We start from the raw sequence: 72,089 nt of genomic DNA, 5'->3' as shown, positions 1-72,089 counted from the left end.
CGAGCGGACAGGCCAAAAATCTGGGCAACTAGTTTTGGTTTCTAAACTCAACCAACCTGTAACCAACCCGCCCAACACATCCTATAACTCAAATAAAAAGTAGGAAAGGATGTAAACAAGATAATAAACAACTACCAACATCCACGGACACATGTCCGGATCACTGTACAACAAGGGTAAACCCGAGATCGCTATAACCTCCCCCCCTTAAAGAATTTCGCCCCCGAAATTAAGCACAAGTTTTCAAAAACAAGTTTTTCTCCAATTTAGACAATGTTACACTTGAACAGTCAACAATTCGACCCATTACCGGTCATCCCATCCCTTAAACAAGAGACAAATCACAATATGTAAACAACATATGTACTTTCAACATGCATCAACATTATGCACTATCCTTCCAATTTCAACAATATATTCAACAGATATAATGTTACATTCAACTTCCATATGAGGCAAGTTCCAAAACATACTTTCAATAAACCAAACATTTTCAATGTTTCACAACTTAAGACATATATAAAAGCTCTTAAGTTCAACAAAACGGAAAATTTAAATACAAGATCACACATCAACAAACAAGTCCGGATATTTCTCACGGACTTCCAACTCACGTTCCCAAGTGGCTTCCTCCACTCCGTGATGTTTCCACAAGACTTTCACCAAAGGAATGGTCTTACCACGCAGGACCTGATCCCGCCTATCCAAGACCCGAACCGGTCTCTCCTCATACGAGGCATCCTCATCTACCTCTAAATCGGTCCAATCCAGCACATGTGATGGATCTGGCTCATACTTCCGAAGCATACTCACATGAAACACGTCATGCACCCCGGACAACTGCGGCGGTAAGGCTAACCGATAAGCAACCTCACGTATCCTCTCAAGGATCTCAAAAGGACCAATAAACCGAGGGGATAACTTCCCACTCTTCCCAAACCTCATCAGACCTCGCCTAGGTGATATCTTCAGAAAGACATGATCACCTACCTCAAATGCCAAAGGCCTCCTCCTACGGTCGGCATTACTCTTTTGTCGACTCTGGGCTGTAACAAGCCTCCTACGGATAATCTCAACTTTCTCCGTCGTCTCCCTAACCAACTCCGGACCCAACAAAGGTGCATCACCCACCTCGGCCCAACACACTGGAGATCTACACGGTCGGCCATACAAGGCCTCAAACGGTGCCATACCGATGCTAGACTGAAAACTGTTGTTGTAGGCAAACTCTACCAATGGCAAGTGCCTCTCCCACGTCCCACTGAAATCCAGGACACAACCCCGAAGCATATCCTCGAGGATCTGAATAGTACGCTCGGACTGCCCGTCAGTCTGAGGATGATAAGCCGTACTAAAGGTCAACTTAGTGCCCAAGGCACTCTGCAAACTCTGCCACAACCTAGCAGTAAAACGAGGATCTCTATCTGAGACGATCGTCACTGGGACCCCGTGCAATCTCACTATGTCCCGAATATACAAGTCGGCAAGATGATCTACCGAATCTCTCACGCGCATAGGAATAAAGTGCGCCGACTTAGTCAACCGGTCTACAACCACCCAAATCGCATCACTACCCCGCTGAGTCCTCGGAAGACCCACAACGAAGTCCACAGTGACGTGCTCCCACTTCCACTCGGCAATAGGCAAGGGTTGCAACAAACCCGCTGGCCTCTGATGCTCGGCCTTCACTTGCTGGCAAGTAAGGCACTTCGATACGAAAACAGCCACATCCCTCTTCATACCCCGCCACCAAAATTGGCGACCCAAATCCTGATACATCTTAGTACCTCCCGGATGCACCGTAAGGCGCGAATGATGAAACTCTCGGAGTACTTCCTCTCGGCAAGACTCCGGTACAAACAAACGGTCTCGGTATCTCACACTCAGGTCGGGATACACCGTCAAACCCTTCTCAACTTTCCCACTGGAGATCTTCTCTCGGAGGGATTCTACCTCAAGGTCACCTCTCTGTGCCTCTAACACTCTAATCACAAGTGTAGGCTGCGCAACAACAGAAAACAAGGCCGCAGCCTCAACAGATTCGCTCAATAGCAAATCAAACTCGCCAAGTGCTCCCAACATCACCCATTCCTGGATGGCTATACAAGCTACATCACTAATGGTTTTCCTACTAAGGGCATCGGCCACAACATTGGCCTTTCCCGGATGATAACGCAACTCAAAATCATAATCCTCGATGAACTCCATCCATCTCCTCTGCCTCAGATTCAAGTCTCTCTGTGTAAACAGATACTTCAAACTCTTGTGATCCGAGAATACCTCGAACCTCTCACCATAAAGGTAGTGCCTCCAGATTTTCAAGGCAAAGATCACAGCTGCTAACTCTAGGTCGTGTGTGGGGTAATTCTTCTCGTGTATTTTCAACTGACGTGAGCCATAAGCTACCACTTTCCCCTCCTGCATCAACACACAACCCAAACCCTCTCGTGAGGCATCACAATAAACCGCATAACCCAACCCTCTCTCCGGAATAATCAATACCGGAGCGGTGGTCAATCTAACTTTCAACTCTTGGAACGACTTTTCACAAGTCTCACTCCACACAAACTTGACTCCCTTCCGAGTCAGTCTAGTCAACGGTGACGCTAACCTGGAGAAATCTTTCACAAACCGACGGTAATACCCAGCTAATCCCAGAAAACTGCGGATCTCAAACACACTCTTAGGCTGTGCCCAATCTTGCACTGCCTCAACCTTGGATGTATCAACAGACACCCCTTTCCCGGATACCACGTGGCCTAAGAATTTGACTTCCCTCAGCCAGAACTCACACTTCCCAAACTTGGCATACAGCCTATGGGCTCTAAGCAATTCAAGCACCACTCTTAAGTGTTCCTCGTGCTCTTCCTCAGAAGGCGAATAGATAAGAATGTCGTCCACGAAGACAACCACAAATCGGTCTAAGAACTCCCGGAAAATCCGGTTCATCAAGTCCATAAAGACTGCCGGTGCATTGGTAAGCCCAAATGGCATCACCAGAAACTCATAATGGCCATACCGCGTACGGAATGCCGTTTTCGGAATATCCTCATCCCTGACCCTCAACTGATGGTAACCCGATCTCAAGTCTATCTTAGAGAAACAACGGGAACCCTTCAATTGGTCAAACAAATCATCTATACGGGGCATAGGGTACTTATTTTTAACCGTAGCCCGATTCAACTTCCTGTAGTCAATACACAATCTTAAGGCACCATCTTTCTTTTTAACAAAGAGGGCCGGCGCTCCCCACGGTGAAACACTAGGGCGAACAAAGCCCTTATCGAGCAATTCCTGGAGCTGAACTTTCAACTCAACCAACTCTGCTGGAGCAAAACGGTAAGGTGCCATAGAAATCGGCGCCGTACCAGGCACTAAATCAATAGAGAACTCTATCTCTCGGTGAGGTGGCAAACTAACAAGATCTTCGGGAAAGACATCCGAATACTCACAAACCACCCTCGGTAACACAACCTGGGTCTCACCACTCTCACCACTCTCAAAGCTAGCAAGTAGACTACTAAGCTCACTTCGCCCTCGCGAATCATACCCCGGTGGCAAAACACTACCAACCCGGTCTCCCAAGAAATGGAACCACTCCCCGCTCAAGGTACATAACGTGACCCTCTGGCGGTAGCAATCAATAACAGCCCGGTATGACGATAGCCAGTCCATACCCAAAATAACATCAAAACCCTTCATGGGCATGACAACAAACGGAAAAGGAAGCCTATAGTCGGCGACCTCTATATCACATCCTCTAACACCCTGTTTCAGAATCAACTCACCACCCAAAGGCGATACCACACAAATAGGAGATGCTAACTGTGCTAATTCCAATTCCAAAACAGATGCAAATGCAGCAGATACAAAGGAATGAGATGCACCCGTGTCTATCAACACATTAGCAACTGAGTTGCAAAACAGAAAAGTACCTCTCACTACTGATGGAGCCGGTACTAAATCCTGCGCGGTAACAGCATACACGCGCCCCGTAGGCCCCTGGTCTACCTGCTCACCTCTCGGAGCAAAAGACTGCTGCACAGACTGGGATGACGAAACTCCCGGATTGGCCCTCGAGGCCTGCACAGACTGAGCTGGCTGAAAACCCTGCGTCTGCCTAGAACCAGACGCTCCCGAAGTGGCACTCAACTGTGGGCAAAACCTCTTCATGTGTCCAGGTTGTCCACACTGATAACAAGTCAAGAGCTGCCCCCTGCCCAAACTCTGACTCTGCGGTCTAGCTGAAGAAGAAGCAGCTTTCTGACCCCCACCCTTCTGCGGGCAAACTGAAACCTTGTGACCCAACTGGCCACACTTGTAACAAGTGAATTCCCCCTGACTGCCTCTCCCCGAGCCTACACTCGGCACTGGAAAGGTCGATCTAGAGACTGCACCCTGAGACTGCTGAGGGTTATAACCCCTCTGCCTCCTGCCATCACTCTGACTATCCTGGCTCCTCTTGGAGCCTCTCTGACCCTCATCCTCCTCCTGCATCATAAGCTCCATATGAGCTGCAGCGTCCACTAGGTGTCTATACTCTCGAATATATGACCCACCAATTCTCAACTTGAGGCCCCGCCTCAACTTCCGCTCAAACTCATAGCAACGGCGTTCCTCAGACGCCACCAGTTCAGGTGCAAACCTAGACAGACTGGTAAAAGTAGCCTCAAACTCGGCCACTGACAAGCCCTGCTGATTAAGCCGGCTAAACTGATCCCTCAGCTTCTCCCTAGCTGCTGCTGATAAAAACCTCTCCTGAAAAGCATTCACAAACGCCTCCCAAGTACCACCAACACGAGCTTTCTCGTACTTCCACCATTGACCCGCATCTCCCTTCAGTTGAAAGGATGCCAAGGTCACTTTCAGTGCTCCGTCCTCGATGCCAAGCATCTCAAACGTCTTCGTTGTCTGTTCGAGCCATTCATCTGCCTTAAGCGGCTCTTTAGGATCCCCGATAAACTCGTCCGGATTACACCGAAAGAACTCCCTCTTCAAGAAGGAAGGCCCTGCCTCAGCTGCCTGATTCCCAGCTCTAAGAATACCCAAAGCTCCTGCTATCTCTCTGGCCAAGGCACACATAGCCTGCTGACCCACTGGCTCGGCCACATTGGCCTGCCCAACTCCCTCCTGCACTGCCGGAATCTCACCCTGTAACGGTACTTCCTGCCTCGCAGGTCTACCACGCCTAGCACCTCTTCCTCGTCCTGACATCCTAATAAAGGCAACACAGAACATTAGCACATTCATAAATGTGCCGAAACTAAACACTTACGTCCTAATGCATGGACAAGTGTAATTCACTCCACATAAGCACATAAACACATAAGCACTTACGAACTTCATTTCCGGATAATGATAGTCCGAGGCGTTACTAGAGTTCCGGTTAGAAACAGCATTGATCAAGTGCCTTTCCAACAAGACTCCCAGAAACTCAAGGATCCAATCAACATCCCAGAAATTAAATCCCATACCCACATAGTCACATAAGCATGTTATCACTTAAGCACATAGCCTATGATACTACATCTAAGTCTCTATCAAGCGGGACAAACCCATTGTGATACTAATCACTTCCCACGTACCCAAAGTATTCGAACCCGGTACGCTCTGATACCAAGTTGTAACGCCCTCAAAATAATAACATTAAACCCATCAAATAGGACATGCATTTACATTTAAACTAACCGCATTCCTTTATTCATTCGAATTCCATTACATAAGTATTACATGTTAACATCAAAACAAAATGCCCTACGGGCTTACAGCTTTCCAAGTTAACACTTGGTTTCAACAAAAGAGTACTAACTCGTTTGCACATTAAGCCCTTGGCTTGAAGTTACATGTAATACATCAAAAGTAAAACAACTACACTATGTCCGCCTCTAGCCTCCCAAGCTATGTCCTTGGAGGTGGCATGCTTCCTGCACCTGAAAATGATATTCCCATATAGGGTGAGCCACAGCCCAGTAGAAATACACTAAACCAACCATGGACAATGACTAAAACATTAGCAATTGATAGTTGGTCGACACTGATACAATCACATAAATTACATATTTATGTCAACGACTTACAAGTCCCAATTACTTTTCATTTTCCCTTTTTCAACAGATAAGCATGCTAGCTCTATCATCATTTCCACAGATATGTATAAAAACTATATCTCACATTCAGATAAGCATAAAAGCTATATCCACATTCTCAACAGATATGTATATCAACAATATCCACAGATAAGCATACAAGCTGTATCCACATTCTACAACAGATATGTATATCAACAATATCCACAGATAAGCATACAAGCTGTATCCACACTTCACAAAGATAAGCATATGAGCTCTATCTTCACTTCTCTAGACAAGCATATGAGCTCTGTCTACGGAGTTCAGCCCCTATCTCCTCCCAATACCTATCCGGTTTAGAGGTACATCCCCTATCTTCCCCTAAACCGCGGAGTACATCCCCTATCTCCTCCTCTACACATAACGTATATAAACACATTGGTTCTATATACAATCACACAATACACACAATTAATGTATTCTATCAGCCGTCAAGTTCCATGACACATTCCATTGATTAGTTTCCGTTTACCTAATCATCATGCATTGTCTACAACAATCTCGACTATCCTCCACCGATAGCCCAAAGCAGTTATTTCTAAAACAGAAAATAAATGCACAAATGGATATTCAATCAACATTTTATTTCCTCATTTCTCACCAATTAATTATCCCAATTAATTAAACAATGTAATTAGGCCATTTTCCATAATTACTATTTCAACCCTTAGGTCCCATTTTCATCAATGATTCAACAATCATTCCATTTTCTATGCCAAACATGCATCTAGGTTTATTATGAATAAAACCCCAACTTTTGTAAAATTACACATAAGCCCCAAACTTTCACAAAGTTACCAAACCAAGCCCAACATCTCAAAATACCAAAATTTAAAGACAAAACCCATAGAGAGGAGTAGGTTATCCCTACCTCAAATTCGGAGTCCCAAAGGAGAAGACGACAAAACCCAACGTGCTCCAAAACCCGTGATTTTCAGATTAAAATGTAGCCCTCGACGATCAACAACTTTTTTGTAAAGGCCAAAGGTGAGTAAATCACTCCTACTAGATCAAAACCTAGAGAGAAGGTAGAGTCTAGAGTGAGAGGCTCAACAATGGTGTTTTTGGAAAAGTAAGAGAGAGAAGAGAAAGTGAAAAAGTGATTTAAAGAGTCACAAATTCGGGACTTTAACCCAGGTCTCCGCTCGAGCGTAAAACACCCCGCTCGAGCGGCCACTCACTGACTTCCGCTCGAGCGGCCAACCGCCCGCTCGAGCGCAGAATGCACTCGCCCAGCACTTTCGCAGAACCAGGCCTCCGCTCGAGCTCCCAACCCTACGCTCGAGCTCACAACACTGCACAACAAGATACTGGATGGATGTATTCCCCGCTCGAGCACCAACACCTCCGCTCGAGCGGACAGGCCAAAAATCTGGGCAACTAGTTTTGGTTTCTAAACTCAACCAACCTGTAACCAACCCGCCCAACACATCCTATAACTCAAATAAAAAGTAGGAAAGGATGTAAACAAGATAATAAACAACTACCAACATCCACGGACACATGTCCGGATCACTGTACAACAAGGGTAAACCCGAGATCGCTATATGTACCGAGGAAGCTCTGTAATCAAAGAAATTCCTCGAAGGCTAAGAAACCTCAATTGTTTCATATTCTTGAGTGCATTGAGAATTTTGATGTCTGGGACTTCAATGTGATGCGTGACCGAGCTCTGCCACCTTCCCAAGTAAACAATTTTCGAATTGGTGCCCCTTTTGAAAATAATTTCATGTCTTCCATCAATAATAGCCGCATCAACGTTGACTATGCATCTTTTCCAACAGGCGAACCAAAGACCCGGAAAATAATCAAAATCATGCCCCTCTAATTCAAAGGTTACAGCAGAACGAATGTAAGGGGGCATGCTGTAGCTATCCACAACCAATCCACAATTTTTGTAGATAGGCTCGATGAAGCCCTTTGCAGTAAGCTCATCCAAGATCTCGTTGGCAAGATGCTCTGCTTGTTCTGCGTGTAGAGATATCTCTCCAATCCACCAGTAAATCATAAGACTTTTTTTCATGGTAGCCATTTCTGGGAACATCAAGAAAAAATTCAAACATTCTTTTAGTATCCAGGGGAGTCTACGGAAAGATACCCGGATATCTGAAGGTGCAGGGGCATGATCAAACTTTGGCTCCTTGTACGAGCTGTGCAAATAACCGGCCTTGTTTACATCGACTTGGTAGTTGCTGCTGCTACCGTTAATGGATCCATCAGACCATGGTTTCCGATGTGGTTTTGAATCATCATCATAATGGATTTTAAGCTTGGAGGGAATCTGGGATTTCAACTTCTTGACAGACATTTTCAGTTGGTCAAGTTCGTTAGTATCACTCCCTCCTTCTCTTGTTTTGATCTCCTCAAATTTCTCACAAGCCTGGTTGATTTGCACATTCATACGATCTACAAACTTCTGAATCTGTGTCATGGTCTCTTTCATGAAATTAAGATCTCGACCAATCATGTTAGTGAGATCATGATCTGCAACTTGGTAGTCGTCGTTGTTGTTTGGGGCGGTGGTAGCTTTGTGGTGGTGGTTGTTAAGTGGATTTGGTTGGGAGATACTACTGTCCATGGCTTTGAAAGGAACTATTACCAAAACAGGGTCGTGTTGGAGTCTTGAGAGAGAGAGAGAGAGAGAGAGAGAGAGAGAGAGAGGACAGGTTTTTTCTTTGATGGTCTGGTCTGGGTTTCAAAGAGAAAAATGGATCATGAGAGAGAGTGAACACGTTTTTTCTTTGATGGTCTGGGCTGGGTTTCAAAGAGAGAGATGGATCATGAGAGAGAAGAAACGCTGTGACACCATAAGAGAGAGAGAGAGAGAGAGAGAGAGAGACGTAGTGTGTGTCTCGGCTGATTTCCCTATCACATTTGCAAAATTTTATTCCCACTTTCTATTTTTATTCTTATAAAAACGACTTTAGCAATATCGTTTTTCAGAAAACGACTTTTGAAAAGCTGTATCTTGTGTTTAAAATAATAAAAAAATTTGAAGATAGAAAATCGGCTTTGAAAAAGTCAAGTTTTAATTAATTTTGAATTAATTACAAATGGTTTTGATTTACACTAAATTTCTTTTTTAATTTATATTTTTAACATAACTATTTTTTGACCAAAAATATTTTTAATACAAAAACGATTTTAGAAAAATCATTTTATATTTGTTTTTCATGTGGGAAGGTTGTTGGACTTGGGAACCAAAAGATGAGAGAGAGAGAGAGAGCAACAATTCTAATACATTCAAAGATGAGTTTCAAAAATATTTTAAATAAAAAACGACTTTAGAAAAATCATTTTATATTTGTTTTCCCATGTGAAGGTTGTTGAGATCAACAATTCTAATGCATTCAATAGAAGAGTTTTTCTAAAAAATTATAACACAGACAAAACATGATCCATATAATACTCCAATAAATCTCATCAAGATTCCACGTTCAATTACTTATTATGCCTCTGTTTGGCATGAGTTAAATGGAGATTTTTTTGCTAAAATATTCACAAAAAGATAAAATAAATTTTTTAGTTCAATAAGACAAATGGACTGTTTGGGAAGTGGGATTTTTGCTTAATTTAGGCTAAAATTCACAAAAAAGACAAACTAGACTAAAATAGTTAATAAGATAAAATGTCACATCAAACCCATAATCATTTAATTTTGTCTCACAAACATCACATCCAAGCACAAAGAAATCCAACTATCTTCCCAAATACAAAAATTTTAACCTACTAAAATAGTTAAAAACTAAAATAACCTACTAAAATAGTCAAAAACTAAAATAGCCTACTAAAATAGCAACTTCCCAAACACTTGCAAAATGATATATCTAAATCATAATTATTTTATTTTTTCTTTCACAAAAGTCTCATAAACGAGACTTTTTAACCACAGGCTAAAATAGTCAAAAAGTCAACCCACATTCCAAATGAACCCTATATAAAACATATATTGTGGAGGTTTGGGAAATTGTTATTTTAATAGGCTATTTTAGTTTTTGCCTACTTTAGTAAATTAAAATTTTTGTGCTTAGAAAGATAATTAGAATTTTTTATAATTGGATGTATTTTCAACTTAAAGGTTATTTTAATTTATGTTTTCAACATAAATATTTTTTGACCAAAAATACTTTTAATACAAAAACGATTTTAGAAAAGCGTTTTATAACCAAACACACCACTCAAAATTACTCAAAACTCAATTCAAAAATTAATTTCAAAACTTATAATCAAACACACAACTCAAAACTCAATTCAAAACTCAAAACCAAACTCATTTCAAAATTCTATTTTTAAAAAATATTTTTTTTTTGTTTTTTAAAATTATTTTTAGAATCATGATTTGAGTGTAGAGTCGTGTTTTGAGTCATTAGTTTTGAAAAGAGAAAATTTATTTGGTTATGAGTTTTGAAAAGAGTTTGAGTTGTATTTTGAGTTTTGAGTTGTTTTTTAAATTTTTTTTGGTCAACTAGCCAGACGTCGTCCGGGGGGGACATTTTGGGGGGATGACCGGGTAAACATGTTTTCAAATGTGGATCTGGAATCAATGTTTGAAAATTGTTATCAAACACAACACTCAAACCTATATGTAGAAAAGGAGGAGACAATGGAAGATCAGGAATGTGTGTGTATATATAGAGGCTGTTTGGGAGGTGGGATTTTAGCTTAATTTAGGCTAAAATTTACAAAAAGATAAAATAGGTTAAAATAGTTAAAATAGTTAATAACTTACTAAAATAACAACTTTCAAAGCCCTCACAATATAAGTTTTTATAATAAGTAATTGAACGTGAAATCTTGATGAGATTTGTTGGAATATTATATGAATTATGTTTTGTCTGTGTTGTGATTTTCTAAAGAAACCCATCTTTGAATGCATTGGAATTGCTACTCTCTCTCTCTCTTCTTTTGGTTCCCAAGTCCAACAACCTTCCCACATGGGAAAACAAACGGGAAAAAAAAAATTGTGAAAACAGTTTTTCTAAATCCATTTTATAAAACGACTTTTCTAAAACCGTTTTTGTATTAAAAATATTTTTGGTCAAACCGTTTTTAATTAATTCAGAATTAATTAAAACCAGCTTTTCCAAAGCCGATTTTCTGTGTTCAAATTTTATTATTATTTTAATTGCGAAGCACGGCTTTTTAAAAGTCATTTTCTGAAAAATGGCATTACTAAAGCTGTTTTACCCTACAATGGGAATAAACATAAAAGCCACCCTAGAGTGGGAATAAAGTTTTGAAAATGTCATAGTCAGAGAAATCAGCTGTGTGTCTAGAAAAGAGAGAGAGAGACGCCAAGTGAGATTGAGAAAAGGTGCAGAAGAGATAAAGAGGGAGTGGCCTACTATAGATGTTTACCGAGGCAATAATTGATGAGACGCAGGGAAGAAATATGGCCCATTGGCCGGGACCAAGGTTGTTGAACCGCATTATCTTGAGAGAACTTGTGTTTATTTAATGGTGTTTACAAGAGTGAAAGGGATCTAGGCTTCTGCACGTGCTTTTCAAGTTGAGGCGGAAGTATTCTCTAACTCCATTGGTAAAGATTATTTAGAATTTTTTCATGAGGGATGGAACAACAAAAAAAGAAAAGCCTTTTGAGCCTTTGTTTGGGAAGTGGGTTGGCTTTTTGGCTTTTTTGGCTATTTTAGCCTGTGCTAAAAAGTTTGGTTTGGGAAGGGCTTTTTGACTTTTTTGACTTTTTTTATGAGAGAAGAGTGTAATGATTATGGGTTGGATGTGATGTTTTGTTTGTTGTGACTAAAATAACCTATTTTGTCTTTTGTGGCTACTTTTGGTTAAGATTCAGTTGCTCTTAGTGGAAATCAATCTGTTGATCTCTCTCCATTGCCCAACTCCTTCCTATTTCAGGTTGAAATAAAAAAGATAAACACAACACGTTCGCTAGTTGGGAAGAACTGATTGAGGTAAGCTTAGAATAAATCGACAGACCCTTTTAATATACATATATATAATTAAAGAAATTATTAAGTTTACCTGTCGTGGAAAAGGAAATCTCTTCTAGCACTTTCCTATGCTCTGGCATTTCATCATAACACCAAATGAGAGAAATAAAATAGTTCACCTACAATATATTCAAATGGTAGAAATATATGCTTCGATGATATCAAAATAAGGTATTCATGCATTTTTGGTGGTTCTTTTGTTTTTTTTCATTAGCGAGATAAGTTTAGTTTGTTGTTGTTGTGAGAAGAACCATACAAAGAGAGAGAAATAATCGCAAACTAAAAGTTGTCAAAGTAGAGTTGGTTTCATAATAATTGTTTATATTTAGATATTTTGGTTTTTTATTATTTGTTACACTTTTTTTGGAGTACATTAGTTGGTGTCCTTTGGTTTTACTGAATTTCCATGCCATTGGTATGTTGTTGGTGAGAGTAAGGAGATAAGAATATTTTTTGGAGTACATTAGTTGGTGCCCTTTGTTATGTTGTGTAGGATCAATCTTCTGTGTAAATAAAATAAATAGAAATAAATCCAAACAAATAAATAAATAACGTACCGAATTTATTTATTAAACTGAATAAATAATTTAAGACCAAGTCGAGTGTGTGACACTCTGTCCTTAAGACAGATTCGCCCCGCTACGGTGCTTACGGTTGAGTGGCGTCTATCTCCCAGGATACAATGATCTTCACAAAATTGTTGTAGCACACCAAACAAATTTGTACGTCGAACCAAACCTGTGTTCTAATACTCTCTTTAATTTATTCTAAAACTAAAATGAAGAATAATGCAAAAATAGAAAATTTTGGACAACAATGGAACAAAATTTCATACTATTTTTCTGACTGGTTTTTTTTTTTCGATGTCTCTAAAAAAAAAAAACAACCTCTACAGATTGCTGGAATATCAATTCTATTTATAGGCAACAAAAGTGTCCGTTTGAATAGTCAATAGGTGTCTTATTCAAATTAACCATTTGAATGTAAACTTTGACCGTTGCTTTCAAACAATTTGAAAGGTTATGAAGTGCAACAGTTACAAAAACTGTTTGAAACATTAATAAATAAACTATTAGAATAGTTAGAAAAGTTAATTCATAAAAAATCTATCACTTGAAAGAAATAACTTTATTAAACTCTTTAAATAGTTTAATCAAATTTTTAGGAAACCAATTAGGAAATAAAAATTTGAAATAAGAATTAAATTAAACTCCCAAATTTACAAACCTTAGGAAACCACTCAGGAATCCAAAATTTGAATTTAGAATTAAATTAAATTCCCACAATAATTTTTATTGAAAAATTCAAATGAATTTTATCAAAGAAATTAATGTTAAACCCGAAAACGACGTCATCTTCCCATTCACTCATAAATGGTTTTGACGTTCCGTTTTCACCACTTCACCTTTTCGGACCCACCCCAAAACACGTTTGGGGTCCACCCAAATAGGGTTAAAAATATGCCTATATAAAACCATTTTTTCCAGCAAGTTGTTGGTATGTCGTTAGTGCATTACATTAATTGGTATCCTTTGCTTGATAAGATTTGTTGTTTTTGTATTTTATGAATTAGTTGGAAAACACAGATTACTTGACTTTCTAGAATGATTTGTTTTAGGAATAGTATATTTGTTTTTGTATTATGGAGGAGGGTGGCTGTCTTTGGGGTTGATATTAATGTTAGGTACATTTTTTAAAAAAAGTTTTTGGACCAAGTATCTTATTGTAAATTGTAATTTATCACTTCAAAATTGAAATACTACTAATAATGTTAGGACTCAGAGTTATTGCTATGCCTGCATGTGTCCACTCACCTTGCATTTATATTTCTTTATTTTCTATCATGTTCGGATGCCAGCTTCATACTAGTTTTTTTATCTCCATGATAGCGGGAAAAAAAGAATGAAAACTAGCATCTTAGCTACTCTTACAACATACATGGTTATTTTATTAGTCAATCTTTGTAAACATGGATATTGTATTTTTGTTTTCAATTGGAAAATTTTCAGGTTTTGGAGGTTTGAAAGGGCTGTGCAGGTCCATTGACGAGCCTTTTCTTTTAATTTTTTGCCTTGACATCTTCAAATTTTTGTTTGGGGAGCTTGAATCTGATTCATTGAGCTAGAATCAGATGTTTTTGTTGGGGTTAGATTTGTTAGAAAATTTTACTGAAAATATTTACTACATTATATACGTTAAAATTTTACATGGAGGGTGTAACGCCCTCAAAATAATAACAATAAACCCATCAGATAAGACATGCATTTACATTTAGACTAACCGCATTCCTTTCATTCATTAGAATTCCAAGACATAAGTATTACATGTTAACCTCATAACAAAATGCCCTACGGGCTTACAGCTTTCCAAGTTAACACTTGGTTAAAACAAAGAGTTCTAACTCGTTTACACATTAAGCCCTTGGCTTGAAATTACATGTAATACATCAAAAGTAAAACGACAAAACTATGCCCGCCACAAGCCTCCCAGCTATGTCCTTGGAGGTGGCATGCTTCCTGTACCTGAAAATGATATTCCCATATAGGGTGAGCCACAGCCCAGTAGAAATACACTAAACCAACCATGGACAATGACTAAAACATTAGCAATTGATAGTTGGTCAACACTGATACAATCACATAAATTACATATTTATGTCAACGACTTACAAGTCCCAATTGCTTTTCATTTTCCCTTTTTCAACAGATAAGCATGCTAGCTCTATCATCATTTCCACAGATATGTATAAAAACTATATCTCACATTCAGATAAGCATAAAAGCTATATCCACAATCTCAACAGATATGTATATCAACAATATCCACAGATAAGCATACAAGCTGTATCTACACTCTACAACAGATATGTATATCAACAATATCCACAGATAAGCATACAAGCTGTATCCACACTTCACAAAGATAAGCATATGAGCTCTATCTTCACTTCTCTAGACAAGCATATGAGCTCTGTCTACGGAGTTCATCCCCTATCTCCTCCCAATACCTATCCGGTTTAGAGGTACATCCCCTATCTTCCCCTAAACCGCGGAGTACATCCCCTATCTCCTCCTCTACACATAACGTATATAAATACATTGGTTCTATATACAATCACACAATACACACAATTAATGTATTCTATCAACCGTCAAGTTCCATGACACATTCCATTGATTAGTTTCCGTTTACCTAATCATCATGCATTGTCTACAACAATCTCGACTATCCTCCACCGATAGCCCAAAGCAGTTATTTCTAAAACAGAAAATAAATGCACAAATGGATATTCAATCAACATTTCATTTCCTCATTTCTCACCAATTAATTATCCCAATTAATTAAACAATGTAATTAGGCCATTTTCCATAATTACCATTTCAACCCTTAGGTCCCATTTTCATCAATGATTCAACAATCATTCCATTTTTTTCATGCCAAACATGCATCTAGGTTTATTATGAATAAAACCCCAACCTTTGTAAAATTACACAAAAGCCCCAAACTTTCACAAATTTACCAAACCAAGCCCAACATCTCAAAATACCAAAATTTAAAGACAAAACCCATAGAGAGGAGTAGGTTATCCCTACCTCAAATTCGGAGTCCCAAAGGAGGAGACGACAAAACCCAACGTGCTCCAAAACCCGAGATTTTCAGATTAAAATGAAGCCCTCGACGATCAACAACTTTTTTGTAAAGGCCAAAGGTGAGTAAATCACTCCTACTAGATCAAAACCTAGAGAGAAGGTAGTATCTAGAGAGAAAGACTCAACAATGGTGTTTTTGGAAAAGTAAGAGAGAGAAGAGAAAGTGAAAAAGTGATTTGAAAAGTCACAATTTCGGGACTTTAACCCAGGTCTCCTCTCGAGCGTAAAACACCCCGCTCGAGCGGCCACTCACAGACTCCCGCTCGAGCGGCCAACCTCCCGCTCGAGCGCAGAATGCACTCGCTCAGCACTTTTGCAAAACCAGGCCTCCGCTCGAGCTCCCAATCCCTACGCTCGAGCTCACAACACTGCACAACAAGATACTGGATGAATGTATTCCCCGCTCGAGCGCCAACACCTCCGCTCGAGCGGACAGGCCAAAAATCTAGGCAACTAGTTTTGGTTTCTAAACTCAACCAACCTGAAACAAACCTGCCCAACACATCCCATAACTCAAATACTAAGTAAAAAGGATGCAAACAAGATGATAGACAACTACCAACATCCACGGACACATGTCCGGATCACGGTATAACAAGGGTAAACCCGGGATCGCTATAACCTCCCCCCCTTAAAGAATTTCGCCCCCGAAATTAAACACAAGTTTTTCAAAAACAAGTTTTCCTCCATTTTGAACAATGTTACATTTTAACATTCAACAATTCGACCCATTACCGGTCATCCCATCCCTTTAACAAGAGACATATCACAATATGTAAACAACATATGTATTTTCAACATGCATCAACACTATGCACTATCCTTCCAATTTCAACAATATATTTAACACATATAATGTCACTTTCAACTTCCATATGAGGCAAGTTCCAAAACATACTTCCAATAACCAAAACATTTTCAGTGTTTCACAACTTAAGACATATATCCAAGCTCTTAAGTTCAACAAAATGTAAAATTTAAACATAAGATTACATATCAACAAACAAGTCCGGATATTTCTCTCGGACTTCTAACTCACGTTCCCAAGTGGCTTCCTCCACTCCGTGATGTTTCCACAAGACTTTCACCAAAGGAATGGTCTTGCCACGCAGGACCTGATCCCGCCTATCCAAGACCCGAACCGGTCTCTCCTCATACGAGGCATCCTCATCTACCTCTAAATCGGTCCAATCCAGCACATGTGATGGATCTGGCTCATACTTCCGAAGCATACTCACATGAAACACGTCATGCACTCCGGACAACTGCGGCGGTAAGGCTAACCGATAAGCAACCTCACCTATCCTCTCAAGGATCTCAAAAGGACCTATAAACCGAGGGGATAACTTCCCACTCTTCCCAAACCTCATCAGGCCTCGTCTAGGTGATATCTTCAGAAAGACATGATCACCTACCTCAAACGCCAAAGGCCTCCTCCTACGGTCGGCATAACTCTTTTGTCGACTCTGGGCTGTAACAAGCCTCCTACGGATAAGCTCAACTTTCTCCGTCGTCTCCCTAACCAACTCCGGACCCAACAAAGGTGCATCACCCACCTCGGCCCAACAAACTGGAGACCTACACGGTCGGCCATACAAGGCCTCAAACGGTGCCATACCGATGCTAGACTGAAAACTGTTGTTGTAGGCAAACTCTACCAATGGCAAGTGCCTCTCCCACGTCCCGCTGAAGTCCAGGACACAACCCCGAAGCATATCCTCGAGGATCCGAATAGTACGCTCGGACTGCCCGTCAGTCTGAGGATGATAAGCCGTACTAAAGGTCAACTTAGTGCCCAAGGCACTCTGCAAACTCTGCCACAACCTAGCAGTAAAACGAGGATCTCTATCTGAGACGATCGTCACTGGGACCCCGTGCAATCTCACTACGTCCCGAATATACAAATCGGCAAGATGATCTACCGAATCTCTCACGCGCATAGGAATAAAGTGCGCCGACTTAGTCAACCGGTCTACAACCACCCAAATAGCATCACTACCCCGCTGAGTCCTCGGAAGACCTACAACGAAGTCCATAGTGACATGCTCCCACTTCCACTCGGCAATAGGCAAGGGTTGCAACAAACCCGCTGGCCTCTGATGCTCGGCCTTCACTTGCTGGCAAGTAAGGCACTTCGATACGAAAACAGCCACATCTCTCTTCATACCCCGCCACCAAAACTGGCGACCTAAATCCTGATACATCTTAGTACCTCCCGGATGCACCGCAAGGCGCGAATGATGAAACTCTCGGAGTACTTCCTCTCTGCAAGACTCCGGTACAAACAAACGGTTTCGGTATCTCACACTCAGGTCGGGATACACCGTCAAACCCTTCTCAACTTTCCCACTGGAAATCTTCTCTCGGAGGGATTCTACCTCAAGGTCACCTCTCTGTGCCTCTAACACTCTAATCACAAGTGTAGGCTGCGCAACAACAGAAGACAAGGCCGCAGCCTCAACAGATTCGCCCAGTAGCAAATCAAACTCGCCAAGTGCTCCCAACATCACCCATTCCCGGATGGCTATACAAGCTACATCACTAATGGTTTTCCTACTAAGGGCATCGGTCACAACATTGGCCTTTCCCGGATGATAATGTAACTCAAAATCATAGTCTTCGATGAACTCCATCCATCTTCTCTGCCTCAGATTCAAGTCTCTCTGTGTAAACAGATACTTCAAACTTTTGTGATCCGAGAATACCTCGAACCTCTCACCATAAAGGTAGTGCCTCCAAATTTTCAAGGCAAAAATCACTGCTGCTAACTCTAGGTCGTGTGTGGGGTAATTCTTCTCGTGTATTTTCAACTGACGTGAGCCATAAGCTACCACTTTCCCCTCTTGCATCAACACACAACCCAAACCCTCTCGTGAGGCATCACAATAAACCGCATAACCCAACCCTCTCTCCGGAATAATCAATACCGGAGCGGTGGTCAATCTAACTTTCAACTCTTGGAACGACTTTTCACAAATCTCACTCCACACAAACTTGACTCCCTTCCGAGTCAGTCTAGTCAACGGTGACGCTAACCTGGAGAAATCTTTCACAAACCGACGGTAATACCCAGCTAATCCCAGAAAACTGCGGATCTCAAACACACTCTTAGGCTGTGCCCAATCTTGCACTGCCTCAACCTTGGATGTATCAACAGACACCCCTTCCCCGGATACCACGTGGCCTAAGAATTTGACTTCCCTCAGCCAGAACTCACACTTCCCAAACTTGGCATACAGCCTATGGGCTCTAAGTAACTCAAGCACCACTCTCAAGTGTGCCTCGTGCTCCTCCTCAGAAGACGAATAGATAAGGATGTCGTCCACGAAGACAACCACAAATCGGTCTAAGAACTCCCGGAAAATCCGGTTCATCAAGTCCATAAAGACTGCCGGTGCATTGGTAAGCCCGAATGGCATCACCAGAAACTCGTAATGGCCATACCGCGTACGGAATGCCGTCTTAGGAATATCTTCCTCCCTGACCCTCAACTGATGGTAACCCGATCTCAAGTCTATCTTAGAGAAACAACGGGAACCCTTCAACTGGTCAAACAAATCATCTATACGGGGCATAGGATACTTATTCTTAACCGTAGCCCGATTCAACTTCCGGTAGTCTATACACAATCTCAAGGCACCATCTTTCTTTTTAACAAAGAGGGCCGGTGCTCCCCACGGTGAAACACTAGGGCGAACAAAGCCCTTATTTAGCAATTCCTGGAGCTGAACTTTCAACTCAACCAACTCTGCTGGAGCAAAACGGTAAGGTGCCATAGAAATCGGCGCCGTACCAGGCACTAAATCAATAGAGAACTCTATCTCTCGGTGAGGTGGCAAACTAACAAGATCTTCGGGAAAAACATCCGAATACTCACAAACCACCCTCGGCAATACATGCTGGGTCTCACCACTCTCACCACTCTCAAAGCTAGCAAGTAGACTACTAAGCTCACTTCGCCCTCGCGAATCATACCCCGGTGGCAAAACACCACCAACCCGGTCTCCCAAGAAATGGAACCACTCCCCGCTCAAGGTACACAATGTAACCCTCTGGCGGTAGCAATCAATAACAGCCCGGTATGACGATAACCAGTCCATACCCAAAATAACATCAAAACCCTTCATGGGCATGACAACAAACGGAAAAGGAAGCCTATAGTCGGCGACCTCTATATCACATCCTCTAACACCCTGTTTCAGAATCAACTCACCACCCAAAGGCGATACCACACAAATAGGAGATGCTAGCTGTGCTAACTCCAATTCCAAAACAGATGCAAATGCAGCAGATACAAAAGAATGAGATGCACCCGTGTCTATCAACACATTAGCAACTGAGTTACAAAACAGAAAAGTACCTCTCACTACTGATGGAGCCGGTACTAAATCCTGCGCGGTAACAGCATACACGCGCCCCGTAGGCCCCTGGTCTACCTGCTCACCTCTCGGAGCAAAAGACTGCTGCACAGACTGGGATGACGAAGCTCCCGGATTGGCCCTCGAGGCCTGCACAGACTGAGCTGGCTGAAAACCCTGCGTCTGCCTAGAACCAGACGCTCCCGAAGTGGCACTCAACTGTGGGCAAAACCTCTTCATGTGCCCAGGTTGTCCACACTGATAACAAGTCAAGAGCTGCCCCCTGCCCAAACTCTGACTCTGCGGCCTAGCTGAAGAAGAAGCAGCTTTCTGACCCCCGCCCTTCTGCGGGCAAACAGAAACCTTGTGACCCAGCTGGCCACACTTGTAACAGGTGAATTCCCCCTGACCACCTCTCCCGGAGCCTGCACTCGGCACTGGGAAGGTCGATCTAACAACACCACCCTGCGACTGCTGAGGGTTAGAACCCCTCTGCCTCCTGCCATCACTCTGACTATCCTGGCTCCTCTTGGAGCCTCTCTGACCCTCATCCTCCTCCTGCATCATAAGCTCCATATGAGCTGCAGCGTCCACTAGGTGTCTATACTCTCGAATATAAGACCCACCAACTCTCAACTTGAGGCCCCGCCTCAACTTCCGCTCAAACTCATAGCAACGGCGTTCCTCAGACGCCACCAGTTCAGGTGCAAACCTAGACAGACTGGTAAAAGTAGCCTCAAACTCGGCCACTGACAAGCCCTGCTGATTAAGCTGGCTAAACTGATCTCTCAGCTTCTCCCTTGCTACTGCAGATAAAAACCTCTCCTGAAAAGCATTCACAAACGCCTCCCAAGTACCACCAACACGAGCTTTCTCGTACTTCCACCATTGACCCGCATCTCCCTTCAGTTGAAAGGATGCCAAGGTCACTTTCAGTGCTCCGTCCTCGATGCCAAGCATCTCAAACGTCTTCGTTGTCTGTTCGAGCCATTCATCTGCCTTAAGCGGCTCTTTAGGATCCCCAATAAACTCATCCGGATTACACCGGAAGAACTCCCTCTTCAAGAAGGAAGGTCCTGCCTCAGCTGCCTGATTCCCAGCTCTAAGAATACCCAAAGCTCCTGCTGTCTCTCTGGCCAAGGCACCCATAGCCTGCTGACCCACTGGCTCGGCCACATTGGCCTGCCCAACTCCCTCCTGCACTGCCGGAATCTCACCCGGTAACGGTACTTCCTGCCTCGCAGGTCTACCACGCCTAGCACCTCTTCCTCGTCCTGACATCCTAATAAAGGTATCACAGAACGTTAGCACATTCATAAATGTGCCGAAACTAAACACTCACGTCCTAATACATGAACAACTGTAATTCACTCCACATAAAGCACATAAACACATAAGCACTTACGAATTTCATTTCCGGATAATGATAGTCCCGAGACGTTACTAGAGTTCCGGTTAGAAACAGCATTGATCAAGTGCTTTTCCAACAAGACTCCCAGAAACTCAAGGATCCAATCAACATCCTAGAAATTAAATCCCATACCCACATAGTCACATAAGCATGTTATCAAATAAACACATAGCATATGGTACTACATCTACGTCTCTATCAAGCGAGACAAACCCATTGTGATCCTAATCACTTCCCACGTACCCAAAGTATTCGAACCCGGTACGCTCTGATACCAAGTTGTAACGCCCTCAAAATAATAACAATAAACCCATCAGATAAGACATGCATTTACATTTAGACTAACCGCATTCCTTTCATTCATTAGAATTCCAAGACATAAGTATTACATGTTAACCTCATAACAAAATGCCCTACGGGCTTACAGCTTTCCAAGTTAACACTTGGTTAAAACAAAGAGTTCTAACTCGTTTACACATTAAGCCCTTGGCTTGAAATTACATGTAATACATCAAAAGTAAAACGACAAAACTATGCCCGCCACAAGCCTCCCAGCTATGTCCTTGGAGGTGGCATGCTTCCTGTACCTGAAAATGATATTCCCATATAGGGTGAGCCACAGCCCAGTAGAAATACACTAAACCAACCATGGACAATGACTAAAACATTAGCAATTGATAGTTGGTCAACACTGATACAATCACATAAATTACATATTTATGTCAACGACTTACAAGTCCCAATTACTTTTCATTTTCCCTTTTTCAACAGATAAGCATGCTAGCTCTATCATCATTTCCACAGATATGTATAAAAACTATATCTCACATTCAGATAAGCATAAAAGCTATATCCACAATCTCAACAGATATGTATATCAACAATATCCACAGATAAGCATACAAGCTGTATCTACACTCTACAACAGATATGTATATCAACAATATCCACAGATAAGCATACAAGCTGTATCCACACTTCACAAAGATAAGCATATGAGCTCTATCTTCACTTCTCTAGACAAGCATATGAGCTCTGTCTACGGAGTTCATCCCCTATCTCCTCCCAATACCTATCCGGTTTAGAGGTACATCCCCTATCTTCCCCTAAACCGCGGAGTACATCCCCTATCTCCTCCTCTACACATAACGTATATAAACACATTGGTTCTATATACAATCACACAATACACACAATTAATGTATTCTATCAACCGTCAAGTTCCATGACACATTCCATTGATTAGTTTCCGTTTACCTAATCATCATGCATTGTCTACAACAATCTCGACTATCCTCCACCGATAGCCCAAAGCAGTTATTTCTAAAACAGAAAATAAATGCACAAATGGATATTCAATCAACATTTCATTTCCTCATTTCTCACCAATTAATTATCCCAATTAATTAAACAATGTAATTAGGCCATTTTCCATAATTACCATTTCAACCCTTAGGTCCCATTTTCATCAATGATTCAACAATCATTCCATTTTTTTCATGCCAAACATGCATCTAGGTTTATTATGAATAAAACCCCAACCTTTGTAAAATTACACAAAAGCCCCAAACTTTCACAAATTTACCAAACCAAGCCCAACATCTCAAAATACCAAAATTTAAAGACAAAACCCATAGAGAGGAGTAGGTTATCCCTACCTCAAATTCGGAGTCCCAAAGGAGGAGACGACAAAACCCAACGTGCTCCAAAACCCGAGATTTTCATATTAAAATGAAGCCCTCGACGATCAACAACTTTTTTGTAAAGGCCAAAGGTGAGTAAATCACTCCTACTAGATCAAAACCTAGAGAGAAGGTAGTATCTAGAGAGAAAGACTCAACAATGGTGTTTTTGGAAAAGTAAGAGAGAGAAGAGAAAGTGAAAAAGTGATTTGAAAAGTCACAATTTCAGGACTTTAACCCAGGTCTCCGCTCGAGCGTAAAACACCCCGCTCGAGCGGCCACTCACAGACTCCCGCTCGAGCGGCCAACCTCCCGCTCGAGCGCAGAATGCACTCGCTCAGCACTTTTGCAGAACCAGGCCTCCGCTCGAGCTCCCAATCCCTACGCTCGAGCTCACAACACTGCACAACAAGATACTGGATGAATGTATTCCCCGCTCGAGCGCCAACACCTCCGCTCGAGCGGACAGGCCAAAAATCTAGGCAACTAGTTTTGGTTTCTAAACTCAACCAACCTGAAACAAACCTGCCCAACACATCCCATAACTCAAATACTAAGTAAAAAGGATGCAAACAAGATGATAGACAACTACCAACATCCACGGACACATGTCCGGATCACGGTATAACAAGGGTAAACCCGGGATCGCTATAGAGGGACTTTATACTGTTGTGATAATCAGCTTCGGTTTTTTTTTGAATTACATTTCACATTGACATATTTCTTTTGGTTGGAATATAGGTTTTTAAAGGATTTTGACAAAGCCTAAAGGATTATTGGAACTGGCATGAGTGATTTGAAGTTCATATATTGCAAGACAACCATCTCTCTTAGCCTTTTTTTTTTTTTTTTTTTTTCAATTTTATTATTATGGCTATGCTTTAGTGGAAACTTTTGGCCTTGCTCGGAGAAAGGAAAAAGTTGCAATTTTATTAATTAAATGACCCTCATTTGTTTTTTTGTGGGCACCCAAGTGATTTTGTAGTGGAAAATATATTTATTGGGTTTCTATGAAATGCGAATATGTTAGAAATTTTAGAGATGTAAATAAGGTAGGAATTGTACTAATAAATTCTACGGATGAAAAGCTATGGAGTGATGGAAGTCTTCTACTAATGTAACAATTTAAAAACAACTCATAAAAGAATTAAAAAAATTCTTTTTATTTAGAAAGATGATTTCATTTATAAAGTATAGACAAAATTAGAATGGACACAAGAAACAACCTCAATTAGAACCTCTTCCATTCAAAGTGACCATAGATGGACAGTTTCATTTCCTAGCATTTTGTTATGAATACAAGCAGATTTAAAACTCCCATCCAATTTTTAATATCAGATCAGCAATGATATTCCTAATAGATGAGAAATTTTCTTCATTAAAACAAATTTGTTTGGTTAAAAGTAAATACCTCAGCTTGTATGCTTTCCAATAGATGATAAATTTTCTTCATTCAAACAAATTTGTTTGGTTAAAAGTAAATATTCCTTAGCCTGTATGCAACAAATTCAAGCCATTGGCAAAAGACACAACTTTGTACGCCCCAACTACTTTAATGTTGTCCACAACAGATTCATTTGCAATTCTCTCACTGTTTGATGCAATTTCTCATGAAATCTCTCACAATGATACCAATACCCATTGCTCCCATCTTTTAAATTTTTATATATATATATTCCTTTTTAGTAGTTTACTAAATTCCATCACGTTCACATAATAAAAATGTTAATGTGTAAAGTAACTGAAATATTGAATAGAAGTTAGTGCAAGAAAAATGAAGGGCAGTGGAAAATTAAAACTCAGCATTGTTTATTACAAAGTTGAATACATGTAATAAATTATATATTTAGTAAAAAATTTAAATTAAAAAAAAACACTCATTTGAAATGAAGAATTCTTCAAAGCTGATAAAACATCTTTCATTGTAGCTTATAGGAAAGTAAGTCAATGGTTTATATTGAAAACAAATCAAAAAAATTAGAATTTAAATTGATAAAATTAAAAATTAAAGCTTGTTTTTTATACAAAATTCAAACTCTGATTTTTTATTTTTTATTTTTATTTTTTTAATTTCCCCTTAGAAAAAATTACCAGTAAAGACATGCTCTGCCTTACCCAAATGCAACTTTATCGAAAACTTGTAAAGAAGCCTTGATGAATGACCTTCAAGACATATACATTTGATTCAATAAATAAATACGTACAGCTAGTTTTTCATGAGAGAGGAAAATTACTATATATTATCTCTGAAGACATTAATTTGCCAGCCTAGAAGTATAAAGGGAAAACAATAGAAAGAGGTTTCCTATCCTCTCTCAGTAGCTTCTTCCACCGCATTTCTCATCGATGCCATTGTCTTTCTTCATCCAAACACCATTTTGATCACACGGGAAGGAATCGAGGCCGGGACATTCTACTTTCTCCAAGTAAATCAAATTGGGAAATAACATCATAATGTCTTTCCAAGGCATCTGTAAGTTACTCAAGTACTTCAATTGTAACATTTCAACTGCGGTAGTTATTATTTTGTCCAGATTACACAATAGTCCTTCTCTGATGTAAAGTTTCTTCAAGTTTTTCAAATTGCCAGACCACAACCAACCGGGTGTATCTATCTCAGGAAGACACTCAAGCTCTAGTTTTTGCAACGATGAAGGAAGTTCCAATGAGAGAGGAAGTTTTGGATCATCCTGCTCAATGAATGATCTTGTCAACGTTGTCTTCTTGGAAAATAGTTGTGCTTTCTTAGGTGAATTATCAGTTTTACCTCGTAAAATGCATCTTGACCAAGATATTTTTAACTTCTATAGATATTTTAATCTTTGTAAATGATGAAGCTACCGATCTGTTGGAAATTCTTTCATACTTGTGGATATGCTCAATTTTCGTAGCTTTGGCAATTTTGTCAAATCATTGATAGTACATGACTTTTTGTCCTTGGAATCTCCAATAATAAATCCCTTAAGGACTTGGAGATTAGATAGTGCACCAAGCCCCTTGGGCATGTGATCTAAAAGGTAACACTCAATATATTCAAGTGTGTCAAATTTTCAAGCAAGCCAATCCAATCTAGAATCACCTCAAGGTTGTGACACGCTTTGAGACTCAGAATTTTAAGATCAGTCAGTTGTGAGTTGTGAAATGAATTGAGGAAGCTCTGTAACCAAAGAAATTCCTCGAAGGCTAAGAAACCTCAATTGTTTCATATTCTTGAGTGCATTGAGAATTTGATGTCTGAGACTTCAATGTGATGAGTGAGCGAGTTCTTCTATCTTCCCAAGTAAACAACTTTGACATCAGTACCACTTTTGAAAATAAATTCATGTCTTCCATCAATAATAGCCGCATCAACGTTGACGATGCATCTATTCCAATAGTTGATGTATCCATCAATAATAGCCGCATTAGGAGTATACAAAGTTGGTCTAATGGTTATAGCAGAACGAATGTAAGGGGGCAACCTGTAGCTATCCACAACCAATCCACAATATTTGTAGATAGGCTCGATGAAGCCCTTTGCAGTAAGCTCATCCAAGATCTCGTTGACAAAATCCTCTGCATCCTCTGCCGTCTTCCCCAACACAATTTCTTCTTCTGTATGTCGCCCAATCCACCAGTAAATTATAATCCTTTTCTTTATAGTAGCCATTCCTGGGAAAACCCGCAAAAAATACAAACAAATATGTAGTTTCCAAGGGAGGGTATTGAAAGATACCCGGAAATCTTCAGGTGCAGTGGTGTGATCAAACTCTGGCTGAATATACAAACTGTGCAAATTGCCGGCCTTGTTTTCATCGACTTGGTAGTTGTCGCTGCTACTGTTAATGGATCCATCAAACCATGGTTTCCGATGTGGTTTTGAATCATCATTATAATGAATTTTAAGCTTGGAGGGAATCTGGGATTTCAACTTCTTGACAGACATTTTCAGTTGGTCAAGTTCGTTAGTATCACTCCCTCCTTCTCTTGTTTTGAGCTCCTCAAATTTCTCACAAGCCTGGTTGATTTGCACATTCATATGATCTACAAACTTCTGAATCTGTGTCATGGTCTCTTTCATGAAATTAAGATCTCGACCAATCATGTTAGTGAGATCAGGATCTACAACTTGGTAGTCGTCGTTGTTGTTTTTCGCGGTGGTAGCTTTGTGGTGGTGGTTGTTAAGTGGATTTGGTTGGGAGATACTACTGTCCATGGCTTTGAAAGGAACTACTACCAAAAGAGGGTTGTGTTGGAGTCTTGGCTAGAGAGAGAGAGATGACAGGTTTTTTCTTTGATGGTCTGGTTTGGGTTTCAAAGAGAAAAATGGATCATGAGAGAAAGTGAACACGTCTTTTCTTTGATGGTCAGGGTTTCAAAGAGAGAGATGGATCATGAGAGAGAAGAAACGCTGTGACACCATGAGAGAGAGACAGAGACCAAGTGAGACTGAGAAAAGGTGCATAAGAGATAAAGAAAAGGGTGGCCTACTACAGATGCTTACCGAGGCAAAAATTGATGAGACGTAGGGAAGAAATATGGTCAGCTGGCCGGCACCAGGATTGTTGAACCGCCTTGTCTTGAGAGAAGATTTTAATAAAATTAGGGAATTTAAAAAAAAATATTATAAAATATTTTATGAAAATTTTTTATTTTTTTTTATTAGTATGAGGTGTTTTGTTGTATGTGTAATCTAACGATAAAGAATCTTTCATGATCATTTTCATGATATTTTTTTTATGATCCCTAACATTACTTGATGGATTTTATTACAGTTCCATTTTGGTTTATAGAGTTTATTATGAATTTTATTTTAATAATTTGAATTATTTATTTTATGAATTTTTTTGTGTATATTATTTATAAAAAAAATTAAATTGATTTAATAATTATAATATTTTTTATTTTATCTTACTTTTCTAAAAAAATAAATAGTATTTTAATAAAAATATTTGTTTAATTTTTCGAAAACAAAAGTAATAAAATAAAAATGTTATGATTATTAGTTCAACTTAATTTTTTTGTATAAATAATATGCATTAAAGATCCTACAAAATAAATAATTAAAATCATTGAAATGGAACTTGTAATGGATTCCACGATGAAGCTCAACCCCCCTTTAAACAATGTGAAGAAAGTTTTAGTTTGCCCCCAAACTATCACTCAAAATCAATTCAACATCCATTCTTTTGATTATATGAATACTAGCATATCACCCGTGCTATGCACGGATTGTATTTATAATTATCTATATATGTAAATTGTGATTTTTAAATACTTTCTTTTTTTTTAAATGTCTTCTTTTTTTCCTTTTTTATATTACATTAAAATTTAATATTTTGATAATAATCATATGTGTTGGACTTTTCAAAAAATTAAATGTCTTTTTTTTATTATATTATATTAAAGTTTAATATTTTGATAATAATCATATGTGTTGGATTTTTCAAGAAATTTTTTTTATGCTTGTTCTTAATGCATTAAAGTGTTATTATGAGAGATAATAATCATATGTGTTGGGACTTTTTAAGGAATTCATATGTGTAGGATTTCAAAGAATTTTTTTATGCTTGCTCTTAATGCATTAAAGTGTTATTATGAGGGTAAGACTTGAGAGTTGGGAAAAGTTAATAAATAGATTTTTTTTAAAAAAAATCAAACAATCAGGAAATTTAGATTGGGAGATTGGAGCTCTCACAATGATTGGAGTTAAAAATCCCATTTTGCTTAATATGTAGTATAGATACTATATATTAAGCAAAAAGGGATTTTACACTATCTAACTACAAAAAATAAAAAGATTATTATAGATAATTGTAGATATTTATATTTGTTTTAATTTTTTTTAATATATAAATTATGTTTTTTAAGATTTTTTATAAAAATAATTTAACAATCTTATCACTAACCATAATATACAGGAGAAATTAAGAAGGCTACTGCAGTAACTATATACGGGTTGTATCTATAATTATTTGTATGAAGGGATTTTAAATGTTAATTAGGGATTTTGACCAAATCAATAAATGCAGGCATGTGGATTGGAAAAAGTTAATAAATGCAGGAGATTTTGACCAAATCAATAAATGTTGAGGTTTTTTTTTTTTTAAATCAAAAATTTAGAAAATTAAGATTGAGAGATCGGAACTCCCACAATTGGAACTCCCACAAGGCTTGGGGTTTAGAAACCCCTATTTTCTTAATAAATCAGTCAATAGTTTTTTTTAATCTATTTTTGTAAATTAAAAATCAATAATTTTGAAAAAATGATTAATTTGTCCCATTAAGTGATTTTAAATTTTGATAGATATACATAAAAAAAATACATAATTATATTATTAAATCATAATTTAAATTTAGATGTTATATCTTTTTGAGATCTATAGCTAAATTCTTATTTTTTTAAAAAAATTTTGTGTGTAACTATAGTGTATGGGAGAAATTGAAAAGGGTGTTGCAATAATTATGAGAGAAGTCAAAAGGGATTGTGGGTTGGGAGAAGTCAATAAATGCTGAGGTTGGGTTGGGAGAAGTCAATAAATGCTGAGTTTTTTTTTAAATTAAAAAATTAGAAAATTAGGATTAGGAGATTGGAGCTCCCATAGGCCTTGGGGTTAAAAACCCCCTTTTGCTTAATATATGGTATAGATTACATATAAACCATTCAATTTTGAATCAATTTCACCCCGCTATCAACTGTTGTCTATGATCAGATAGAATTTGCTGACTTGGCATCATGTTTTCATTTAAAATTTTATTTTATCTTCCAAATTATCTATAAAATATTAATTAGACCCTCAAATTTCATTTTGTCCAGGGGTCTAATTGTTATTTTAGAAATAGTTTGGAAGGTAAAATGAAATTTGAGGGTCATATCAACAACTTCTGTTTAATTATAGATGACAATTGATAGTGAGAATAAAATTAAATACTTCAAATTTTAAATGATGAATACATTGATCTATATATATAAAAAAAAATAAATAAATAAAATTTAAAAGAGCAAATTTGTAAGAACTTTCTCTTACAATAGAAAGCTTTTGGGGAGGTTCAAATAACCTCAAGTTTGGCTTAGCTTGCTAGTAAAATCTCTTAATAATTTAAATTTTTACATAAATAACTAGTTAATAAGTTAATATGTTATTAGAGCAGATAATGAATTTTATGAGGATTAGCGGTTAGCACACGCGATGTGTGTGCAATTTAAATAAGTAAAAAAAATAATAAAATTAACATCATAATATGTATTGCTTAAGTGGTGTGCACTCCTCTATATAATGGGAGGAAAATAATGAGAGAGAAGTGGTTTGGGTCTATTTATAGTAGTAGAACAATAGCCCTAAGGTCAAGTAAAATAATAGGCCCAAAACCCCCCAAAGGTAGGGCCCATTCAAACCCCAAAATTCTGAAAAAAAACAAACAGGGGTCGACCCTTCGGGCAGAGGTGTCGACCCTTCAGGTAGAAAAGACAATCTGGCAGCAAGCAAGGGGTCGACCCTTAGACATGAAGGGTCGACACTAATTTCCAACAACTAACACATAGATTCTGCAATATATAAGGGTCAACCCTTCCCAGACTGGTGTCGACCCTTGTGGACAGCAACAAGAGGCAGGTGTCGACACCACCAAGGCTAGTGTCGGACCTAAATTCCCGCAACACTTCCAGAAACTTCACCAACAGGTAGGGGTCGACCCTCAACAAGGCTGGTGTCGACTCTAGAATAGAATTTCTAAGTTCCCAAAAATTTTTCAACATAAACAAGTGTGAACGAACAATCCCAACACGTTTAAATCAATTTGTACTCCTCCAAAACCAAGATATAACAACAACAAAGATTTCCAAAATAAAATAAAGGATTCAAATACACTTCCCAAAAGCTTTGAAGGACACATGTGCTACATGACCAGTCTTAAGACTTGGGCACTTTCCTTCCATTGTGCTTTAAACCAGCATTTGTTGCCTACTGTTGTAGCATATAGTATTCTTATTCGTGGTTACTGCAAGGTTAAAAGAGAACCAAACAGAAATATGCATATATATAGATAAAAAAATACAGAGTACTGAGTACATATAAACACACACCCAAAGGGTTAATGATTTTTGGAGGTAGAGATGAAATCATGGACTTCTTTTTTCTTTTTCTTTTTTTCTTTTTGTATATACAGAGACAGCTACCCTCAAAAACTTCCCATCTCTGTGAGGAAGACTCATTTTCATTATCTAGGTTTCAATCTTTCAAGATTTTCTTTTCCTTTTCTTCACTCTCATTTGTTTATGGGCTCTGTGTTGATGAGATATTGGGGGGAAAATCGCTATGGGGTTGTAATGACAGTTTAGGTGGGTGTATAATATTTTGGATGAGAGATAGTTTTGATAGTATATGCGAATCCTTAAAATTTTTATCAATGTTTAAATTTTATAAGTAGGGATTCAAAGAAATAGAGGGTCCTTAGAAAAAAAGTGAAGACTATTAGCGCCACCCATTTTCATCACTAAGGTCTATATTGAAAAAAAATTAAGGGTAATTCTATTTGCACAGCACCATAATCTCTCTCAATATACACCATTACTATAGTTTTTATTACATTTATGTCCCTTAATCAAATTACCATTTTAGGCAATCTTAATCTCTCAATACACTCTCCCCGTACCCCACCATCACCATGGGTGACTGCCTCTCTCTTCCGTTGTCTAATTCCTACCTCCGACCGTCATCGCCAGCCACTACCACCACAGCGCTTCCCAATCACCATTGCAGCCACTAACGACTTTTCACCACCGCAAACAACCCCGCTCCTGTTATCTCGAACAACTCTGCCCTCGCCTCAGCCATTGCGAGCCACCTCCACATGTTCTCCATCGCAATGCAGTTCTATACTTTTCTCTATTGTAGAGAGAAAGAAAGAAAACTCAAAGGTTTTTAGATCTCGATGATGAAAAGAATAAGAAAAATGAGGGGTAGGGGTCACAGGGATGGGAGATGGGTGGTAGAGAGACAACACAACTAGGTAAGTGCTGGTTGCGACAAGAGAAGAGGGAGGTTACGACGGGAGGAAATACATGTTGTGGAGTAGGCATTAATCGGAAGGAAGAGAGTAGTAACTGATGGCCGACAATGAATTAGCTAGAGTTAGGGTTTGCTAGAGAAGGGGATAATTTGGTATTATTTGAAAAATAATGGTGTATATAGAGACAACATTAAAACTTGGGCGAAATATACTAACAGTCCCTATAGTTTATGGCTCGTGTCACTTTGGTAACAGTGGAGGTCAATTAGGTTTTTACAATTAAAATTAATAATACCCTAATAAAAATTATGACTAGCACAATAGATAAATATAATTAATGAAATAAAAATAATTAAAATAAGTGTCTTAACAACTATGCAAGTTAATGATTTTAGCACAGTAAAAATATGAAATATAGTTATGGCAATTTAAAATAAAATAAAGAGATAAGGGAGAGAGAGGCAAACAAATTTATAGTGGTTCAGCTTCAACTCGGCCTATGTCCACTCCTCAAGCTTCACTTGAGATTTTCCACTATCTTCTAGCTTCACAAGGATGTTAGCAACCTCTTTATAAATGGAGCAATCCTCCACGGATTTTACACAGACTTCACAAGCCCAAACCCTTGCAAATCTTAGGTGATTCACAATCACTCTCAAGATTTTCAAGAACACAGTGTTTGCAACACTTTTACAAGATGAAATGGTATTTTTGCTTTCAAAGAAAGTTTACAATAAATATCTCTCAAAGATAGATATATAAAATAAAGTTTTGATTTTTCTATAAATCTCACATAGGAAAGATGGGCTTAAAGCTATAAGGCTCAGTGTATAATTTTTGAGAATAGATGTGAGTGATTATAGATCAAAGAATATTTTCAGGTTTTTTGTAACTTGTTTACATTAGAGGCTTTGGTATATATAATGAAAATTATAGCCGTTTATAGCCGTTGTATTCATTTGAATTTATAGCCGTCTATAGCCGTTATAGTCATTTGAATTTATAGCCGTTTATAGCCGTTGTACTTTCATCATTACCAATTTGAATATCTTCCACTTGAACTTTTTGAACCTTTATAGCCGTTGTACTTCCATTATTACTACTTTGAATATCTTCCAATTGAACCTTTTGGCCTTTTGAACCTTTATAGCCGTTTATAGCTGTTATACTTCCATCATTACCAATTTGAATATCTTTCACTCCATCATTACAAATTTGAATATCTTCCACTGGAACCTTTTGGCCTTTTGAACCTTTATAGCCATTGTACTTCCATCATTACTAATTTGAATATCTTCCACTTGAACCTTTGGAACCTTTTGGCCTGCTGCTGTGTTCGGCTGTTTGAACATTTGTTTTGGCCTGTTTGAACTCCTGATTTAATCAAATATTAAATACATTCTAACAACATTTAGGATAAAGGTTTAGGTGAGAAATAATGGAACAAAATAAATTTTGATTCTATTTTTCTCTTTCAAATAAATCATCAAAATAAATTTTGAATTCTATTTTGGAAAATTTGGCCTAACCGGACGTCCCACTGGTCGTCCGGCCAGTTGACCGAAACAGTATAATTTATTTTATTTTTTCACATGTTAATTTTTATATATTCGAAAAAAATATTTTTCAAAATTTTTAAATTTTTTTGAGCTTTAATAGAATTTTGAGTTGTGTGCTTGGTTATAAGTTGTAAGTTTTTGTATCAAATATCATATGTTACATCAAAAATTTCTCACTCAATTCAAAACTCTTTCACCAAGCAAAATTTCCACACTCAAATCATAATTCCAAAACTCACAAACTCAAAATACAACTCTTACTCTCAAATCATATTTAGAAAACTCTACCAAACGCAACCTTATTTCTTTTATAACCCTCATTTTTAATCTTCCCAAAAGTGGAGAGATTGGGAGAGAAAAGAAACTTACAGATTTTATATTTATATAATATCAATTTTGTCCTTGTAAAAAAAAAAGAAATAAAATGATTGACACCCATGTCTTCAATGGCTTTTCGTATAAAAATGTTATTTTGGTAATATAACATAATTTTTTTTTTCTTATGAAATCTAACCAAACAAGAAGGAGAGAAATCACAATCATTTTTTTTTCTATTTCTTACTTATTCAAAAAAAAAAATGAGAGAATTGACAATCATTTATTTTCTTTTATTTCCTCTTATAACTTAAATAATCAATTTTCTTTTTTTCTTTCAAAGTTCCCAAACACGTGGGTCTGTTTGGTAACGTTTACGTTTTGAGTTTATATTTACAAAAAATTTATAAACAGATTTTTATTTATTTTTTAAAAAACATAAACTACAAACGTGTTTGGTAATTGACAAAATGTTTAAAAAATTTTAAAAATATAAAAAAAGTGAGAAATGGCAAGTGGTGGCAAGTGGTGGTGAAAGACAGTTGTGGAAAGTGGTGACGGTGGGTAGCGGGTGGTGGGTGGTGGTGGTGGATGGGTGGGTGATGGTGGCGGGTGGTGGTTGGTAGCGAGTGGGTGGTGGTGGCGGTGGTGGGTGGGTGGTGGTGATAGGTGGGTGGCGGATGGCGAGTGGTGGTGGGTGGTGGCGGGTGGGTGGGTGACGGTGGTGGGTGGTGAGTGGTAGCGAGTGGGTGGTGATGGTAAGTGGGTGGGTGACGGTGGCGGGTGGTAGCAAGTGGGTGGTGGTGGCAGGTGGGTAGCGGATGGTGGGTAGTGGTGGTGGGTGGGTGGGTGACGGTGGCGGGTGGTTGTTGGTGGTGGTGGCAGGTAGGTGGCGGGTGGTGGTGGTGGTGGCAGGTGGTGGTGAGTGGTGGTGGCAAGTAGGTGGTGGGTGGTGGCAGCGGACGGTGGATGGTAGTGGCGGGTGGTGGGTGGTGGCGGGTGGATGGCAAATGTGCGGTGGGTGGTGGTGGTGGCGATAGTGGTGGCAATGGGTGGGTGGTGGTGGCGAGTGGGTGGCAGGTAGGTGGTGGGTGGCAGGTGGTGGCGGGTGGTGGGTGAGTGGTGGTGGCAGGTGGTGGTGGGTGGTGGTGGCGGAGGCGGAAGATGGTGGTCGAAAATAGTGGCGGGTGGTGGCTAGTGTTGGGTGGTAAAAAAAAAAAAAACTGAAAACTCAAAACGAAAATACATTTTTTTGCCAAATTTATAAACTGAGGCATTGATTTATAAATCAAAAATTTTACCAAATAAATTTTTACTTAAATTTTTATAAATATAAATAAAAAATTAAAAACGTAAGGGTTACCTTTGTAATTCCCGCTCCAAAAAAATTGGGTTGCCTCCAATTAATTTGTTAGACGACATTGTTGTCCCTTCTCTTACCTATTTTTACTAATTGATTAGTTTTTCCCTTATTTCTCTAAGTTCTGAAAAAGGCTTGCTATTATCGGATCGGAGGTCGTTCGAAGTACCGTTGTCGCACTGCAGCACCATCGTCGGAGGTAAGAGTCCTTTGCGTACCTTCTGATTGCCCTATTAGCTTCATTTTTTTCACTCTTTGTTGTTGTTGCCTCCATTAATTTCTTTTTCCATGTTTTCCCCTTTCCTTCTCTTTATATTGCCATTCCTTCTACCTTTTTTGATGGTGTTTCTACTAGGCCATGAGTGATTAGAGAAAGGGTAATGTCATTTTAGGGTTTGTTTCAATGAAAGCAAGAATCAACAATACATTTTTAAAATCTCCCTCTATTATTAGTTTATACATATATATATATATTGGTTAACAAAGATGAAAGAAGCGAAAATAGACAAACCCAGAAATAAAAAATAGAGTTTTTTAGAGAGATTTTTGTGGGTCTCTTTTCACTAAAGAAATTTTACAGAGTTTTGATGAGCAAAAAAATGCTTTACCTCGTATTATTAATTATTGAAATTCATATATGTTGTGCTTTTGTATGTTTAAATTGTGAATTTTAGTGGCACTCACCAACTGTTTGATAAAATGTCTATTATGTCTTGTACTTGTTAAACCTGTAATCTGAGTAGGAGGGTAATGGTATGTTTGGTTTTAAGGGTTTGTTTGGGCTAATGGATCATATATTTTGTCATTTGCATGTATTCTTTTCTGAATTCCGAGCAACATCTTGATTAATTCCTTTCCTTCATTTTAATCATGTCTTTCTACAAATTTTAAAATTTATTAATCTCTGGTGAAAAGATGATCTTCTAGGCTCTTATTGGGCACGTATTCATATATCAATAGACATTGTATCCCTCTTTTCCCATCCACAGAACAGTATCCTAGAAGTTTTAGAAGCTTAGGGTGATCGAGAACACCGAGAAATTGAACTTCAGCAAGCCATTGTTTATACCGTACGTGAGAAAAATGAGACAAGAGAGAATGAGGGAGTAAATCACTTTATATTTTTTAAAATCACAAATGGGCAGTTCATGCAAATGGCATAGTCCTCTGCATGTAAGACATTGCCCATGACTGCTCCCACCAACTGACCATACCTGACCAAAGCTTCCAAACCAATCGACAAAATAATAATACATGATCCACTGATTCTCCCTCTGTTTTGCAGAACAAACACTAAGTGTTGACATTGGCATCTAACACCCCAATCCTTTGCAAGAACACTGAGATTTTAACTATTCCTTTCAAAGCTAGCCAACTAAAGAATTGCATTTTTGGGGGTGCTGTGCTTTCCATGTGAAACCTCTATCTCGATTGAGTTATTGCCGCTTACACACACATTTTGAAAGTAAAATATGCTGGTTTACAATATTATGTTACTAAAAGTGGACATTGATTAAGAGTACAAGCATGGTCTCGTTGAAAATTTTATAAATGGTTCAATGGAATTATTTTTGGTTGGATATATCATGTGGTCTCTCTAGCTGGGGAAAAACATTCATCATTGAGGGATGATTCATTTCCCATGCCCAATGTAGACCATGTTGCTGGTTATCCAAATTTCTCATTATTTAGGTGCGTGTATGGCTTGCTGAAAATTTCATTAAAGTTGAGCTGTTGTGTAGAGTCTTCCATCATTTGTGTCTGCCTTTTTCTATTTTCTATTTATTCTTCATTCATCATTTGTTCTTTAGGATTTGTGTATGTCAAGAATTAGTGTTAACTTTTCTTTTTTTTTTCTTAAAAAAAATAAAATTAAAAATTAAGTGCAAAGCAATAACTCTGGTAGCATGAATATTTTGTTGTTGCATCTCCTCTATCTTCATTGCCACTTGTGCCTGTATATCATGGTGAAGAACAAGATATTGACCTTAGGAAGTCTGAAACAGACAAGATTGGATATCCTATTTTGATAAAGCCAACTCATAGAGGTGGAGGGAAGGTGTGACGATTGTTGAGTTCCCTCTGAACATTTTTCTGATACCCTCTTGAATATGGGAGGCCATCAAGTAATATGTCGTATGCATTGTAGATTAGAACAAGCCTGGGTATGACAAAGCAGGAGTAGTATATAAACTATGGGAAAATAGAACAGAAAAAACAATTGTAAGGGTTTACTGCGGTCTATAGTAATTTTTTTTCCCCCTTTTACAGTCAGCTCCTCTTCGATGCTTGTTTACTAGCTTCAACTAAGTTACACCTACCCTATCAAAGTAAACATTTCATGCAATATTTGTATATTCACGTTTCTTCCATTCTTTATTAATATTATTGTTAGGTTTTTATTCTTGGCAATCCCGTTTGACAAAACTCCTTTCAGTTGTACTTGTTTTCGTACTTTTATTTTAGTGAAGTTATGAGTTTATTAGATGCGAATCCAACCCGAATCGTGCCTTGCAGAGAAGTTTGCGGTGTTTAATTCTTTCAAGATTGCCACTTCGCTAATTATGACGGGGATCGAGCTGCCCGGTCAGCTCGCGGGGGTCCAGGGGGTAGCGTCCCTTGGCGGGTCAGGGGCAGCGCCCCCGAAGCAAAATGCAAAAATGCATTCCAAGTTGCCTGTATGCTCGAGCGGACATTCCCTCGCTCGAGCGAAGAATGCTGAGTTCTTGAAGTTTATTCGCCTGTAAAAATATTGGATGTTGTTTTTTCCCGCTCGAGCGGAACTTTCCGCGCTCGAGCGTAGGTCCGCTCGAGCGGCCAATCTGACGCTCGAGCGGAGATCGCGGGACAGATTTCTATAAATACGTGTTTCAGTCCAAATCTAGGATTACGCCTCCAGATCTTCTTCTTGGGTTCTAGGGTTTATATCTGGGGCTATTTTGCTAGTTTTCTTTGATGTTTCATTGAGTATTCAACTCATGGTTTAAGAAGCATATATCAAAGGTTTGTTTGTTTATTTTACACAAAAGAGAGAGTTGTTCTTCAGTAGATTCTGGGGAATTCGAGCCTGAAGCTCTGGTGGATTCTAGAGTGGCTCATCGTCAAGACAATTCCGAGGTGAAGACGGGGTTGGAAGAGGCACATAGGGATTGGTTTAATTCGGACGTGGATTCGCTAAGTAATTGAGAGTATACCTATGTAATTCCTTTATATCTTCTTAGTGGATTGTTTTGTGGCTGTTGCGTATGGTTTTTTATCACAATTGGAGGTGCTCCAATTGTGATTTTTCCACGTTAAAATCGGTATGTTGATTTGTCTTGATTGTTTGATTGCGATTGTTATATACTGCTTAAAATTGATACATAATCACAAATCAATATTTAGGGGATTTCTAGATTTTCCAATTATATAGTGCAACTTTTGTTCAAACCTCTAACAACATGCTTAGCAAAGGTCATAATAGGAGTGTCCTTGTTATATGGACATCAATTATGTTTGAGATGAAATTCTCAAGATATGTGTCATTCTCAAGGTATGATGATTGTGCAAAGTCTAAATGAATTTGTTGACTCATTCTTGGGGGCACAACGTGAGGCTATTGTTTCTTTTGGCATAAATACAATCTTGCTAGAGAAATATATCACACAGCCAAGACACATTGAAGTCCAGATACTCTTATTTTTACACGTCTCTTGTTTCTATTCATCCATACTAAAGTAATGTTATCTGTCAAATTCAGCATGTCCTATATCATACCCAGTTTCCTTAATTTTTTTTATTTATTTATATTTGGGTTTAAAATCTGTAGATGATGCATTGATACTTTTATTTAATGGCATTATAAGAAACATATGTCTATAAGACTTACGTACCGATTCATTGAGTGTTCCTGAATTTGCTTAATGTTATAGGTATTTGGGGACAAACATGGCAACATCTTACATTTATACGAAAGAGACTGCAGTGTGCAGAGAAGACATCAGAAAATAATTGAAGAAGCTCCAGCTGTATGCAACTCTATCTATATTTTAAGTTTAGGTTTCTTGTTGTAGATGCCTATACTTTTGACAGAAACACTGTTTTTGCAGCCCAATGTCCTGAATGACATTCACTCTCATGTGGGTCATGCTACTGTATGTGCGGCCAAGGTCTGAATGAGCATTCTTGTCAAGGCAATCAGTATTTTATTATCTCATCTCTCATATTTATGAACTTGATATATCTTAATTTTTATGAAAATGATGATTGTTCTCCAGAATTTAAGACATTGTCTTCAAACTATGTGTGAAAATTTTAGATGCTAAATTGCTATGCTGTTGATCTAATTGTCATGCTTATGCCACAAATTTCATAGTTTCATTTGAACTTTGCCCTCGAGTGTTGTTATAGTTGATGGACAACGATTGGGGCCAGAATAATGGAAAGTATAGCGATCCCGGGTTTACCCTTGTTGTATAGTGATCCGGACATGTGTCCGTGGATGTTGGGAGTTGTTTATTATCTTGTTTACATCCTTTCTTACTTTGTATTTGAGTTATAGGATGTGTTGAGCGGGTTTGTTACAGGTTGGTTGAGTTTAGAAACCAAAACTAGTTGCCCAGATTTTTGGCCTGTACGCTCGAGCGGAGGTGTTGGCGCTCGAGCATAGATTACATCCATCCAGTATCTTGTTGTGCAGTGTTGTGAGCTCGAGCGTAGGGATTGGGAGCTCGAGCGGAGGCCTGGTTCTGCAAAAGTGCTGGGCGAGTGCATTCTGCGCTCGAGCGGGAGGTTGGCCGCTCGAGCGGAAGTCTGTGAGTGGCCGCTCGAGCGGGGTGTTTTACGCTCGAGCGGAAGACTGGGTTTAAGTCCCGAAATTGTGACTTTTCAAATCACTTTTTCACTTTCTCTTCTCTCTCTTACTTTTCCAAAAAACACCATTGTTGAGTCTTTCTCTCTAGATACTACCTTCTCTCTAGGTTTTGATCTAGTAGGAGTGATTTACTCACCTTTGGCCTTTACAAAAAAGTTGTTGATCGTCGAGGGCTTCATTTTAATCTGAAAATCACGGGTTTTGGAGCACGTTGGGTTTTGTCGTCTTCTCCTTTGGGACTCCGAATTTGAGGTAGGGATAACCTACTCCTCTCTATGGGTTTTGTCTTTAAATTTTGGTATTTTGAGATGTTGGGCTTGGTTTGGTAATTTTGTGAAAGTTTGGGGCTTTTGTGCAATTATACAAAAGTTGGGGTTTTATTCATAATAAACCTAGATGCATGTTTAGCATGAAAAAAAAATGGAATGATTGCTGAATCATTGAAGAAAATGGGACCTAAGGGTTGAAATGGTAATTATGGAAAATGGCCTAATTACATTGATTAATTAATTGGGATAATTAATTGGTGAGAAATGAGGAAATGAAATGTTGATTGAATATCCATTTGCGCATTTATTTTCTGTTTTAGAAATAACTGCTTGGGGCTATCGGTGGAGGATAGTCGTGATTGTTGTAGACAATGTATGTTGATTAGGCAAACTGAAACTAATCAATGGAATGTGTTATGGAACTTGACAGTTGCTAGAATACATTAATTGTTTGTATTGTGTGATTGTATATAGAACCAATGTGTTTATATACGTTATGTGTAGAGGAGGAGATAGGGGATGTACTCCGCGGTTTAGGGGAAGATAGGGGATGGACCTCTAAACCGGATAGGTATTTGGAGGAGATAGGGGATGTACTCCGTAGACAGAGCTCATATGCTTGTCTAGAGAAGTGAAGATAGAGCTCATATGCTTATCTTTGTGAAGTGAAGTGTGGATACAGCTTGTATGCTTATCTGTGGATATTGTTGATATACATATCTGTTGTAGAGTGTGGATACAGCTTGTATGCTTATCTGTGGATATTGTTGATATACATATCTGTTGAGAATGTGGATATAGCTTTTATGCTTATCTGAATGTGAGATATAGTTTTTATACATATCTGTGGAAATGATGATAGAGCTAGTATGCTTATCTGTTGTTAAAAGGAAAATGAAAAGTGATTGGGACTTGTAAGTCGTTGACATAAATATGTTATTTATGTGACTGTATCAGTGTTGACCAACTATCAATTGCTAATGTTTTAGTCATTGTCCATGGTTGGTTTAGTGTATTTCTACTGGGCTGTGGCTCACCCTATATGGGAATATCATTTTCAGGTGCAGGAAGCATGCCACCTCCAAGGACATAGCTGGGAGGCTTGTGGCGGGCATAGTTTTGTCGTTTTACTTTGATTTATTACATGTAATTTCAAGCCAAGGGCTTAATGTGTAAACGAGTTAGAACCCTTTGTTGTAACCAAGTGTTAACTTGGAAAGCTGTAAGCCCGTAGGGCATTTTGTTATGAGATTAACATGTAATACTTATGTAACGGAATTCTAATGAATGAAAGGAATGTGGTTAGTTTAAATGTAAATGCATGTCTTATCTGGTGGGTTTATTGTTATTATTTTGAGGGCGTTACAACTTGGTATCAGAGCGTACCGGGTTCGAATACTTTGGGTACGTGGAAAGTGATTAGGATCACAATGGGTTTGTCTCGCTTGATAGAGACTTAGATGTAGTATCATATGCTATGTGCTCAATTGATAACATGCTTATGTGACTATGTGGGTATGGGATTTAATTTCTAGGATGTTGATTGGATCCTTGAGTTTCTGGGAGTCTTGTTGGAAAAGCACTTGATCAATGCTGTTTCTAACCGGAACTCTAGTAACGTCTCGGGACTATCATTATCCGGAAATGAAGTTCGTAAGTGCTTATGTGTTTATGTGCTTATGTGGAGTGAATTACAGTTGTCCATGCACTAGGACGTGAGTGTTTAGTTTCGGCACATTTATGAATGTGCTAACGTTCTGTGTTGCCTTTATTAGGATGTCAGGACGAGGAAGAGGTGCTAGGCGTGGTAGACCTGCGAGGCAGGAAGTACCGTTACAGGGTGAGATTCCGGCAGTGCAGGAGGGAGTTGGGCAGGCCAATGTGGCCGAGCCAGTAGGTCAGCAGGCTATGGGTGCCTTGGCCAGAGAGATAGCAGGAGCTTTGGGTATTCTTAGAGCTGGGAATCAGGCAGCTGAGACAGGGCCTTCCTTCTTGAAGAGGGAGTTCTTTCGGTGTAATCCGGATGAGTTTATCGGGGATCCTAAAGAGCCGCTTAAGGCAGATGAATGGCTCGAACAGACAACGAAGACGTTTGAGATGCTTGGCATCGAGGACGGAGCACTGAAAGTGACCTTGGCATCCTTTCAACTGAAGGGAGATGCGGGTCAATGGTGGAAGTACGAGAAAGCTCGTGTTGGTGGTACTTGGGAGGCGTTTGTGAATGCTTTTCAGGAGAGGTTTTTGTCTGCAGTAGCAAGGGAGAAGCTGAGGGATCAGTTTAGCCGGCTTAATCAGCAGGGCTTGTCAGTGGCCGAGTTTGAGGCTACTTTTACCAGTCTGTCTAGGTTTGCACCTGAACTGGTGGCGTCTGAGGAACGCCGTTGCTATGAGTTTGAGCGGAAGTTGAGGCGGGGCCTCAAGTTGAGAGTTGGTGGGTCTTATATTCGAGAGTATAGACACCTAGTGGATGCTGCAGCTCATATGGAGCTTATGATGCAGGAGGAGGATGAGGGTCAGAGAGGCTCCAAGAGGAGCCAGGATAGTCAGAGTGATGGCAGGAGGCAGAGGGGTTCTAACCCTCAGCAGTCTCAGGGTGCAGTCTCTAGATCGACCTTTCCAGTGCCTAGTGTAGGCTCGGGGAGAGGCAGTCAGGGAGAATTCACTTGTTACAAGTGTGGCCAGCTGGGTCACAAGGTTTCTGTTTGCCCGCAGAAGGGTGGGGGTCAGAAAGCTGCTTCTTCTTCAGCTAGACCGCCGAGTCAGAGTTTGGGCAGGGGGCAGCTCTTGATTTGTTATCAGTGTGGACAACTTGGGCACATGAAGAGGTTTTGCCCACAGTTGAGTGCCACTTCGGGAGCGTCTGGTTCTAGGCAGACGCAGGGTTTTCAGCCAGCTCAGTCTGTGCAGGCCTCGAGGGCCAATCCGGGAGCTTCGTCATCCCAGTCTGTGCAGCAGTCTTTTGCTCCGAGAGGTGAGCAGGTAGACCAGGGGCCTACGGGGCGCGTGTATGCTGTTACCGCGCAGGATTTAGTACCGGCTCCATCAGTAGTGAGAGGTACTTTTCTGTTTTGCAACTCAGTTGCTAATGTGTTGATAGACACGGGTGCATCTCATTCTTTTGTATCTGCTGCATTTGCATCTGTTTTGGAATTGGAGTTAGCACAGTTAGCATCTCCTATTTGTGTGGTATCGCCTTTGGGTGGTGAGTTGATTCTGAAACAGGGTGTTAGAGGATGTGATATTGAGGTCGCCGATTATAGGCTTCCTTTTCCGTTTGTTGTCATGCCCATGAAGGGTTTTGATGTTATTTTGGGTATGGACTGGCTATCGTCATACCGGGCTGTTATTGATTGCTACCGCCAGAGGGTCACGTTATGTACCTTGAGCGGGGAGTGGTTCCATTTCTTGGGAGACCGGGTTGGTAGTGTTTTGCCACCGGGGTTTGATTCGCGAGGGCGAAGTGAGCTTAGTGGTTTACTTGCTAGCTTTGAGAGTAGCGAGTGTGTTGAGACCCAGGTTGTGTTACCGAGGGTGGTTTGTGAGTATTCGGACGTCTTTCCCGAAGATCTTGTTAGTTTGCCACCTCACCGAGAGATAGAGTTCTCTATTGATTTAGTGCCTGGTACGGCGCCGATTTCTATGGCACCTTACCGTTTTGCTCCAGCAGAGTTGGTTGAGTTGAAGGTTCAGCTCCAGGAATTGCTCGATAAGGGCTTTGTTTGCCCTAGTGTTTCACCGTGGGGAGCACCGGCCCTCTTTGTTAAAAAGAAAGACAGTGCCTTGAGATTGTGTATAGACTACCGGAAGTTGAATCGGGCTACGGTTAAGAATAAGTATCCTATGCCCCGTATAGATGATTTGTTTGACCAGTTGAAGGGTTCCCGTTGTTTCTCTAAGATAGACTTGAGATCGGGTTACCATCAGTTGAGGGTCAGGGAGGAAGATATTCCGAAGACGGCATTCCGTACGCGGTATGGCCATTATGAGTTTCTGGTGATGCCATTTGGGCTTACCAATGCACCGGCAGTCTTTATGGACTTGATGAACCGGATTTTCCGGGAGTTCTTAGACCGCTTTGTGGTTGTTTTTGTGGACGATATCCTTATCTATTCGTCATCTAAGGAGGAGCACGAGGAACACTTGAGAGTGGTGCTTGAGTTACTTAGAGCCCATAGGCTGTATGCCAAGTTTGGGAAGTGTGAGTTCTGGCTGAGGGAAGTCAAATTCTTAGGCCACGTGGTATCCGGGGAAGGGGTGTCTGTTGATACATCCAAGGTTGAGGCAGTGCAAGATTGGGCACAGCCTAAGAGTGTGTTTGAGATCCGCAGTTTTCTGGGATTAGCTGGGTATTACCGTCGGTTTGTGAAAGATTTCTCCAGGTTAGCGTCACCGTTGACTAGACTGACTCGAAAGGGAGTCAAGTTTGTGTGGAGTGAGACTTGTGAAAAGTCGTTCCAAGAGTTGAAAATTAGATTGACCACCGCTCCGGTGTTGATTATTCTGGAGAGAGGGTTGGGTTATGCGGTTTATTGTGATGCCTCACGAGAGGGTTTGGGTTGTGTGTTGATGCAAGAGGGAAAAGTGGTAGCTTATGGCTCACGTCAGTTGAAAATACACGAGAAGAATTACCCCACACATGACCTAGAGTTAGCAGCTGTGATCTTTGCCTTGAAAATCTGGAGGCACTACCTTTATGGTGAGAGGTTCGAGGTATTCTCGGATCATAAGAGTTTGAAGTATCTGTTTACACAGAGAGACTTGAATCTGAGGCAGAGGAGGTGGATGGAGTTCATCGAGGATTATGATTTTGAGTTGCATTATCATCCGGGAAAGGCCAATGTTGTGGCCGATGCCCTTAGTAGGAAGACCATTAGTGATGTAGCTTGTATAGCCATCCGGGAATGGGTGATGTTGGGAGCACTTGGCGAGTTTGATTTGCTACTGGGCGAATCTGTCGAGGCTGCGGCCTTGTTTTCTGTTGTTGCGCAGCCTACACTTATGATTAGAGTGTTAGAGGCACAGAGAGGTGACCTTGAGGTAGAATCCCTCCGAGAGAAGATCTCCAGTGGGAAAGTTGAGAAGGGTTTGACGGTGTATCCCGACCTGAGTGTGAGATACCGAGACCGTTTGTTTGTACCGGAGTCTTGCCGAGAGGAAGTACTCCGAGAGTTTCACCATTCGCGCCTTGCGGTGCATCCGGGAGGTACTAAGATGTATCAGGATTTGGGTCGCCAGTTTTGGTGGCGGGGTATGAAAAGAGATGTGGCTGTCTTCGTATCGAAATGCCTTACTTGCCAGCAAGTGAAGGCCGAGCATCAGAGGCCAGCGGGTTTGTTGCAACCCTTGCCTATTGCCGAGTGGAAGTGGGAGCATGTCACTATGGACTTCGTTTTAGGTCTTCCGAGGACTCAGCGGGGTAGTGATGCTATTTGGGTGGTTGTAGACCGGTTGACTAAGTCGGCGCACTTTATTCCTATGCGCGTGAGAGATTCGGTAGATCATCTTGCCGACTTGTATATTCGGGACGTAGTGAGATTGCACGGGGTCCCAGTGACGATCGTCTCAGATAGAGATCCTCGTTTTACTGCCAGGTTGTGGCAGAGTTTGCAGAGTGCCTTGGGCACTAAGTTAACCTTTAGTACGGCCTATCATCCTCAGACTGACGGGCAGTCCGAGCGTACTATTCAGATCCTCGAGGATATGCTTCGGGGTTGTGTCCTGGACTTCAGTGGGACGTGGGAGAGGCACTTGCCATTGGTAGAGTTTGCCTACAACAACAATTTTCAGTCTAGCATCGGTATGGCACCGTTTGAGGCCTTGTATGGCCGACCGTGTAGGTCTCCAGTGTGTTGGGCCGAGGTGGGTGATGCACCTTTGTTGGGTCCGGAGTTGGTTAGGGAGACGACGGAGAAAGTTGAGCTTATCCGTAAGAGGCTTGTTACAGCCCAGAGTCGACAAAAGAGTTATGCCGATCGTAGGAGGAGGCCTTTGGCGTTTGAGGTAGGTGATCATGTCTTTCTGAAGATATCACCTAGGCGAGGTCTGATGAGGTTTGGGAAGAGTGGGAAGTTGTCCCCTCGGTTTATTGGTCCTTTTGAGATCCTTGAGAGGATAGGTGAGGTTGCTTATCGGTTAGCCTTACCGCCGCAGTTGTCCGGAGTGCATGATGTGTTTCATGTGAGTATGCTTCGGAAGTATGAACCAGATCCATCACATGTGTTGGATTGGACTAATTTAGAGGTAGATGAGGATGCCTCGTATGAGGAGAGACCGGTTCGGGTCTTGGATAGGCGGGATCAGGTCCTGCGTGGCAAGACCATTCCTTTGGTGAAAGTCTTGTGGAAACATCACGGAGTGGAGGAAGCCACTTGGGAACGTGAGTTGGAAGTCCGTGAGAAATATCCGGACTTGTTTGTTGATATGTAATCTTGTATTTAAATTTTACATTTTGTTGAACTTAAGAGCTTTTATATATGTCTTAAGTTGTGAAACATTGAAAATGTTTTGGTTATTGGAAGTATGTTTTGGAACTTGCCTCATACGGAAGTTGAATGTGATACTATATGTGTTGAATATATTGTTGAAATTGGAAAGATAGTGCATAATGTTGATGCATGTTGATAATACATATGTGGTTTACATATTGTGATATGTCTCTTGTTAAAGGGATGGGATGACCGGTAATGGGTCGAATTGTTGAATGTTCAAGTGTAACATTGATTAAAAGGGAGAAAAACTTGTTTTGAAAACTCGTGCTTAATTTCGGGGACGAAATTCTTTAAGGGGGGGAGGTTATAGCGATCCCGGGTTTACCCTTGTTGTATAGTGATCCGGACATGTGTCCGTGGATGTTGGTAGTTGTTTATTATCTTGTTTACATCCTTTCTTACTTTGTATTTGAGTTATAGGATGTGTTGAGCGGGTTTGTTACAGGTTGGTTGAGTTTAGAAACCAAAACTAGTTGCCCAGATTTTTGGCCTGTACGCTCGAGCGGAGGTGTTGGCGCTCGAGCATAGATTACATCCATCCAGTATCTTGTTGTGCAGTGTTGTGAGCTCGAGCGTAGGGATTGGGAGCTCGAGCGGAGGCCTGGTTCTGCAAAAGTGCTGGGCGAGTGCATTCTGCGCTCGAGCGGGAGGTTGGCCGCTCGAGCGGAAGTCTGTGAGTGGCCGCTCGAGCGGGGTGTTTTACGCTCGAGCGGAAGACTGGGTTTAAGTCCCGAAATTGTGACTTTTCAAATCACTTTTTCACTTTCTCTTCTCTCTCTTACTTTTCCAAAAAACACCATTGTTGAGTCTTTCTCTCTAGATACTACCTTCTCTCTAGGTTTTGATCTAGTAGGAGTGATTTACTCACCTTTGGCCTTTACAAAAAAGTTGTTGATCGTCGAGGGCTTCATTTTAATCTGAAAATCACGGGTTTTGGAGCACGTTGGGTTTTGTCGTCTTCTCCTTTGGGACTCCGAATTTGAGGTAGGGATAACCTACTCCTCTCTATGGGTTTTGTCTTTAAATTTTGGTATTTTGAGATGTTGGGCTTGGTTTGGTAATTTTGTGAAAGTTTGGGGCTTTTGTGCAATTATACAAAAGTTGGGGTTTTATTCATAATAAACCTAGATGCATGTTTAGCATGAAAAAAAATGGAATGATTGCTGAATCATTGAAGAAAATGGGACCTAAGGGTTGAAATGGTAATTATGGAAAATGGCCTAATTACATTGATTAATTAATTGGGATAATTAATTGGTGAGAAATGAGGAAATGAAATGTTGATTGAATATCCATTTGCGCATTTATTTTCTGTTTTAGAAATAACTGCTTGGGGCTATCGGTGGAGGATAGTCGTGATTGTTGTAGATAATGTATGTTGATTAGGCAAACTGAAACTAATCAATGGAATGTGTTATGGAACTTGACAGTTGCTAGAATACATTAATTGTTTGTATTGTGTGATTGTATATAGAACCAATGTGTTTATATACGTTATGTGTAGAGGAGGAGATAGGGGATGTACTCCGCGGTTTAGGGGAAGATAGGGGATGGACCTCTAAACCGGATAGGTATTTGGAGGAGATAGGGGATGTACTCCGTAGACAGAGCTCATATGCTTGTCTAGAGAAGTGAAGATAGAGCTCATATGCTTATCTTTGTGAAGTGAAGTGTGGATACAGCTTGTATGCTTATCTGTGGATATTGTTGATATACATATCTGTTGTAGAGTGTGGATACAGCTTGTATGCTTATCTGTGGATATTGTTGATATACATATCTGTTGAGAATGTGGATATAGCTTTTATGCTTATCTGAATGTGAGATATAGTTTTTATACATATCTGTGGAAATGATGATAGAGCTAGTATGCTTATCTGTTGTTAAAAGGAAAATGAAAAGTAATTGGGACTTGTAAGTCGTTGACATAAATATGTTATTTATGTGACTGTATCAGTGTTGACCAACTATCAATTGCTAATGTTTTAGTCATTGTCCATGGTTGGTTTAGTGTATTTCTACTGGGCTGTGGCTCACCCTATATGGGAATATCATTTTCAGGTGCAGGAAGCATGCCACCTCCAAGGACATAGCTGGGAGGCTTGTGGCGGGCATAGTTTTGTCGTTTTACTTTGATTTATTACATGTAATTTCAAGCCAAGGGCTTAATGTGTAAACGAGTTAGAACCCTTTGTTGTAACCAAGTGTTAACTTGGAAAGCTGTAAGCCCGTAGGGCATTTTGTTATGAGATTAACATGTAATACTTATGTAACGGAATTCTAATGAATGAAAGGAATGTGGTTAGTTTAAATGTAAATGCATGTCTTATCTGGTGGGTTTATTGTTATTATTTTGAGGGCGTTACAGAAAGTTCATATTACGAAGGCGATAAAGCCTCGTCAAAATTTGGTGAAAGGTCATCAAGGTGTCAAAACAATTGGAGATGCACTTCACAAATGTGTAGCTTGGCCTTCAGTTGATGTAATGCACATTCATTAATACTATATTTATTATATTTATAAATCTTAGTGGTAGTTAAATTTTTATACATGTGCAGATTGAGGATCCACTTGCAGACTATAGATTGAGGGGAGTTAGATAGACCATGTAGATAATGCCCATGCTTTTTGGAACTCTTATTTTGGCGCTTGTGTTTTTAGACAAATATTTTGGAACTAGTTGCTACATTTGCAGATTGAAGGGAGCTAAATGGACCACGTTGATGATACACATGCTTTTGGGACTTTTTATTTTGGCACTTGTGTCTTGAGACAAACATTTTGGAACTAGTTGCTGTGTTTGCAGATTGAGGGAGCTAAATGGACCATGTAAATGATGCACATGCTTTTTGGGACTTTTATTTTGGCACTTACGTTTTGAGACAAATATTTTGGAACTAATTGCTACAAGTGAAATGTATTTTGGAACTAATTGCTATGTGTTTCATGTATTTTGGAACTTTGCTACATGTGACATGTGTTTTGGAATAGATTTTGAATACTGAATATGGTGTATGGGTTTCTATGGATATAATATTGAATGTATGGAAGCTTTAATCGGTTATACACTTCTATTGAATGACTTTCATTGAGTACATTAACATGTATTGAATATAAATGTATAAACAAAATCAGTTTAGCAAATGGTTCACAATTACTGGCGGTTTAATTTCGTCACTAATAGAAAGTCACATTTAATTTTACAATATATTTAACGGCAGTTATTTACTGTCGTTAATTGTTGACATCTTTTGTGGCAGTATTATACAACCATCTTTCCCTTGAAAAAACCGTCGTTAAAAGAACTACATTTACGACGGTTCTACAAAAAATGCTGCTAATTTCTATAGACGTCGAATTCTTTATGTGGCCATTAATAACCACCATAGATACCGCCATTATCTATGAAGCACGGGTACTCCAAAAATGGTGCCGTACTCGTACCGGGTACTTACTGGGTACTGGTACGCGTACCGGTACGGCTGCACGCGTACCGGATACGGCAAACAGTGTCTCGGTACGTTTGGGAGAACTGGTACGGCTTGGGTACGCCGTGGGTACGCCGGGGTACGGCAGAACTCAGCTGTTCCGAACACGGAAGAGAAGAAACAGAGAAGAGAGGAGAGAAGAGAGGAGTACCTGGTTTGAAGCTCCGACGGCTCCGACGACCTTCGATCGACGTCGACGACCTTCGATCGACCTCTGACGACCTTCGATCGACCTCGACGACCTTCGATCGACCTTTGACGACCTCCGACGACCTCCGACGACCTTCGCCTTCTCTTTCTCTCTCTCTCTCTCACTTCGCCTATTTCTCTCCTCTCTCTCAGAGCTTCTCCTCTCTCTTCGACTCTGTTTTACTGTCAGAGCTTCTCCTCTCTCTTCGACTCTGTTTTTCTCTCAGAGCTATGACCTAGATATGGATATTATATATAGATATATATATAGTATAAATTATAATTTATATTATATTATTATAACTTTTTATTTTTTTATTATATATTTTTATTTATGTTGTTATAAATTATACTTATATATATATGTGTATGATATATTTTTATTTATATATTATATATATAGCTTTTATAAATTATTTAAAAAAATAGATCAAAAAAATTAATAAATTAGAACACAAAAATTAATAATCAATCATACTTATATAATGTTAATAATCAAAAAAATTAATTAGAACAAAATTATAAAAATTAATTAGAACAAAATTAATAATCAATCATACTTTTTAGTTTTGATATTTAATTTCAATTTGTAGGTTGGATCTTTTAACCATAGTTATAAAAAATAAAAAAAAAAAAAAAAATATCGGCGTACCGCAGCCGTACCCGTATCCTACTTTTTTGAGGTTTTGCCGTATCGGCGTACCCGCACTCGTACCCGTACCGTACTCGTACCCGCACCCGTGGTTCTTAGGCCATTATTATTAACGGCGGTAATAGTACTGCCTTTATATTATTCCCGACACTTATATAGATGACGGTTTCCATTTTTGTCATCTTACCACTGTTAAAAGTATTTGTGACAGTTATATACCTATTAATGACGGTTTGTTACTGCCGTTAAAGGCTAACTCTGGTGTAATGATTGTTTAAAACTGAAATATAATCACAAATTAATTTTTTAAATGGGTCTAAATTCAATAATAAGTTTAAGGATTAAGCCCATCTTTGTTCTTTTTGTGAATCCAATACAAGGAGTTCTGCCATTGTGGGTGTCCACGATTTGAATGATGTGAACAGTCGTTCTTTTTATGATTACATTGCTATGCAGTCTGACTCTAAGCTTGAAATTTTGCTCTACCTCTTTTAGCATTGTTGTTAGCATTCATATTTCTTATTTCACAAGGACTGAAACTTCCATTATCTATGGTGAAATGTTTTTGGTGTTAAAGATGGAGTTTGACATCAAAAATTTATATTTATGCCATAAATTTTATTGATCTATATGTTATCATAAGTCTTTATATGGGTTGTATGTATCTAGTATGGGTACGGGTTCAGCTACGGGTACAGCTACGTGCGTGTTGGGTACACAAAATACATATCTGAAACTTTACTTTTTAAAAAATTGAATGTTTGTACAACATGGGTACGTGTTGGGTACTTTTGTGGGTATGCTAGGGCGTAAATATATTTTTTTTGTTCAAATCTCAGGGTACTAAAATAAATATATTGTGTATTTTTTAGAACTCCAAAAATAAATAATATTTTTGTAACTATCACAAATTTGTTTAGAAATGTACTTAAATTAAATAGGCTATGACTGAGTAAGCTTGTGTGTGTGCGTGTGAGACACAGAGAGAGACTATATATGTATGCTTATCTCTATATTATATAGAAAAGTTTAGTTCAGAATATGGTAACAATGCTTATGTCTATATTATATAGAAAAGTTTACATATGTATGCTTATGTCTATATTATATAGAAATGTTTAGTTCATAATATAGTAAGAAGATGAGGGTATTGAGGTCTATTTACAAGTGTCGTTAACAGATGTTAGGGTGTGTTTTAGTTTACAAATCACATGGGATTATGTGCTTATTTCTTAATGTCGGGATTATTTTGCAAATTTAGAAGTTGACTTTTGATGGGTCGGGTAGTTATACGCTGTTGGTCCTGGCAAAGAAGAGGAGGATAAGTTAAAAATGAGAGAGGTATACGTACATATAATATAGAGAGGTTTAATTTAGAAGAGAATAAGATTATGAGAGTATTTAGGTCAATTTACATATGTTGTTAATAGATTTTAGCAGTGTGTTTAGTCCACAAATCACTTGGTTTGTGCACATGGCCCAAACCATGGGGAGTAAAGTGAAATTTACTCTAATGAAATAAGGGAATTAGAATTGTTTGCTACTCTTTGCTCTGGTATGTCATCTAGATTCACATCAATTAGTAATTAAATACGAACACATTCCAACCAATTTTCAAAAAAATATAAATTTGTATCAAATTAGAACTAGTAACTAAACCCAATGTCTTCCATGTTTGCAGGAACGTATATTGACAAGAAATGTCCGTTCATGGGCAATGTTTCTATTAGGGGCCGCATACTTGCTGGAACCTGCCACAGTGCCAAGATGATGAGAACAATCATTAATTGACGGAACTACCTTCATTTTGTCAAGAAATACCAAAGGCAAGACCGATCACTTTCATTTTAATCAATACTATTTTTTCTACCATTTTTATGGAAATTTTGAAATGTGTGATCAAAAATTTTTTTTTTTTGATAAATAAAAGTCAATATTATTAAGGAAAAAGCATCAGGCAATATTAACAAATAAACCGACAAAGAATCAACCGAAAAACAAAAACTAAGCAAGAAAAGTATCTATAAAATCCACAAAACCAAACAAATCTAGGGACACTCTCCCCGACACCCAACTCTACAGAAACACTAAAAATTGATCCTTCAAATGAGTCACTGATTCTTCTTCTCCCTGAACGACTCTCCCGACTTCTGACTCATTTTTATTAAAGCATAGCGGTCTACAGTCAACTTGCCGATTACGCTCTAACCAAATCATCCATATCAAACACAAAGGTGCCAAAGCGCACACCTTCTTATTCCTCTTTCCAACCCTACCCCCTCTACAACTATGAAGGACAGCCTCAACACTTTGTTGTTGTACCCAAATCACACCAAACAAAGAAAAATTCAACACCCAAATCGAACAATGAAGAAGAAGATGCGACACCGACTCCGCATCCCTACAGCACATACATTACCAATTGACCAAAATCTACCGACGCAGAATAAGAGTATCAATAGTGAGAATCCTATCCAACGTCGCCGTCCATGCAAAAAATGCTATCTTGTGTGATTATTGTTGTCAAATTGTGAATTGTAAATCGTGAATCATAATGGTAATGTTCACTTTATATAGCAAACCAAGTCTTAAGTTATAGCGATCTCGGGTTTACCCTTGTTGTACAGTGATCCGGACATGTGTCCGTGGATGTTGGTAGTTGTTTATTATCTTGTTTACATCCTTTCCTACTTTTTATTTGAGTTATAGGATGTGTTGGGCGGGTTGGTTACAGGTTGGTTGAGTTTAGAAACCAAAACTAGTTGCCCAGATTTTTGGCCTGTCCGCTCGAGCGGAGGTGTTGGCGCTCGAGCGGGGAATACATCCATCCAGTATCTTGTTGTGCAGTGTTGTGAGCTCGAGCGAAGGGTTGGGAGCTCGAGCGGAGACCTGGTTCTGCGAAAGTGCTGGGCGAGTGCATTCTGCGCTCGAGCGGGCGGTTGGCCGCTCGAGCGGAAGTCTGTGAGTGGCCGCTCGAGCGGGGTGTTTTACGCTCGAGCGGAGACCTGGGTTAAAGTCCCGAATTTGTGACTCTTTAAATCACTTTTTCACTTTCTCTTCTCTCTCTTACTTTTCCAAAAACACCATTGTTGAGCCTCTCACTCTAGACTCTACCTTCTCTCTAGGTTTTGATCTAGTAGGAGTGATTTACTCACCTTTGGCCTTTACAAAAAAGTTGTTGATCGTCGAGGGCTACATTTTAATCTGAAAATCACGGGTTTTGGAGCACGTTGGGTTTTGTCGTCTTCTCCTTTGGGACTCCGAATTTGAGGTAGGGATAACCTACTCCTCTCTATGGGTTTTGTCTTTAAATTTTGGTATTTTGAGATGTTGGGCTTGGTTTGGTAACTTTGTGAAAGTTTGGGGCTTATGTGTAATTTTACAAAAGTTGGGGTTTTATTCATAATAAACCTAGATGCATGTTTGGCATAGAAAATGGAATGATTGTTGAATCATTGATGAAAATGGGACCTAAGGGTTGAAATAGTAATTATGGAAAATGGCCTAATTACATTGTTTAATTAATTGGGATAATTAATTGGTGAGAAATGAGGAAATAAAATGTTGATTGAATATTCATTTGTGCATTTATTTTCTGTTTTAGAAATAACTGCTTTGGGCTATTGGTGGAGGATAGTCGAGATTGTTGTAGACAATGCATGATGATTAGGTAAACGGAAACTAATCAATGGAATGTGTCATGGAACTTGACGGCTGATAGAATACATTAATTGTGTGTATTGTGTGATTGTATATAGAACCAATGTGTTTATATACGTTATGTGTAGAGGAGGAGATAGGGGATGTACTCCGCGGTTTAGGGGAAGATAGGGGATGTACCTCTAAACCGGATAGGTATTGGGAGGAGATAGGGGATGAACTCCGTAGACAGAGCTCATATGCTTGTCTAGAGAAGTGAAGATAGAGCTCATATGCTTATCTTTGTGAAGTGTGGATACAGCTTGTATGCTTATCTGTGGATATTGTTGATATACATATCTGTTGTAGAATGTGGATACAGCTTGTATGCTTATCTGTGGATATTGTTGATATACATATCTGTTGAGAATGTGGATATAGCTTTTATGCTTATCTGAATGTGAGATATAGTTTTTATACATATCTGTGGAAATGATGATAGAGCTAGCATGCTTATCTGTTGAAAAAGGGAAAATGAAAAGTAATTGGGACTTGTAAGTCGTTGACATAAATATGTAATTTATGTGATTGTATCAGTGTCGACCAACTATCAATTGCTAATGTTTTAGTCATTGTCCATGGTTGGTTTAGTGTATTTCTACTGGGCTGTGGCTCACCCTATATGGGAATATCATTTTCAGGTGCAGGAAGCATGCCACCTCCAAGGACATAGCTTGGGAGGCTAGAGGCGGACATAGTGTAGTTGTTTTACTTTTGATGTATTACATGTAACTTCAAGCCAAGGGCTTAATGTGCAAACGAGTTAGTACTCTTTTGTTGAAACCAAGTGTTAACTTGGAAAGCTGTATGCCCGTAGGGCATTTTGTTTTGATGTTAACATGTAATACTTATGTAATGGAATTCGAATGAATAAAGGAATGCGGTTAGTTTAAATGTAAATGCATGTCCTATTTGATGGGTTTAATGTTATTATTTTGAGGGCGTTACAACTTGGTATCAGAGCGTACCGGGTTCGAATACTTTGGGTACGTGGGAAGTGATTAGTATCACAATGGGTTTGTCTCGCTTGATAGAGACTTAGATGTAGTATCATAGGCTATGTGCTTAAGTGATAACATGCTTATGTGACTATGTGGGTATGGGATTTAATTTCTGGGATGTTGATTGGATCCTTGAGTTTCTGGGAGTCTTGTTGGAAAGGCACTTGATCAATGCTGTTTCTAACCGGAACTCTAGTAACGCCTCGGACTGTCATTATCCGGAAATGAAGTTCGTAAGTGCTTATGTGTTTATGTGCTTATGTGGAGTGAATTACACTTGTCCATGCATTAGGACGTAAGTGTTTAGTTTCGGCACATTTATGAATGTGCTAATGTTCTGTGTTGCCTTTATTAGGATGTCAGGACGAGGAAGAGGTGCTAGGCGTGGTAGACCTGCGAGGCAGGATGTACCGTTACAGGGTGAGATTCCGACAGTGCAGGAGGGAGTTGGGCAGGCCAATGTGGCCGAGCCAGTGGGTCAGCAGGCTATGGGTGCCTTGGCCAGAGAGATAGCAGGAGCTTTGGGTATTCTTAGAGCTGGGAATCAGGCAGCTGAGGCAGGGCCTTCCTTTCTTGAAGAGGGAGTTCTTTCGGTGTAATCCGGACGAGTTTATCGGGGATCCTAAAGAGCCGCTTAAGGCAGATGAATGGCTCGAACAGACAACGAAGACGTTTGAGATGCTTGGCATCGAGGACGGAGCACTGAAAGTGACCTTGGCATCCTTTCAACTGAAGGGAGATGCGGGTCAATGGTGGAAGTACGAGAAAGCTCGTGTTGGTGGTACTTGGGAGGCGTTTGTGAATGCTTTTCAGGAGAGGTTTTTATCAGCAGCAGCTAGGGAGAAGCTGAGGGATCAGTTTAGCCGGCTTAATCAGCAGGGCTTGTCTGTGGCCGAGTTTGAGGCTACTTTTACCAGTCTGTCTAGGTTTGCACCTGAACTGGTGGCGTCTGAGGAACGCCGTTGCTATGAGTTTGAGCGGAAGTTGAGGCGGGGCCTCAAGTTGAGAATTGGTGGGTCATATATTCGAGAGTATAGACACCTAGTGGACGCTGCAGCTCATATGGAGCTTATGATGCAGGAGGAGGATGAGGGTCAGAGAGGCTCCAAGAGGAGCCAGGATAGTCAGAGTGATGGCAGGAGGCAGAGGGGTTATAACCCTCAGCAGTCTCAGGGTGCAGTCTCTAGATCGACCTTTCCAGTGCCGAGTGTAGGCTCGGGGAGAGGCAGTCAGGGGGAATTCACTTGTTACAAGTGTGGCCAGTTGGGTCACAAGGTTTCAGTTTGCCCGCAGAAGGGTGGGGGTCAGAAAGCTGCTTCTTCTTCAGCTAGACCGCAGAGTCAGAGTTTGGGCAGGGGGCAGCTCTTGACTTGTTATCAGTGTGGACAACCTAGACACATGAAGAGGTTTTGCCCACAGTTGAGTGCCACTTCGGGAGCGTCTGGTTCTAGGCAGACGCAGGGTTTTCAACCAGCTCAGTCTGTGCAGGCCTCGAGGGCCAATCCGGGAGTTTCGTCATCCCAGTCTGTGCAGCAGTCTTTTGCTCCGAGAGGTGAGCAGGTAGACCAGGGGCCTACGGGGCGCGTGTATGCTGTTACCGCACAGGATTTAGTACCGGCTCCATCAGTAGTGAGAGGTACTTTTCTGTTTTGCAACTCAGTTGCTAATGTGTTGATAGACACGGGTGCATCTCATTCTTTTGTATCTGCTGCATTTGCATCTGTTTTGGAATTGGAGTTAGCACAGTTAGCATCTCCTATTTGTGTGGTATCGCCTTTGGGTGGTGAGTTGATTCTGAAACAGGGTGTTAGAGGATGTGATATAGAGGTCGCCGACTATAGGCTTCCTTTTCCGTTTGTTGTCATGCCCATGAAGGGTTTTGATGTTATTTTGGGTATGGACTGGTTATCGTCATACCGGGCTGTTATTGATTGCTACCGCCAGAGGGTTACATTGTGTACCTTGAGCGGGGAGTGGTTCCATTTCTTGGGAGACCGGGTTGGTAGTGTTTTGCCACCGGGGTATGATTCGCGAGGGCGAAGTGAGCTTAGTAGTCTACTTGCTAGCTTTGAGAGTGGTGAGAGTGGTGAGACCCAGGTTGTGTTACCGAGGGTGGTTTGTGAGTATTCGGATGTCTTTCCCGAAGATCTTGTTAGTTTGCCACCTCACCGAGAGATAGAGTTCTCTATTGATTTAGTGCCTGGTACGGCGCCGATTTCTATGGACCTTACCGTTTTGCTCCAGCAGAGTTGGTTGAGTTAAAAGTTCAGCTCCAGGAATTGCTCGATAAGGGCTTTGTTCGCCCTAGTGTTTCACCGTGGGGAGCGCCGGCCCTCTTTGTTAAAAAGAAAGATGGTGCCTTAAGATTGTGTATTGACTACAGGAAGTTGAATCGGGCTACGGTTAAAAATAAGTACCCTATGCCCCGTATAGATGATTTGTTTGACCAATTGAAGGGTTCCCGTTGTTTCTCTAAGATAGACTTGAGATCGGGTTACCATCAGTTGAGGGTCAGGGATGAGGATATTCCGAAAACGGCATTCCGTACGCGGTATGGCCATTATGAGTTTCTGGTGATGCCATTTGGGCTTACCAATGCACCGGCAGTCTTTATGGACTTGATGAACCGGATTTTCCGGGAGTTTTTAGACCGATTTGTGGTTGTCTTCGTGGACGACATCCTTATCTATTCGTCTTCTGAGGAGGAGCACGAGGCACACTTGAGAGTGGTGCTTGAGTTACTTAGAGCCCATAGGCTGTATGCCAAGTTTGGGAAGTGTGAGTTCTGGCTGGGGAAAGTCAAATTCTTAGGCCACGTGGTATCCGGGAAAGGGGTGTCTGTTGATACATCCAAGGTTGAGGTAGTGCAAGATTGGGCACAGCCTAAGAGTGTGTTTGAGATCCGCAGTTTTCTGGGATTAGTTGGGTATTACCGTCGGTTTGTGAAAGATTTCTCCAGGTTAGCGTCACCGTTGACTAGACTGACTCGGAAGGGAGTCAAGTTTGTGTGGAGTGAGACTTGTGAAAAGTCGTTTCAAGAGCTGAAAGTTAGATTGACCACCGCTCCGGTGTTGATTATTCCGGAGAGAAGGTTGGGTTATGCGGTTTATTGTGATGCCTCACGAGAGGGTTTGGGTTGTGTGTTGATGCAGGAGGGGAAAGTGGTAGCTTATGGCTCACGTCAGTTGAAAATACACGAGAAGAATTACCCCACACATGACCTAGAGTTAGCAGCTGTGATCTTTGCCTTGAAAATCTGGAGGCACTACCTTTATGGTGAGAGGTTCGAGGTATTCTCGGATCACAAGAGTTTGAAGTATCTGTTTACACAGAGAGACTTGAATCTGAGGCAGAGGATATGGATGGAGTTCATCGAGGATTATGATTTTGAGTTGCATTATCATCCGGGAAAGGCCAATGTTGTGGCCGATGCCCTTAGTAGGAAAACCATTAGTGATGTAGCTTGTATAGCCATCCGGGAATGGGAGATGTTGGGAGCACTTGGCGAGTTTGATTTGCTACTGGGCGAATCTGTTGAGGTTGCGGCCTTGTTTTCTGTTGTTGCGCAGCCTACACTTGTGACTAGAGTGTTAGAGGCACAGAGAGGTGACCTTGAGGTAGAATCCCTCCGAGAGAAGATCTCCAGTGGGAAAGTTGAGAAGGGTTTGACGGTGTATCCCGACCTGAGTGTGAGATACCGAGACCGTTTGTTTGTACCGGAGTCTTGCCGAGAGGAAGTACTCCGAGAGTTTCATCATTCGCGCCTTACGGTGCATCCAGGAGGTACTAAGATGTATCAGGATTTGGGTCGCCAGTTTTGGTGGCGGGGTATGAAGAGAGATGTGGCTGTTTTCGTATCAAGGTGCCTTACTTGCCAGCAAGTGAAGGCCGAGCATCAGAGGCCAGCGGGTTTGTTGCAACCCTTGCCTATTGCCGAGTGGAAGTGGGAGCATGTCACTATGGACTTCGTTGTGGGTCTTCCGAGGACTCAGCGGGGTAGTGATGCTATTTGGGTGGTTGTAGACCGGTTGACTAAGTCGGCGCACTTTATTCCTATGCGCGTGAGAGATTCGGTAGATCATCTTGCCGACTTGTATATTCGGGACATAGTGAGATTGCACGGGGTCCCAGTGACGATCGTCTCAGATAGAGATCCTCGTTTTACTGCTAGGTTGTGGCAGAGTTTGCAGAGTGCCTTGGGCACTAAGTTGACCTTTAGTACGGCTTATCATCCTCAAACTGACGGGCAGTCCGAGCGTACTATTCAGATCCTCGAGGATATGCTTCGGGGTTGTGTCCTGGATTTCAGTGGGACGTGGGAGAGGCACTTGCCACTGGTAGAGTTTGCCTACAACAACAGTTTTCAGTCTAGCATCGGTATGGCACCGTTTGAGGCCTTGTATGGCCGACCGTGTAGATCTCCAGTGTGTTGGGCCGAGGTGGGTGATGCACCTTTGTTGGGTCCGGAGTTGGTTAGGGAGACGACGGAGAAAGTTGAGATTATCCGTAGGAGGCTTGTTACAGCCCAGAGTCGACAAAAGAGTTATGCCGACCGTAGGAGGAGGCCTTTGGCGTTTGAGGTAGGTGATCATGTCTTTCTGAAGATATCACCTAGGCGAGGTCTGATGAGGTTTGGGAAGAGTGGGAAGTTATCCCCTCGGTTTATTGGTCCTTTTGAGATCCTTGAGAGGATAGGTGAGGTTGCTTATCGGTTAGCCTTACCGCCGCAGTTGTCCGGGGTGCATGACGTGTTTCATGTGAGTATGCTTCGGAAGTATGAGCCAGATCCATCACATGTGCTGGATTGGACCGATTTAGAGGTAGATGAGGATGCCTCGTATGAGGAGAGACCGGTTCGGGTCTTGGATAGGCGGGATCAGGTCCTGCGTGGTAAGACCATTCCTTTGGTGAAAGTCTTGTGGAAACATCACGGAGTGGAGGAAGCCACTTGGGAACGTGAGTTGGAAGTCCGTGAGAAATATCCGGACTTGTTTGTTGATGTGTGATCTTGTATTTAAATTTTCCGTTTTGTTGAACTTAAGAGCTTTTATATATGTCTTAAGTTGTGAAACATTGAAAATGTTTGGTTTATTGAAAGTATGTTTTGGAACTTGCCTCATATGGAAGTTGAATGTAACATTATATCTGTTGAATATATTGTTGAAATTGGAAGGATAGTGCATAATGTTGATGCATGTTGAAAGTACATATGTTGTTTACATATTGTGATTTGTCTCTTGTTTAAGGGATGGGATGACCGGTAATGGGTCGAATTGTTGACTGTTCAAGTGTAACATTGTCTAAATTGGAGAAAAACTTGTTTTTGAAAACTTGTGCTTAATTTCGGGGGCGAAATTCTTTAAGGGGGGGAGGTTATAGCGATCTCGGGTTTACCCTTGTTGTACAGTGATCCGGACATGTGTCCGTGGATGTTGGTAGTTGTTTATTATCTTGTTTACATCCTTTCCTACTTTTTATTTGAGTTATAGGATGTGTTGGGCGGGTTGGTTACAGGTTGGTTGAGTTTAGAAACCAAAACTAGTTGCCCAGATTTTTGGCCTGTCCGCTCGAGCGGAGGTGTTGGCGCTCGAGCGGGGAATACATCCATCCAGTATCTTGTTGTGCAGTGTTGTGAGCTCGAGCGAAGGGTTGGGAGCTCGAGCGGAGGCCTGGTTCTGCGAAAGTGCTGGGCGAGTGCATTCTGCGCTCGAGCGGGCGGTTGGCCGCTCGAGCGGAAGTCTGTGAGTGGCCGCTCGAGCGGGGTGTTTTACACTCGAGCGGAGACCTGGGTTAAAGTCCCGAATTTGTGACTCTTTAAATCACTTTTTCACTTTCTCTTCTCTCTCTTACTTTTCCAAAAACACCATTGTTGAGCCTCTCACTCTAGACTCTACCTTCTCTCTAGGTTTTGATCTAGTAGGAGTGATTTACTCACCTTTGGCCTTTACAAAAAAGTTGTTGATCGTCGAGGGCTACATTTTAATCTGAAAATCACGGGTTTTGGAGCACGTTGGGTTTTGTCGTCTTCTCCTTTGGGACTCCGAATTTGAGGTAGGGATAACCTACTCCTCTCTATGGGTTTTGTCTTTAAATTTTGGTATTTTGAGATGTTGGGCTTGGTTTGGTAACTTTGTGAAAGTTTGGGGCTTATGTGTAATTTTACAAAAGTTGGGGTTTTATTCATAATAAACCTAGATGCATGTTTGGCATAGAAAATGGAATGATTGTTGAATCATTGATGAAAATGGGACCTAAGGGTTGAAATAGTAATTATGGAAAATGGCCTAATTACATTGTTTAATTAATTGGGATAATTAATTGGTGAGAAATGAGGAAATAAAATGTTGATTGAATATCCATTTGTGCATTTATTTTCTGTTTTAGAAATAACTGCTTTGGGCTATCGGTGGAGGATAGTCGAGATTGTTGTAGACAATGCATGATGATTAGGTAAACGGAAACTAATCAATGGAATGTGTCATGGAACTTGACGGCTGATAGAATACATTAATTGTGTGTATTGTGTGATTGTATATAGAACCAATGTGTTTATATACGTTATGTGTAGAGGAGGAGATAGGGGATGTACTCCGCGGTTTAGGGGAAGATAGGGGATGTACCTCTAAACCGGATAGGTATTGGGAGGAGATAGGGGATGAACTCCGTAGACAGAGCTCATATGCTTGTCTAGAGAAGTGAAGATAGAGCTCATATGCTTATCTTTGTGAAGTGTGGATACAGCTTGTATGCTTATCTGTGGATATTGTTGATATACATATCTGTTGTAGAATGTGGATACAGCTTGTATGCTTATCTGTGGATATTGTTGATATACATATCTGTTGAGAATGTGGATATAGCTTTTATGCTTATCTGAATGTGAGATATAGTTTTTATACATATCTGTGGAAATGATGATAGAGCTAGCATGCTTATCTGTTGAAAAAGGGAAAATGAAAAGTAATTGGGACTTGTAAGTCGTTGACATAAATATGTAATTTATGTGATTGTATCAGTGTCGACCAACTATCAATTGCTAATGTTTTAGTCATTGTCCATGGTTGGTTTAGTGTATTTCTACTGGGCTGTGGCTCACCCTATATGGGAATATCATTTTCAGGTGCAGGAAGCATGCCACCTCCAAGGACATAGCTTGGGAGGCTAGAGGCGGACATAGTGTAGTTGTTTTACTTTTGATGTATTACATGTAACTTCAAGCCAAGGGCTTAATGTGCAAACGAGTTAGTACTCTTTTGTTGAAACCAAGTGTTAACTTGGAAAGCTGTAAGCCCGTAGGGCATTTTGTTTTGATGTTAACATGTAATACTTATGTAATGGAATTCGAATGAATAAAGGAATGCGGTTAGTTTAAATGTAAATGTATGTCCTATTTGATGGGTTTAATGTTATTATTTTGAGGGCGTTACATAAGTCCCATTAATTGACATTGGCTACATGAATTCTTCTTCTCCACTCGATTCTATCCAAGGCCATTTCGTTAATCAAATTAAGGAGGTTTATATCTCTATTTACTATCCTAGTTCACGCCAATTTAGGTCTGCCCCTTCCCTTAACACTTCCATCTACCGTCACTGTATCGCATTTCTTTACTACTGTCTTTGTTAGTCTTTGTTGTATATGACCAAACCATTTCAATCTATTTTCTTTCAACACTACAACAAAAATGGTCTATGGTGACGAAAACTCATGACGAAAAAATATTTCGTCTCCAAATATACATGTTTTAGTGATGAAAATAAGATTTCGTCTCTAATTATACTATTTTTAGAGACGAAAACAAAATTTCGTCACCAAATGCATAAAATAAATAAAATAATAGGTGACGAAATTTTTTTTCATCGCTAAATTTTATTTTTCGTCACAAAACAAATTCCCGCCCTTAGAAATTTGGTGGAAAATTTCGGCACCCATATTAGAGACGAAAACTTTCGTCACCACTATAAAAATTTTCAGAGATAACATATTTTCGTCACCTATAATTCAAGGAGACAAAACGACGCCGTTTTGTCTTCCCAAATCACTCTTCTCTCTCGCACTATTTCTCTCACTCTCTCACCCAGTCTGTCTGTCTCTCTCTCTCTCTGGTCTGAGCTCGTGAAACCCTCTCATCGATCTCTTCCTTGCCCTCTCACATGCACACGAGCACTGCCGAAAACCCTATCTCTCTGTCCGAATTGCACCACCGGAAGCCCTCTCTCTTCGTTCGAATCGCACCACCGAAAGCCCTCTTCTCCGTTCATTTTTCTTCATTGATGCGACACCACCGGAAGCGCTCTTCTCCATCCATTTCGCACCAGGTATCTTCTTTTCTATATATATATGTACACTTTTTGTGAATAAAGATTTGTATGCAATTTCCCTCATTTTTTTTTTTGATTTCCATTTGGGTAAATTGTTGAATGCGATTTGCTCCTACTCTGTTTTGAGGTTGTGGTATGCTGGTATGCTCCGATTTGAGGTTGTGGTTTAATTGATTAGCTGCTATGAGGCTTGGTGGTTATCTCTGTTGTTGTTGGTGTTGCTTGGTTTTATGTAGAAAATAGGAATGCAACTGGTTGGTCTCCATATGCCAAGTTTGGTGAGGCTGGTTTGTTACTGGTGTTGCTTGGTTTTATTATTGTGAGCCTGAATGATTGTTAATATGATGGACAGCCAAATACTTTTTATGGTGGTTCAAATTCTGTACATTGATTACTCGTGAAGGTATTCACTAAACCTGTATAATCTGCTTTTTATCTAGGATTTTTTAATTTTTTTTTAATTTTTTATTTTATCCATTTCTTAGTTTCTCTAGACTCCATTTGGTCTTCGACTTTGAGGACACCTTTCCATCCTTTATATTCACTCATAGCATCTGTTCCGAGGGTGGCATTGGCACTCTACCCTTCTCGTTTTATTTTTGATGTTAGTTTGTGGCCACCCCCAGTCCCTCCAGAAGCACCCACACTTGCTCGTTGGATCTGTCTCAGCTACATGTGTGTTTTCAAATAATTTATTTTGCAACTTAGAAATGGTTCTTACTTGAGTGCAACATGTTGGAGTCCATGTCATAATTATAATTCATTTTTGAATGCATTTTCCTATGAGTGTGAGGTGAGAAACATTGCTTACAATTGACATTCTGCATGCTGGCCAGAATAGTGAAATTTACCATAAGGAAACTGATATTCAGTCCTTTATAAAATCATGCATGGAAGCTATTTTATGGTGATGAGAATTTTAGTTTGACTTTTGTAATTAAGTTGAGTCATGCTAGATTCAATAAGGAAAGATTAGAGTAAATCTATTTTTTGGTTATAAAGTTCCTTTCTTTGGAGTTTATTGATTATTTTTTGGTACTTCTATAATGGATATATACATGTATACATGAAGAGGCTGGTTTGGTTTTTATGTGGAAGCAATGATAATTTTCTTCAGAAAAATATTCCAGTATGTTTTAATTTGAATTGGTAATCTATGGTTAAGAAAATATGTTGTTAAGGTAACATTAAAATAATATAGGACTGTTTAGACCATCCTTATCAAATCTCCGTAGTTTTTCTTAGAAGCTTGGACAACACTGCTTTAGTACATTTGACCACCTCTGACGCAACTTATTATTTGTGAGTGAACTGGACTTACTAGCAACATATCTTCTGATACTTAAGTTATAGAAGCACTTTGGACATTTGATGTACATGACAAGTGTTAGTGTACATGATAGTTAAGGACACCAGTTAACAAATTTCTTACATTCTAGGTTCGTTGATTGCTTCTTTGACAGGTGCTTTTTAGGTTTGTTAATGAAGGACGTGAATCGATTCTCAAAACACTTTGGCATCACTCAGTTGCTGTGATGTGTTGCTCTTTGAAGGTATTATTTCGATTGTTTAACTTCTCATTTTTATAACAAATTTCTGTTCTCTGTATTTGTAGAAGTCTGAATGTTCTTCATTTATGATTTTTTAGAAATAATCCTTACTGTGTAACATTTATTTATCTGTCAACCAGTTAAAACGTAATTCTTTCTTTACCCGCTGAATTGTGTGATTGTGAATATCGAGGATGGGAACAATGTAAACATGTACAACAATATGTTATGTGTTATTTAGAACCTTGCCTGTTTTTGTCACTTTGAAAACACACTAGCTTAGACAATTGATACATTGCTATGCATTTGGGTTGATTACTCTTGTTTTTTTAATTCCATTTGTAGTCAACAACAAAGTTATAATACGCAAGTAGTGGCCACTAACAATTTATCTTATTTCAATTGAGTCATATTCCATTCTTCATGAAGGATTTCTACTTGGAAGAGTAAGCTCAAAGTATATGCATCTGACTTAAGATCTTGTTTGATTTGGACAGATAAAATTAAGAGGATTAGGGTATTTGAACCACAGGGTCACAAGTAATTTCACTATATGAGGGGAAAATTTTAGTTGAGACACAACTACAACTTAAGAACTTTCTCTTTGCTATCCTTCTACTATTTAAATTTCATAAATATCTCACAATTGTGTGTGTGTGTGTGTGTGTGTGTGTGTGACATCTACATAAGTTTCTTCTTTTGAATATTATAAATCTAATGTTAAATCATAATACATCTAGATTGAATTCCATGTTCCATTTGAAACTATGATTATTGTTACTTTCTTCCACCTTATCATTTTCTTTTTAAACTTGGTTTTGTACGCATTTCTTTTAAATATGCTATTGTTTGATTGATATGTGTAAAATGTTGCCTCTCCAAAGTAATTTAATCATTGGTTATTTTTCAATTTTCTTTGAACTTGTTCCTATGTGCCTTGTAACATAGATACGGGAATGACACATCACAACATAAACACATTGACCAAACACATTTTGAAGTAGGACACATGCATGGCGCTGTATTATAAATTTATGTGTCTTGTTTATGTGCATTACAAAAGAAAAGACGAAAATAAAGTTAATTATCTGGATTTTTGTATTTGCAATTGCAAAATATGGAAGAAGCTCCATCATGTCATGTATATGAACCATATTACCATGTTTATTGTTGTTAATTCTCTATTACTGTGTCCTTTTTTTATATTAGAAATTTTCTCATACTTCAGTTTTGTTGATAATGCATGTCATATCTTTCTTTAGCGATAATATTAGACACATCTGGGGTGTGTGAGTCACATTATCAAGAAATTTGAACATCACTCTTGTTAAGATATTCGCTATATTGGTTATAGTGAGGAGAGTCTTAGAACTTAGAAGCATTTTCCCATGAAGTTTCAATTTTAAATTAGGGCACAAATCTAAGGAGTGTGCTAGTTTCTAGGAGTATACAAGTAGCGTTAAGTATGCTTGTGAATAGGCCATTCTAACCTTAAAAATGGTTAATGCAGGCATTGCCAGTTTTTACATTTGCAAATCGAGAGGGTCTTTTGCATAATGTAGGAGTATACATGAACCTGCTGAAGAGGGTCTTTTGCATAATCTATAAAAGATAATTAACTGTCTAGTACATTTTTGGACTTCCATTACTGTCAGGGAAACATTGAGAAAATTGTTTCCCAAATGTTTAAGAAGCAAACATATTGTATTTCCACAATGTGTGATGGCAAGTGACTTGCCACATGTTCATTGAATATATGCTTTTCCTTATTACTAGAAACTAAAATTTTAAGAGAGGTCCACCTGAGCTTTGGTGGTACGTTTCTTAGGAAATATGCCAAAAACCTTTCTCCACCCAATAGGTTCTCCCCAAGCCCATACCAATAGAGGCAGCGCATGGAGGGTTTTTGGCACATCCCCAAGCTCATGTTATTGTTGCTAAGTGCACATCAATTTATTTTTGTTACGTGTGCATGTATTCTTTCTGTAACTTGTTTGGCTGATGGACAGCAAAATAAAATCAGCTAGTTGAAGCTTAAGGCATTTTTGGCATGTGAGAAGCTCATTGAGCTGTGTTAGCATCTCATGCAATGGCATTTTTTGTTTTATTTAATTATAAATCTCTAGAGTGATGATGCCCCTACCCCGTGTTTCAAACAATGTCACACTTAAGCTTCAAAAATAGGCCTTCGGGGGCCAAAATCGTGCAACCGCCACAAGACGGCCCGGGAAACACCTTAAACACCTCGGGATGGACCAATGTGAGTTGTGGAAACTTACTGAACTAGCACGGGACTCCCGGTTTGAAAACTAAGTCCAAAAATGCACTTTTCCACAGTTAAGCTTCAAAAATAGGCCTTCGGGGGCCAAAATCGTGCAACAGCCACGAGACTGCCCGGGAAACACCTCAAACACCTCGGGATGGACCAATGTGAGTTGTGGAAACTTATGGAACTAGCACGGGACTCCCGGTTTGAAAACTAAGTCCAAAAATGCACTTTTTCACACTTAAGCTTGAAAATAGGCCTTCGGGGGCGAAAATCGTGCAACCGCCACGAGACGGCCCGGGAAACACCTCAAACACCTCGGGATGGACCAATGTGAGTTGTGAAAACTTACGGAACTAGCACGGGACTCCCGGTTTGAAAACTAAGTCCAAAAATGCACTTTTCCACAGTTAAGTTTCAAAAATAGGCCTTCGGGGGCCAAAATCGTGCAACAGCCACGAGACTGCCCGGGAAACACCTCAAACACCTCGGGATTGACCAATGCGAGTTGTGGAAACTTACGGAACTAGCACGGGACTCCCGGTTTGAAAACTAAGTCCAAAAATGCACTTTTCCACAGTTAAGCTTCAAAAATAGGCCTTCGGGGGCCAAAATTGTGCAACCGCCACGAGACGGCCCGGGAAACACCTTAAACACCTCGAGATTGACCAATGTGAGTTGTGGAAACTTACGGAACTAGCACGGGACTCCCGGTTTGAAAACTAAGTCCAAAAATGCACTTTTCCACAGTTAAGCTTCAAAAATAGGCCTTCGGGGGCCAAAATCGTGCAACAGCCACGAGACGGCCCGGGAAACACCTTAAACACCTCGGGATGGACCAATGTGAGTTGTGAAAACTTACGGAACTAGCACGGGACTCCCGGTTTAAAAACTAAGTCCAAAAATGCACTTTTCCACAGTTAAGTTTAAAAAATAGGCCTTCGGGGGCCAAAATCGTGCAACAGCCACGAGACTGCCCGGGAAACACCTCAAACACCTCGGGATTGACCAATGTGAGTTGTGGAAACTTATGGAACTAGCACGGGACTCCCGGTTTGAAAACTAAGTCCAAAAATGCACTTTTCCACAGTTAAGCTTCAAAAATAGGCCTTCGGGGGCGAAAATTGTGCAACCGCCACGAGACGGCCCGGGAAACACCTTAAACACCTCGAGATTGACCAATGTGAGTTGTGGAAACTTACGGAACTAGCACGGGACTCCCGGTTTGAAAACTAAGTCCAAAAATGCACTTTTCCACAGTTAAGCTTCAAAAATAGGCCTTCGGGGGCCAAAATCGTGCAACAGCCACGAGACGGCCCGGGAAACACCTTAAACACCTCGGGATTGACCAATGTGAGTTGTGGAAACTTACGGAACTAGCACGGGACTCCCGGTTTGAAAACTAAGTCCAAAAATGCACTTTTTCACACTTAAGCTTGAAAATAGGCCTTCGGCGGCGAAAATCGTGCAACCGCCACGAGACAGCCCGGGAAACACCTTAAACACCTCGGGATGGACCAATGTGAGTTGTGAAAACTTACGGAACTAGCACGGGACTCCCGGTTTGAAAACTAAGTCCAAAAATGCACTTTTCCACAGTTAAGCTTCAAAAATAGGCCTTCGGGGGCCAAAATCGTGCAACAGCCACGAGACTGCCCGGGAAACACCTCAAACACCTCGGGATTGACCAATGTGAGTTGTGGAAACTTACGGAACTAGCACGGGACTCCTGGTTTGAAAACTAAGTCCAAAAATGCACTTTTTCACACTTAAGCTTGAAAATAGGCCTTCGGGGGCGAAAATTGTGCAACAGCCACGAGACGGCCCGGGAAACACCTCAAACACCTCGGGATGGACCAATGTGAGTTGTGGAAACTTACGGAATTAGCACGGGACTCCCGGTTTGAAAACTAAGTCTAAAAATGCATGTTAAATTGTATATGTTATAGATAAGATAATAATTGTCTAACTTTTTTTTTTTTTTTTCATTTTTTTGCAGATTCGAGATTTGATATGGACGTGTTTGGTAATTTGGAGGGCCAATGGTAGCTCATTTTGTGTTTTTGTTCATATTACCTTACATGTATTTTGGTTGTGTTGTAAATTTTATATTTTTGTTAGTATTAAGGGGCATGTTTGGTAATCCGCCCTTGATATTTTATTTTTGTTGATATTAGTAGACATATTTTTTGTTGGATATTAGGAGATGTGTTTGGTAATCTGCATATGGTTGATATTATATTTTTGTGGATATTAGTAAACGTTTTTGTGGATATTAGGAGACATGTTTATAATCCGCATGCAATTCATGTTGTATTTTTGTGGATAGAGCTAAAATTCGATTGTGATGTTTATGATAATGAATAGATTTTTGTATTGATTTGTAATAGATATTTTATTGAACAAGTTATTGAAATGCGCAGGGAATTGTTACTGAAAAGAAAAAATTTCGGAAGAAAATAGTACCCCCATTTTCAAAATTTTTAATTTTTATTAGTGACGAAATAAAAAATGTTGCTATAAGTTTTCAAAAAACATGACGAATAATTTTGTCACTAATGATATAGTATGAAACAAATAATTTCGTCACATTTGCTGAATATTTTGTCGCTAAATTGAAATATTTGGTGACAAAATGTTTTTTGTCATTGAATAATTTTCTTTTTTGCACATTTTAGTGACGAATTTTTTTGTCACCTTAATCTATATCATTGGTGAGGAAAACTTTGGTCACAAAAATATATTTGGTGACGAAATATTTCGTCATAGAAAACAATTAAAATAAAATATTATTTAGTTTTGGTGACGAAATTGGTGTTTTAGAGGACGAAAAATTCAACATTTGGAGACGAAACATTTCGTCGCCAAAAATGAAAAATAGGTGACGAAACTGTTTTTCGTCACCAGGTACTTTTTGTGACGACGTATAGGCCACGAACGTGGTGACAAATTTTTTTCGTCACAGATCACTTTAGTGACGAAATTTTGATGTTTGGAGACAAAATCAGTCTGTCACCAAAGACCTTTTTTGTTGTAGTGCAACTTATCTTCTATTGATACTACTTCTACCCATTCTTGAATATACATTTCTAACTCTATCTTTTCTAGTCATGCCACACATCCACCTTAACATCCTCATCTCAGTAACATTCATCTTACCTCCATGTTTTTTAGTTGCCTAACTTTCCAACCCATATAACATCGCTGGTCTAATAGCCGTTCTATAGAACTTTTCTTTTAGTCTAGTAAGTATTCGTTTATTACACAGTACCTCAGACGCACTCCGCCACTTAAGCCACCCCGCCTTAATTCTATAGACCACATCCACTCCAATCTCCCCAGCTGTTGTGATAATTGATCATAAATAACGAAAATATTCACTTTTAGGTAGTTCGTGGTTCTTAATCTTTACTTCTCATCTGCTTCCATTGTTACTGTTACTAAATTACACTCCATGTATTCTGTCTTAGTTTTGCTTATCCTAAATCCTTTAGATTCAAGTGCTTCTCTCTAAATTTTCAACTTAGTATTAACTCCTTCCCTAGTCTCACCCACTAACACGATATTATTTGCAAAAAGCATATGCCATGACACATCATTCTGAATATTTATCGTCAACTCATCTATAACAAAAGTAAAAAGATAAGGACTTAAGGTTGATCTTTAGTGTAACCCTACAGTAATTGAAAATTCACTTGTGTTTCTAACAAGTGATCTAATAGTGGTCACCATACCTTCATATCCCTAATCACATAAATGTAACCTTTTGTCACTATTTTCTTCTCTTACACCCATCAGATTATATCCCGAGATACTCTATCATATACTTTTTCAAAATCGATAAAAATTATATGAATGTCTCTTATTTACTTTATATAGCACAATATATAATTATAT

General features: G+C 39.8%; 1 protein-coding gene and 1 long non-coding RNA gene across 2 annotated transcripts; both read left to right on the top strand.

Moving 5' to 3' along the window:
• Positions 1-31,074: 31,074 nt before the first annotated feature.
• On the top strand, positions 31,075-49,751 carry LOC114276386 (uncharacterized). Its single transcript, XM_082895306.1, has 8 exons — positions 31,075-31,179; positions 31,341-31,512; positions 35,540-35,616; positions 39,329-39,424; positions 39,506-39,565; positions 39,807-39,841; positions 49,399-49,508; positions 49,585-49,751. Exons 1-7 carry the CDS (start codon positions 31,075-31,077, stop codon positions 49,505-49,507), a joined length of 654 nt encoding a protein of 217 aa, XP_082751432.1. The 3' UTR covers position 49,508; positions 49,585-49,751.
• Positions 49,752-63,790: 14,039 nt separating this feature from the next.
• Positions 63,791-70,497, top strand: LOC145802092 (uncharacterized). The gene is made up of 2 exons (XR_014344371.1): positions 63,791-65,929; positions 70,192-70,497. It is a non-coding gene; the product is annotated as an uncharacterized LOC145802092 (long non-coding RNA).
• Positions 70,498-72,089: the final 1,592 nt, after the last annotated feature.

This window comes from Camellia sinensis, chromosome 11 (genome assembly GCF_055761805.1).
Source record: "Camellia sinensis isolate YWXY chromosome 11, ASM5576180v1, whole genome shotgun sequence".
Classification (NCBI taxonomy): Eukaryota; Viridiplantae; Streptophyta; class Magnoliopsida; order Ericales; family Theaceae; genus Camellia; species Camellia sinensis.
This window is presented reverse-complemented; position numbering and strand designations above follow the sequence as displayed.

What these genes read in the sequence shown, in the direction of transcription:
- LOC114276386 (XM_082895306.1), top strand. Translation starts at nt 31,075, where the DNA reads ATGACCAGTCTTAAGACTTGGGCACTTTCCTTCCATTGTGCTTTAAAC. An exon ending in GGGTTGTAATGACAGTTTAG is followed by an intron (nt 31,513 to 35,539) that starts GTGGGTGTATAA and finishes TATTTCTCTAAG; the next exon opens with TTCTGAAAAAGGCTTGCTAT. An exon ending in TAATTGAAGAAGCTCCAGCT is followed by an intron (nt 39,425 to 39,505) that starts GTATGCAACTCT and finishes CTGTTTTTGCAG; the next exon opens with CCCAATGTCCTGAATGACAT.